This window comes from Nicotiana tabacum, chromosome 24 (assembly GCF_000715075.1).
Source record: "Nicotiana tabacum cultivar K326 chromosome 24, ASM71507v2, whole genome shotgun sequence".
Taxonomy (NCBI): Eukaryota; Viridiplantae; Streptophyta; class Magnoliopsida; order Solanales; family Solanaceae; genus Nicotiana; species Nicotiana tabacum.
In genome coordinates this window covers 18,851,943-18,924,031 of record NC_134103.1, presented here as the reverse complement: position 1 = coordinate 18,924,031, position 72,089 = coordinate 18,851,943, and the positions used below count along the sequence as shown (strand labels likewise).

Sequence of the window (72,089 nt, the reverse complement as noted above, 5' to 3'; positions counted from 1 at the left end):
GTAGATAGGAGAGTTCTGATCTGAGCTTGCATGCCAAGGAATTGAGCATCTCTAAGCCTTTCTCTTTCCTTGGCTGCTTCTAGCTCGGATGTGAGCTTTGTCACTGTCTCCCGCATAGCCGAGAGGCTCTCCCTATTAAGTTCCTCGCCTTGTGAGGAAGTCCTTATTCCTTGCATTCCACACCTATAGCGATGGAATTGTTTAGTAGGAATCCCGTATACCTTCCCCCATTTTGGACCGCCAACAGCCTCCAACCATATTCTTTCAGCATCCTCGTCCGAAGGTTGGGTTGGCTCGCCCGATTCACCAGCTGGCTGACTACGAATGAAGTCCTCCACGTTACTTTGGTAGCAATCTTACATTATTTTAAATTAAATTAGTATTTAAAAATTCTTATAAAAGTAAATTATAACACTTAAAGAAAATTGAAAGCTTACATATGCAGTCGAGGCCCGGTCCTCGACCCACCTATCTCCATCCCCATTTTTCTTCTTTTTTACAATATGCGTCTCCTTGAATAGCTCATCATGGCTCATTGGATGCCCATACTTCTTTTCTTGAAAATAAATTAATTTAGTTAATAAATAGAATTGATATACTTAGAAAAGTAAAATAATTTAATTAAGCAATTACCAATCTTCTTTTTATTGTCCCCGGGCTGATAGCAATCCCAGTGTGCAAGGAGCCTCCCTTCTCGGATGAGCGAGCTTTCTTTCCTTTTTCTCTCCTCTCTAAGAAATCCGCGGTAAGCCATTGCCTTAACAAATCTTTCCATAAATTCTCAAGACACTAGTTAGGCCTCTTGTTCTTCTTTCTAGCATCCGAGAAATCATTCGTCAATCTCTTGCGAGCTTTATGATAAAAATTTGCAGCCACTTCCGCGCTATAGCAGTCTTCCCATATACACTTGCTCTGCATTTCAGAAGTTAAATATTAGATGGAAACATCATAAATATAAATTATTAAACTGCTTAAAAGAACATTTATACCTTAAACTGATTGAAAATTTTCTCCTTCAGCGAGAATGGAAAATCAGTCCAAGTCGCATAAGGGTCATCATAAAGCTTTTTGATGGTATTGGTGATTATCTTCGTAGTCTGCTTACCCGGCCTGAACCTGCAATTTAATAATAAAAACACATGAATATATTAGTAAATATATTACAAAACAATAGACGCAAAAATAACAAATAACTTTTACCTGTCATCCTCAGGGACTATGATGATGCACTACCTCTGGATCATCATCCTCAGCATGTGTATCAGAGTCATGTGTAGACGGTGTAGGGGGATCAGAGCTACTGTATCGCAGGCGAAGGCCTGAAATAGATGGAGTCGATGATGAAGATGGTTGCGATCCCTGTGACTGCGACCCATGTGGTTGTGATACTGATGGTTGTGATCCGGGTGGCTGTGATATGAATGGATGTGATCCATGTGGCTGTGATATTGATGGCTGTGACCCAAATGGTTGTGACATGGATGGATGCGATCCATGTGGCTGTGATATATAGGGATGCGATCCATGTGGATATGATGCAGACGGCTGCGATCTACGTGGCTGTGATGCAGATGGCTGCGATCCACGTGGCTGTGAGGTAGCTGAACTGTATGTCGGACGTATAGTCCTATGGCCCTGTGATGGAAGACCTGGTGTCTGGATGAAGGTGTAGGCCTCGTGATGCTGTGGCAACTCAGTATAGTCGTGCGGTGGAGGATAAGACATAGGCATCTCTGAAGAAGGTGGAAAAGAGGGAGTATTATTATCTACCCTCCTCCTTCCCTTCCTAGCCTTTTCTCGACCCCGAGTACTATTAGGGTCATTGTTACCTTGACCCTTGCCTGCCATCTGCATAATATAATACATATTTAGATTGAAACATAGAAGAAACTAGTTATAAAATGAGAGTGCTTTAAAAAACCAACTTTTTAATCCTCGTCGACGTATTGTTCCTCGTCCGAGAATTCCTCGTCCTCACTTGTTTGAATTTCATCAGTTGATTCTTCGTCCTCATTTTCTATAATTGTTACTTCATTTATATAAACTTCTTCCAATATGCGTTCAGGATATTCCAAATCATTTTCTAACTGATCGTCCACTATTTGGTAAAAACTGGAGATATCGTTTTGATATGCAACATCTAACACATTCTCGACTTCCACCCTACCTACATGCTTAGTTTTTATAACAACCCACCAATCGGACTTATTCCGCCGCAATGGATAAGGAGCATAATACACTTGCCTAACGTCATGTGCAATAATGAAAGGATCATAGCGATCATACTTCCTCGTATGATTAACCTCAATTATGTTGTATTAGTGGTGTACTCTTGTACCTCTTGTTGGATTTGGGTCAAACCACTTGCATCTAAAGAGTATCAATTTTAAATATGGCCAACCTGTATATTCTAGTTGTAATATTTCTTTGACCACACCATAATAATCTATATCTCCAACTTGGTTGTCATAACCACCTTGAACCCACACCCCGTTGTTGTTGCTATTTTTATTTTTAGAGCAATCGTCTGTATGAAACTTATAACCATTCACTACGTACTTAGACATTGTTGTGACCTGAAGCCCAGGCCCCCAAGATATATCTTTCAAAAATTGATTTACACCATTATTTGGATTATTTACATACATAGTGTTAAAAAACTTCATAAGGATAAACTTACAAACTGTTTGAACCACGTATTAAATCTCGTATATACAGCATCATTGACAAATTGACCCACAAAGTGACTGTGACACATCAAATATTTTTAGTAGTTGCATCAAGATGTAATCACTGTAAATTTATATTTTGATAACTAATAAATCAATACTTACTTGAGAAATGGTACAACTTCGGGACAATTTAGCAACACATGAAGTGTAGCTGACTTGTACTCCATATCACTCAAACTTCTCTTTCTAACATCCTTAGAACATCGGCCTGGTTGATTGAATATGGACATTGGTGGATATAATGGATCATTCACACATTCGACCGTGTGCCTATTGGGCCTATTCCTAGAACATGGCACGTTACTCTCAAAATAATAAGAACAAAAATGTGCAGTTTCCTTTGCAAGATAGGCTTCGCATATAGATCCTTCAATCTTATTCCTCTGCTTAACAAATTGTTTGCATTTGCCAATTGTCCTACATAATGTCATGTTAGCCAAGAACATTCAAATAAAATAGAATATTACATCAAACTTATAATATTACCTCTCAAAGGGATACATCCATCTGCATTGAACATGCCCTCCAACTCGTGCCTCGTGTACAAGGTAGGTTGAAAGGTGTTCCATCACATCAAAGAAACTACATGGAAATAATTTTTCCATCTTACTAGAAGTTACACGAATGTTCTGATCCATCCAAAGTAGGTTTTCTTCCTTTAATGTGGTAGAACACAAGTCTTTGAAAAATAAACTAATCTCTGTGATGGGTTTCCAGATTCATTTAGGCAAACCACAAAAGCAATAGGCACTAAGGTCTCCATGAAAACATGACAGTCATGACTTTTCAAATGGCTCAACTTCCTTACCTCCATATCTACTTTTTTTCATAGATTCGATGCATAACCCTCAGGCATCTTCAATTTCGTAACCCAATCACAGATTTATCGTCTTTCCTCCAAAGTGAATGTGTAACTTGCTTTGGGCTTGAATACCTTACCATTCTTTGCTGTCTGCAAGTATAATTCAGGTCGCCTGCAATATTCTTGTAAGTCCATTCTAGCCTTCGGATTATATTTTGTCTTACCTTTAACATCCATCACTGTGTTGAACAAATTATCAAAATAATTCTTCTCAATATACATGACATCAAGGTTGTGTCGGAGAATATTATCCTTCCAATAAGGCAACTCCCAAAATATACTTTGTTTCATCCAATTATGAGTAACACCATATCCGGGGAATCTATAAAGTGGAGCCTCAATAACTTTACTGAAGTTCTAGACCCTCTCCCAAATTTCTTCACCTGAACGTATTGGAGGTGGAGAATTATATTCCACTTTATTCTTTTTGAATATATTTTTCATCCTTCTAAACTCATGATCAGCAGGCAAGAATTGACGGTGACAATCAAACCATGATTGCTTTCGGCCATGTTTTAAAATGAACGCTTTATCATTTTCCATGCAGTAAGGACAAGATAGCTTCCTAGCAGTCATCCACCCAGACAACATTCCATACGCAGGAAAATCATGAATAGTCCACATTAAATTAGCATGCAAATTGAAATTCTGCTTGGTTGATATGTCATATGTTTCAACACCATCATACCACAACTGTTTTAGCTCATTAATCAAACTTTTCGGATTATGTGGACCGGGGATAATACAATTTAAAAATATATATGGACTAGTCATACACAACTCATGTGGTAGATTATAAGGTGTAAGAAAGACAGACCAGCATGAATATGGTGTCGCAGATATAGAAAAAGGCGTGAATCCCTCCGCACACAAACCTAACCGAATGTTCCTTGGTTCACTAGAAAAATCTAGATATGTCCTATCAAAGTGCTTCCAAGCTTCTCCATCTGAAGGATGACACATAATACCAGGTGGTCTTCTATTTTCAAAGTGCCATCTCATATAAGGAGCAGAACGCATCGACGCATATAACCTCTTTAACCTAGGTATAAGAGGTAAATAATGCATCGCCTTTACAACGACCATATTCCCGCTAGAAAGCCTCTTGAAACGAGGCTTTTCGCAAAATTTACAACTTTCTAAATTTGCATCATCTTTATAATATAACATGTAACCATCTTCACAACAATCAATTCTCATTGACGAAAGTCCTAACTTAGAAACTAATTTCTTTGCCTTATAGAAATCACCAGGTAAGCTGATATTTGGGTCAACTAGTTCACTCATTAGGTCAATGAAAGAGTCCATGGCTGCTTGAAAAATATTCCAATCAGATTTGATACTTAGTAATCTAACTGCAACAGACAGCTCAGAGTGCGGACTTCCTTCATGTAGTGGACGACTAGCTTCCTCTAACTTTTCATAAAAATGTTTTGCATCATCATTAGGAGTTTGTTCAACATTTTCATTGGGCTCACCCCCGAAGTGCATCCCAAAAGCATCCGCAACCATATCCTGAATTCTAGAATCATGATTTGTATTCTCTACCGACCTACTACTTTCACCAACAACCATGTTATGAAATATTCCACGGTTACCATCGATCTCTCCATGATTAGTCCACACAAAGTAATTCTCTATAAACCCCTTCCTATAAAGATGAAGCTTAACTTCCTCCGGTTTTTTAAACTTCACACAATCACACGTAACACAAGGGCACCTAATTACTCTTTCAATTTGGTATGGTAAAAGTTACATTGTATGTCTAATAAAGTCATCAACCTCATCTACAAAATCCTCCCGCAATCCCCGCCGATTAGGATAATTCCTATTGTACATCCAAGTACGATGTTCCATCTATACAAATAAAACAAGAATAATTTAATTTATTCTACAATTATAAGTTAATTAAATCTTTTTTAGTTAATTAAGATAATTAATTTTTCCTAATTACACCAAAATTAAATTATAGTAAATATAATTAATTATAAACTATAAGTTTAATTCATATCCTAAGAGTTAAAACACAAACTAAAAGTTCAATTTATATCCTAAAAGTTCAATTCATATCTAAAAAGTTCAATTTATATCCTAAAAGTTCAATTCATATCCAAAAAGTTCAATTCATATCCTAAAAGTTCAACCCATACCCTAAAAGTTCAATTCACAAGAACAAATCCTAAAAACTCAATTCAATTCATATCCTAAGAGTTTAAACATAAATTAAAAGTTCAATGTATATCCTAAAAGTTTAATTCATATCCAAAAAGTTCAATTCATATCCTAAAAGTTCAACCCATGCACTAAAAATTCAATTCACAAGAACAAATCCTAAAATTTAAATTCAATTCAAAGTTAATAATTTAATTCTAACTAAACTATTCAAAACATTACAAACTTAAACATTCAATTTACACCATATGTAATTAATTCAATTAAAACAAGACCTAAACCCTAGATTTCAATAAAATGCAAAGTTAAACAATTAATTGAAACACTAATTAACTAATTCATAACTGATTAACAAAACATTAAATTTATACACAAAAGAAATAAGTTGTAATTCAAACCTAGAATTTTTAGGAGGTGGAGAAGGAGGGGTGGCAGCTGGGCAGTGGCTAGCAGCGGCAACAGCGACGACAGGGGAGTGGCGACGCGGGGCAATGGCTACGTGGGGTGGGGAATGGGATTTGTGTGAGGGAAATAGAGAAGGAGAGGGGAAGGGTATTGAGTGAGGAATATGAAAATTTGGAGAAGAGAGGTAAAAACTAAATTATTTTTTTTGTGTGTGTTTTTATTTCTTAAAATATTATAAACTATAAAAAAATTATTATAAACTATAAGCATTTATTTTATTCACATATACAATTATTATAAATAATTATAAATTATAAGCATAATCTTTATAAATAATTATATTAACTAATTACTTTTAATAAATTATAATAGCATCTATCTAAGAAAAATTTTTAAGTTATAATTAAGTATATGAGTAATAAATTATAAATTTTAATAGCATCGATGACCTATTAACTCGTTTACTTAATGCTAATAACTTCTTTCGTTTACTTAATGCTAAGTTATAAATTTCTCTCTCTCTCTCTCTCTCTCTCTCTCTCTCTCTCTCTCTCTCTCTCTCTCTCTCTCTCTCTCTCTCTCTCTCTATATATATATATATATATATATATATATATATATATATATATATATATATATATATATATATATATATATATATACATGTCAAAGATGTTTAGTATTAATTCTTCTATATTTTATTAATTCATCACTAATAATGCATGACATAGATTAATCGATATAGATCGAGATGGTTTGTTTTTAATATTCATCGATATAGGTGAAAACGTTTTGTTTTTAATATTCATCGATGCATCTAAGTAAGTTATAAGTCGATGAATCAATTTACAAATAGATATATTTGATGATGATCAATTATATATACTAATTAGACTATTGCTTCTTCACAAGTCTATCCCAAAAAGAACCCGACCCTGTGGTCCTAGCAGCATAATCTTTATAAATAATTATATTAACTAATTACTTTTAATATATATACACACACACACACACACTTTGTTGTACTACTTTAACTATATATATATAGCATGTTATAGTATATGTTAGTGTATTCATTATTTGTATTACAAAATAAAGTGTTAACGGATTACATTTATATTATTTAGATAGTAAATATTAATGTGATTCAAATTAAAAGTTTGACCATGTTTGACCTATTAACTCGTTTACTTAATGCTAATAACTTCTTTCATTTCTTTAATTTGTGATCCATATATATATACATGTCAAAGATGTTAAAGATATTTAATATTAATTCTTCTATATTTTATTAATTCATCACTAATAATGCATGACATAGATTAATCGATATAGGTCGAGACGGTTTGTTTTTAATATTCATCGATATAGGTGGAAACGTTTTATTTTTAATATTCATCGATGCATCTAAGTAAGTTATAAGTCGATGAATCAATTTACAAATAGATATATTTAATGATGATCAATTATATATACTAATTAGATTATTGCTTCTTCACAAGTCTATCCCCAAAAGAACCTGACCCTGTGGTCCTAGCGCTTCGTGTTCTTATATATATATATATATATATATATATATATATATATATATACACACACACACACACACACACACTTCGTTGTACTACTTTAACTATATATAGCTTGTTATAGTATATGTTAGTGTATTCATTATTTGTATTACAAAATAAAGTGTTAACGAATTACATTTATATTATTTAGATAGTAAATATTAACATGATTCAAAAAGTTTGGCCATGTTTGACCTAATAACCGACCAACTTTGGTCGGTTATTTTCCAGAAAATAAAATATACCGACCAAAGTTGGTCGGTAAATGCTTCCCCTGCAATAACCGACCAACTTTGGTCGGTAATCTTAAATATAAATTCTTTAAATTTTATAAAATATTTTAAATAATAATATAATTATTAAAATTTAAAAAATTGGGTCCACATTACCGACCAAAGTTGGTCGGTAATCAAAAAGTTGCTTTGACTAAGCAAGTCTGACCACTTCGGTCAATTTTTTGACCATTATACTGACCAACTTTGGTCGGTATTTAATTTTAAAAAAATGTAAAATATTTTTTTTTGTTTCCGTCCGTGTTGGACGGTTTTTGGTTGCTTTTTTTGACCGACCAACGTTGGTCGGTATGGCTTGGTCGATTTTTTTCTGATTTCTAGTAGTAATAGTCGGTCAAATTCATTGCTAATTTATTCTTCCTAGCCGGTTTAATAGATTATACACTAACACATATTATACATAAATCTGCATTCTCCACTATTTTTTTGTTTAAGTGGTTGGGTAAGTAGTTATTTAGGTTATTCTTAGGGGTGAAAAGGTAGAAACTTGAGAATCAAAGCCTCGTATTTTGCTCTTTTCTTATTGGTTCTAATGTATAATTGCAATGAGTTGAGCTAACTTTTGGTGTTTATATGTTTAAAAATCAATTGGGAGTGAAATGCATTGAATGCGCATGAGTTAAAGCTAAAAAAAGAAGAAAATGGACAAGCATCGAATTCTAGCGTCCAGGGCAGCAAGACGCGCTACTGTGGCGCTAGAAACAGAAGACCAAAATTTTCAACGCCCAGGCTAGCGCGACGCGCTGCCCAGGGCGCCCAATCTATGGAATTATCCTATTTCGACTTAAAAAGGATATTTTTGGGTCCTAGACTCTCCTAACTCGGGAGTTGTCTATAATAGTCATCTTCTATGGCAACATTTCAGTAAGTGTTTTTTGGAACTGATCTTTAATGTCATGTTATATTATATGTTCACTATGACAACATTCCATTATAATATCCAAAAAAAGTCTGCACAAACGATACTATTATATAAAGGTTTGACTGTACTAACAATTGATATCGCATGACGATAGATGAAGATATTGCATAAGGTTGATAAATAAGGACCTTCATATAAAATTATGAAAAACAATGAACATATCATCAGGTAACATAGGAGATTAGCAATGGTGCGTAGAATTAGTAAGTAATAAGAAGCTTTTTGTCACGACCCAAAATCTAACCATGGTCGTGATGGCGCCTATCGTGTTACAAGGCAAGCCTATTTCCCAAAATATTACTACTAAATCGATTATAAGAATTTAATAAAATAATACCAACATTTGAATTTCTCATAAACTAAATCAACTCTAAATATAATATAGAAAATACGGAAACGAGCCCCAAACATCGGGGTGTCACTAAGTCATGAGCATCTAAAACTATGAACCAAGATATATAAGCGGTCTAACTGTCCAAAAGAAGAAATGACAAGAGGAGTAACAAGGTCATGCAGACGCTAACAGCTACCTTGCATTCGATAGTCGGCCTGAACTCAACGATCGCCGCCTTCTAACTCACCTGGATCTGCACATAAAGTGCAGAGTATAGTATGAGTACAACCGACTCAATAGTAACAGAAATAATTAAAGAACTGAGCAGTAGTGACGAGCTAAGCAGAATAATCCAATTATTATTTTCACAATTAAGTACAAACAGGAATAGACAGGTAATTTCATAAATCAGTAAGACTATAAGGAAAATTAATAGGTAAATGCAGCAACAACAAAAGTAAATGCAACCTCACAGCAATGTCACTCCATCACTCAACACTCGCACTCAGCACTCAACGCTTAACACTCTGCACTCACAAGGGGTATGTACAGACTCCGGAGGGGCTCCCAAAGCCCAAGCTCTAAGCACAGACAACTCATGTGCCATCATATCAATACCTGGATCTGCACGGTCAACTCATGTGCTACGCGGACAACTCACGCGCTATGATATCAATACCTGAACCCGCAGGGTCAACTCACGTGCTATGCGGACAACTCACGCGCTATGGTATTAATATCCTCACAACCAGGCCCTCGACCTCACTCAATCATGTACCTCACTAGCCTCACCATCATCAACAAATAAGGGAACACATCCTACATCAAGTATCACAACATATTAGCAAATAATAGAGACTGAGGTAAATATGTACAATAATTTCTATGACTGAGTACAAATAATGTGAGCATGAATAAAGCCTAAGCATGATCTCTAACATAAAGGCAAACAAGTTCAACAACAAGTAACTACGTAAACACAGATGATGGCCATGAGGCCTCACGGGACGGACCAAGTCTCAATCCCTCGAGGTATACACCCACACGCCCATCACCTAGCGTGGGTATCACCTCCAAACAGTCACACGATATCAAATTCTCCGGGTTTATACCCTCAAAGCCAGAGTTAAAACTGTTACTTACCTTAACAGCGTAAAATCCTACTCCGTGATACCCTCGTCTCTGGAATCGGTCTCCAAAAGCTCCGAATCTAACCAAAAATCAGAATACTACTATCAACATAGTCTAAAAAATTGAATTCCACAATAAAAACTACATAATATGCCAAAAATCCGAAATCGGCCAAAACCCAGCCCCCAGGCCCACATCTCGAAATCAGTCAAAAATGAAAGAATAATAAACCTCGTGCTCTCCCGATTCTAACCATATAAAATTCATCAAAACCGGACTCCGTTTGGTCGCTCAAATCCTCACCTAAACTCTCCAAAACTCAAACCCTAACTCCCTCAATTTCACTTTGAAATCATCAATCAAATCCCAAAAACGAAGATGGATTCATGAAATATAATCAAAATTGAGTAGAGAACACTTAACCCTATCCTTATGGTGAAAATCAACCCCACAATCGCCCAAATCCGAGCTCTCCAACTCAAAATATGACCGAATGAACAAACCCTCATTTTATATATTTTTCTGGCAGTTATTCTGCCTCGTTTCTCATGCCAAACGATCTCGAAACTCACTTTTTCTACCTCCAATGAATTCTTTGTGAAATTTTAGTCAAGTTAGGATTTTGAATCACTCAATTTGACCTTATAATGAAGGAGATATGTAGGTTTTAATATTTGCAAATAGTGCAGATTTTTAAATACGAATTCAGAGGTAATTTTGTAATTAATCTAAAAAATCTGGCAATTCAATTATTTTTTAAAATGACTATAAATTCCTCATACGATGCCTAAATTCGACGATTCTTTTTGCTATGGCTCCGTGATTACGATACGGATCTAATATTTCAATCAAAACAGAAATCGGAGCTCATTTGCTTAATGTGGTACTATTTATGCTGGAAGAAACGACGTCGAAACATAAGAAAAACGAGCACAACGCAGCCCAAACCTATCCGAAACTCACCCGAGCTCCTCAAGACCCCGGGCGAACATACTAACAAGTCCCATAACATAACACAGACCAACTCAAGGCCTCAAATCATGCATAACAACATTTAAACGACGAAACACGCCTCAAATCAAACTAAATGAACTTTCGACTTCCAAAAACTCGCGCCGAAACATATCAAATCAACTCGGAATTAACTCAAATTTTGCACACACATCACAAATGACACTACGAACCTACTCCAACTTCTAGAATTCCTTTCCGACCCCGATACCTAATTTTTCACTGCCGACCAAAATTGCCAAATTTCTAACTTTCGCCAATTCAAGCCTAATTATACCACGGACCTCCAAATTATATTACGGACACACTCTTAAGTCTAAAATAACTCAACGAAGCTAACCGAATCATAAAAATCCAAATCCGAATTCGTTTACTCATAAGTCAATTTTCGGTTGACTTTTCTAACTTAGCTTTCTAACTAAGAGACTAAGTGTTCATTTCATTCTAAAACTACTCTGAACCCAAACCTACCAACTCGATACACCTCAACACAACTGAACAACACATAAATAAATAAAAATGGGAAAAACGAGACTACAACTCTCGGAACGACAGGCCGGGTCATTACACGTTTGGAATTTACCTTCTTTTTCAATTGGCTTCCCGAAGTAAAAGTAAAAACGGCAAGGAACTTTTGGAAAAATGATTGGAAGATGTAAAGGTTGGTTTACAACCTCTTCTTCAATGTCATTCCTGTATTCACACAACAAAGAATCCCATAATAATGAAATTAACCTCATTCATTCAAGCTAAATATGATTATTTGTTTTAATAAAAAACAAGGCAAGTAGGTGAATATCTATTAATTATAATTAAGCTCAATTTTCATGCATATTCGAAGCAGAAGAAGTTGTCGCGTGGCCCGAGCCCTCTGAGTAATATAACATAGGAAGTATGAGAGTTCTCGAACATTTGAAAGGTATATATATGATATATCAAAGATAATGTATATGGTGAAATATGATATGACACGTGATCGTCTAAAGGGAGGATACGTGGAACCCAAGACAAGGATGGCCAAAGACCGAACGCAGCCATTCTGCATGTCACCGGAAAGGATAGCGTTCATAAAGGCGTATTATATGCTCTGCGCCCGATGACATTTAATAGGGAATATTCTGTAGAATTAAAAGCAACGGTCGTTATAGAGAATTTGGCATTTATGTTCACCGTTACGCATTCATCAATGACCCTCATAATTAAAATTTAAGGAGAACATGATCCTAGGACCTCCTTCTTTAGAGATAGCTATAAATAGTGAACTCAGTTATCATTGTAAGGGACACGAATTTTCTAGCAAAACTTATACTATATTCTATACGAAATTTAATACAATCTTATTTTCTTGCTTTTTGATCTCATCATTGCTGTGCCCGAAAACCTTATTCCCGGAACCGTCATCTCTGTTGTTTTGTCTATATTTCAAGGCTAAGTATTGTACATTTCTTCAATTATATCATTGTTGTGTCCGAAAACTTTGTTCCCGGAACCGTCATCTCTGTTGTTTCGTCTATATCTCAACGTTAAGTATTGTATATTTTTTCAATTATTGTATTATTTCTGGATCAAATTAATTCACTTGTCTAGAAACCACGTATAAATTTAGCTGTACTATTTTACGGACAAACAGTTTGGCGCCCACTGTGGTGCCTAGACACCCGTGCAATTAAATTGATCCTTGCCTTTTTTACTAACGTGTTTTGATTACTTTGTCTTAGAAAAACAAATCACGAAAAATGGCAGATAACACTGTTAACGACACACGCAACCCTGAAATTTGAGGGTTATCAGCCTCATTTGGAGGATTCAATCAGTGACACCCGTAGTGAGGTGAATGACGCCACGCCGATACATGACAGACGGTACCCTCAACAGGTTTGGGAGACAACTCCCAATGATGCTGATGGGGAGCATGTAGCGGATGCGGTGAGGGTCCTGCAAGAGAAACATGCAATTATTCTAGGCTATCTCACGCGGCAGGATCAGGTTATGACGGAACTGAAGCAGGCGCTATAAGGTACTTTGAATAATGAAAACATATGAAATCTAATTCCTCCCGTTGTTCCCGTAGACAAACAACGCAGAGAGTTGACAACAACACTCCCAGGGGTTAAGTTGGCTCCGACGCGGCTGGGGGGAGCAGACCCGGTCTCAATAACGATAACGATCCGTTCAAGGATGAACTTTTGCGGTTCATGAAGGAAGTAAATGCCCGCATGGATCAAATCCCAGGCGCGCCACCGGTATTGAAAGGCTTGAACTCGAAGAAGTATATTCAATTACCGTATAAGCCTAATGCTGCACCGGAACTAATCCGAAGCAGTTCAAAATGCCTGAAATTCCAAAGTATGATGGAACTTCAGACCCACATGAGCATATTACTACATATACGACGGCGGTGAAAGGAAATGATTTAGCCCCTCACGAAATTGAATCTGTATTGCTAAAGAAATTCGGAGAAACTCGCTGTCACGACCCAAAATCCTAACCTGTCGTGATGGCGCCTATCTCAATACTAGGCAAGCCGACAACACCAATAACCCACAATTTATTTTAAATACTGAAAACATAATAATTAAGTTTAAGAGTAAATCCCACAAACATTGAAAATAAACACACTCCCAAAACCCGGTGTCACTGAGTACATGAGCATCTATACATTACAAGTCTGGAAAACATGGTCTATAATAATCTGAGACCAAATACAATAAATAAAAGGATAGGGAAGGAGAGACAAGGTCTGCGAAATATGGCAGCTACCTCTGAATCTCCGAAAAATCGACTGTGTGAAAGAATCAACATCCACTGTATCCGGGATCACCTGGATCTGCACACGAAGTGCAGGGTATAGTATGAGTACAACCAACTCAGTAAGTAAGAATAATAAAAAAAGAACTGAAAGTAGTGACGAGCTTCTCAGCTAAGTCCAAATACAGTACTTTCCAATATAAAAGGGTAGGCAAGCTCTCAAGTTCAACATTTAAGATTTCACTGAAATTTCATATCAAGTTTGATCGAAACAGAAAATAATATTTTTCCGACATTTCCAAAATAGTGATATATGACAGCTGAAATGCAGCAAATAATAAAATCAATGCATCCTCTCAGAGTAACAGTCACTCAGTCCTCCCATTCACTCCAACCTCACAGTCACTCTTTCCTCACAATCACTCTTTTCTCACAGTCACTCATCACTCGGCACTCGGCACTCGCACTCGGCATTCAGTAGGTACCTGCGCTCACTGGGGGTGTGTACAGACTTCGGAGGGTCTCCTTCAGCCCAAGTTCTATATCAAGCCAATCATAGCATGAATCAATTGAAATATGCTACGACGTGCAGCCCGATCCATAAATATCCTCATAATCAGGTCCTCGGCTTCACTCAGTCATCAACCTCTCCAGTCTCTCGGGCTCTCAGAAATCATGATAAGCATCCTAACAACAATGATATGATGCATCAATATTGAATAAGAAAGACTGAGGTAAAAATGTGCCAATATAACTGTGACTGAGTGCAAAACAGTAATTTAGTAAATAATTTCACAAGTACAGGACCTCTATGGGTCCCAACAGTGTAAACATATGATTTAAACATGATTCATAGATCAATTTGTCTAATACGGGGAAAAATGTACGAATATTAATAGATTTTTCAACTACACAGTTTCATGGAATTGACCAAGTCATAATTCCTACGGTGCACGCCCACACGCCCATCACCTAGCATGTGTGTCACCTCAAAACCAATCACATAATACATATTCCGGGGTTTCATACCCTCAGGACCAAATTTAGAGCTGTTACTTACCTCAAGCCATGTAATTCTTTATTCTTCAATGTCTTTTCCTCGTGAATTAACCTCCAAATGCCTCGAATCTAGCCACAAATAATTCGATTCAGTCAATAAAATTTATTGAAATTAATTCCATAAGAAAATACTAATTTTCCAACAAAATCCAAAATTTAGCTCAAACATCGCCTGTGGGGACCACGTCTCGGAACCTGACAAAAATTATAAAATCCGAAAGCACATTCAACCACGAGTCTAACCATATCAATTTTACCAAAATCCGACCTCAACTCGACCCTCAAATCTTCAATTTAAACCAAGAGGGTTTTCTAAATCATCCAACTTAATTCACTAATTAAATGTCAAAAATAATCATGGATTCGGGTAATTTGACCAATATTAAGTTTGAAATACTTACCCCGTTATTTTTATTGAAAATCTCCCGAATATTCTCTCTCCGAGCTCCAAATCGGTAAAAATGGAAAATGGGACGAAGTCCCATTTTCAGAAATTAAACTCTCAGCCCAGTCATTTGCTCTACGCGATCGCGGACAACCACACGCGATCGCGAAGCACAAATTTCCACTACCCAGATTTAACCCTACACGATCACGGACTTTTTCACGCGATCGCGAAGCTCACCCTCACAGGCCTACGCGATCGCAGACTCGTCCACGCGATCGCGAAGCACAAAACGCATGACCTCTACTTCTGCTCCACTTACACTACGTGAACGCGACCTTCTTCATGCATTCGCGAATAACAAACTCGCATAGCTACGCGATCATGGCCCTCTTCACGCGATTGCGAAGAACAAAATCATCACTACCTCAAACAAGCCTACACGATCGCAGACATTCTCATGTGATTGCATAGAAGGAAACCAATGACAGAAAACCAACATTCTTCAGCTGGAATGCCAAGTCCAAAATTGATCCGTTAACCATCCGAAACTCATCCGAGACCCCTCGGACCTCAACCAAATACACCAACAAGTCCTAAAATATCTTATAAACCTAGTCAAAGCCTCAAATCACATCAAATAACATCAAAAACATAAATCATACCCCAATTCAAGCCTAATGAACTTTGAAATTTTAAATTTCTACAAACAACGCCGAAACCTATCAAATCACGTCCAATTGACCTCAAATTTTGCACATAAGTCATAAATGACATAACAAAGGTATTGTAATTTTCAGAATTGGATTCCGACCCCGATATCAGAAAGTCAACCCCCCGGTCAAACTCCCCAAAAATTTGACTTTCGTCATTTCAAGCCTAATTCCACTACGGACCTCCAAATAATTTTCCGGACACTCTCCTAAGTCCAAAATTACTATACGGAACTATTGAAATCATCAGAATTAAATTCCGAGGTTGTTTACACATAAGTCAATATTCGATCAACTTTTCCAACTTAAGTTTTCAATTAAGAGACTAAGTATCTCATTTCACTCCGAAATCCTTCCGGACCCAAACCAACTAACTCGGTAAGTCATAAAACAACTATAAAGTATAAATTGAGCAATAAATGGGGGAACGGAGTTATAATACTCAAAACGATCGGTCGGGTCGTTACATTCTCCCCCTCTTAAACAAACGTTCGTCCTCGAACGGGTTTAAAATCATACGTGGAGTCTCAAATAGGTATGGATATTTGCTCTGGATCTCCTGCTCAATCTCCCAAGTAGCTTCTCCGACTGGCTGGCCTCTCCACTATACCTTCATTGATGTTATGTTCTTTGACATTAGCTTTCGAACCTTCCGGTCTAAAATAGCCACCGGCTCTATATCATAAGTCAAATTACTATCCAACTGCACTGTACTGAAATTCAGAATATGATACGGATCCCCGACATACTTTCGGAGCATGGATACATGCAATACTGGATGAACACCTGATAGACTAGGTGGCAAGGCAAGTTCATAAGCCACCTCTCCAATTTTCTTAAGTATCTCAAAAGGCCCAATATACCAAGGGCTCAACTTGCCCTTCTTCCTGAACCTCAACACACCCTTCATGGGTGAAATCTTGAGCAGAACCTTTTACCCAACCATGTAAGCAACATCACGGACCTTCCGGTCGGCATAACTCTTATGTCTAGATTGTGCCGTGTGAAGCCGCTCCTGAATCGATTTAACCTTCTCCAAAGTATCCTGAACCAAATCAATACTCAATAGCCTAGGCTCACCCGGCTCAAACCAACCCACCGGAAACCGACACCGTCTCCCATATAAAGCCTCATACGGAGCCATCTGAATGCTCTATTGGTAGTTGTTATTGTAAGAAAACTCTGCCAGTGGCAGAAATTTATACCAAGAACCTCAAAAATCAATGACACAAGCGTGTAGTATATTCTCTAATATCCGAATAGTGCGCTCGGACTGTCCGTCCGTCTGAGGGTGAAATGTTGTACTTAGCTGAACCTTTATACCTAATTCGCGCTGCACTACTCTCCAAAACTGTGATGTAAACTGCGTGCCCCGATCTGAAATGATTGACACTAGCACACCGTGTATGCGAACAATCTCGCGGATATAAATTTCAGCCAACCGTTCTATAGAATAAGTAGTACCAACTGGAATAAAATGCGCGGACTTAGTCAATCGATCCATAATCACCCAAATAACATTAAACTTCCTCAAAGTCCGTGGAAGTCCAACTACGAAATCCATGGTAATACTGTCCCATTTCCACTCCAGAATTTCAAGTCTCTGAAGCAATCCTCCCGGTCTCTGATGCTCGTATTTCACCTATTGACAATTTAAACACCGAGCTACAAACCCAACTATATCTTTCTTCATTCGCCTCCACCAATAATGCTGCCTGAAATCCTGATACATCTTCGCGGCACCTGGATGAATGGAGTACCGCGAACTGTGAGCTTCCTGGAGAATCAACTCACGCAAACAATCTACATTAGGCACACATAGCCTGCCCTGCATCCGTAATACATTGTCATCCCCAATAGTGACTTCCTTGGCATCACCGTGCTAACCGTGTTTTTAAGGACAAACAGATGGGGATCATCATATTGGCTCTCTCTGATGCAATCATATAAAGAAGATCGAGAAACCACACAAGCCAGAACTTGATTTGGCTTGGAAACATCCAATCTAACAAACTAGTTGGCCAAGGCCTGAACATCCAAGGCTAAAGGCCTCTCTACTACCGGTAAGTATGCTAAGCTTCCCAAACTCTCTGCCTTACGACACAAGGCATCGCCCACCATATTGGCCTTTCCGGGATGATAGAGAATGGTGATGTCATAATCCTTAAGCAACTCTAACCACCTTCGCTGCCGCAAATTAAGATCCTTCTGTTTAAACAGATATTGTAGACTCTGGTGATCAGTATAAACCTCACAATGGACACCGTACAAGTAATGCCGCCAAAGTTTCAAGGCGTGAACAATAACTGCTAACTCAAGGTCGTGGACCGGATAATTCTTATCATGTACCTTTAACTGTCTGGACGCATAGGCAATCACCCTACCATCTTGCATAAGCACTGCGCCGAGACCAATACGTGACGCGCCACAATACATAATATAAGACCCTGAACCTGTAGGCAACACCAATATTGGAGCTGTAGTCAAAGCTATCTTGAGCTTCTGAAAGATCTCTTCAGATTTATCCAACCACCTGAACGGAGCACCTTTCTGGGTCAATTTAGTCATAGGTGATGCAATAGATGAGAAACCCTCCATGAAGCGACGATAATAACCAGCCAAGCCGAGAAAACTCCGAATCTCAGTAACTGAAGATGGTCTGTGCCAACTCTAAACTGCCTCTATTTTCTTCGGATCCACCTTAATCCCTTCACTGGACACTATGTGTCCCAAGAATGCCACCGAACTAAGCCATAACTCACACTTAGAGAATTTGGCATAAAGTTTCTCTTCCCTCGGCCTCTGTAGTACAATACTCAAATGTTGTGCATGTTCCTCCTGGCTACATGAGTACACCAGGATATCATCAATAAATACCACGACAAATGAGTCAAGATATGGTTGGAATACGCTATTCATCAAGTGCATAAATATTGTTGGGGCATTGGTTAGCCCAAATGACATCACAAGAAATTTATAGTGACCATAACGAGTCCTGAATGGCATTTTTAGAATATCCAAATCTCAAATTTTCAACTGGTGATACCCCGATCTCAAATCAATTTTGGAGAATACCCTTGCTCCCTAAAGTTAGTCAAATAAATCATCAATTCGCGGCAAAGGATACTTATTCTTGATTGTAACTTTGTTCAACTGCCTGTAATTGATACACATTCGCATAGTACCATCATTCTTTTTCACAAACAGAACTGGCACACCCCAAGGCGACACACTAGGCCTAATAAACCCATTATCAAGAAGCTATTGAAGTTGCTCTTTCAATTCTTTTAACTCAGTTGGTGCCATACGATACAGAGGAATAGAAATGGGCTGAGTGCCCGACACCAAGTCAATAACGAAATCAATATCCATGTCGGGCGGCATACCCAGCAGGTCTGCAGGAAATACATCCATAAAATCTCTCACTACCGGTACTGAATCAATAGTAGGAGTATCTACATCAAATTCTCTCACAAAAGCCAAATATGACAAACACCCCTTCCCAACCATACGTTGGGCTTTCAAATAAGAAATTACCCTGCTAGGAACATAATCTAGAGAACCTTTCCATTCGACCCTCGACAACCATGGCATTGCCAACGTCACAGTTTTTGCATGATAGTACAGAATAGCATGACATAGAGACAACTAATCCATGCCCAAAATTACATCGAAATCAACCATACTAAGCAATAAAAGATCAACTTTAGTCTCCAGTCCCTCAATAGTTACCACACATGACCGATGTACACGGTCCACAATAATAGTATCGCCCACCGGTGTAGATACACGAACAGGTGAAACTAAGGACTCACGGGGCATATCCAGATAATGAGTAAAGTACGATGATATATACGAATAAGTAGAACCAGGGTTAAATAATATAGAAGCTTCCCTGTGGCACACTGAGACAATACATGTGATCACTTCATCTGAAGCAACGACATCTGGCCTGGCAGGAAAAGCATAGAATCGGGCCTGACTGCCACCTGATCGACCTCCCCCTCTTGGGCGACCCCTAGCTGATTAACCCCCACCCCGAGCTAGCTGGGCGAGTGGAGAAGTAACTGGTGCTGAAGTTGTAGCCTGACTTCTCTGCTGCACTGGACCTCCCAAGCGACGAGAACATTGTCTCCATATATGCCCAAATTCCCTGCACTCAAAGCAACTCCCCGGTACTGGTGGTGGTGCTGACTGAATCGGGCCCCGAGAACCAGAATAACTGCTAAAAGCACCCGGTGCAAATGAACCCTGAACTAAAGGAGCACGGGATGAACTTTGGTCTGGCAGGGCACTAAGAGATGACTGACCCTGATGAGAACTATATGAACCCTGGCTGGATGATGCACCACGGTGAACTGGACGACCCGCCTGAGCGTGTCTGTAAGGACTACCCCTACCGCGGTAAAACTAACCCCCTGAAGGAACATCGCTAAAATCACCTGGACCACGAGGCCTCTTGGCCTCCCTCTCCCCATGCTCCTAGCTACGAACCATCTCTATCTGCCGAGCAATGTCAACTACCTCTTCAAAAGTAGCACCAGATACTCTCTCCCGAGTGATAAGTAATTGTAGCTGATATGTGAGGCCATCAATGAACCTCTTAATCCTCTCCCTATCAGTGGGAACCAACCAAACTGTGTGATGAGTCAACTCAGAAAATCTCATCTCGTACTGCATCACAAACATACCATCCTAACGTAACTGCTTAGACTGTCTGCACAGCTCCTCTCTGCGAGACTGTGGCACAAACTTGTCCAAAAAGAGACCGGAGAATTCCTGCCATGTAAGTGGTACAGCATTGACTGGTCTGCGCCTCTCATAAGTCTCCCACCACCTGAAGGCAGCTCCAGAAAACTGAAAAGTAGTGAACGAGACCCCACTGGTCTCTAAAATACCCGCTGTCCAAATCATCCGGTGGCACTTATCCAGAAAACCCTAAGCATCCTTTGACTCAGCACCGCTAAATGATGGAGGTCGAAGCCTCCCAAATCTCTCAAGTCTCCTCTGCTCATCATCTGCCATAACGGGGACTATTGGGGCCTAAACAGCTGCAGCCAGCTGGGTTGGTAGTGCCTCCGGTATCTGAAGTCCATGTACCACCTGATCTGGAGTACGGGCAACAGGGGTATGAGTGCCTCCCCCGGCCTGAGAAGTGGCAGGTGTGCCTTAGCCGAAACCACCTGAGCAAGGCCAGTGCAAACTCTCAATATTTGGGCCAAAGTCTCCTGAAGGCCTGGAATCTCAATGGGCACAACTGGTGCCTGAGCTGGTCCTGTCGGCTCAACTATATCTGGAATCTTCTTCTGAGCTGGAGCAACTGGTGGTCATACAGGTGCTGCTCCAACTGTTGTACGAGCTACACCTCGACCTCTACCTCGGCCCCGACCTCTCGCGTCCCTAGCTGGTGGCACTGGTGGCTGACCGTCCGATTCGGTAGTACGTGTCCTCACCATTTCTAAGAGTATAGAATAACAGAAATTTAGTTTCCGGAATCAACAATTAGCACAAAAGAATATAAGAAAGTGAAATTTTCCTAAGGGTTAGGCAGCCTCTCAAAGATAAGTACAGACATCTTCGTACCGATCCGCAAGACTCTACTAAACCTGCTCATGACTCGTAAGACCTATGTAACCTAGGATCTGATACCAACTTGTCACGACCCAAAATCCTAACATGTCGTGATGGCGCCTATATCAATACTAGGCAAGCCGACAACACCAATAACCCACAATTTCTTTTAAATACTGAAAACATAATAATTATATTTAAGAGTAAATCCTACATACATTGGAAATAAACACACTCCCAAAACCCGGTGTCACTGAGTACATGAGCATGTATACATTACAAGTCTAAAAAATGTGGTCTATAATAATCTGAGACCAAATACAATAAACAAAAGGATAGGGAAGGAGAGACAATGTCTGCGAAACATGGAAACTACCTCTAAATCTCCGAAAAATTGACTGTGTAAAAGAATCAACACCCACTGTATCCGGGATCACCTGGATCTGCACACGAAGTGCAGGGTGTAGTATGAGTACAATCAAATCAGTAAGCAACAATAATAAATAAAGAACTAAAAGTAGTGACGCGCTTCTCAGCTAAGTCCAAATACAGTACTTTCCAATATAAAAGGGTAGGCATGCTCTCAAGTTCAACATTTAAGATTTCACTGAAATTTCATATCAAATTTGACCGAAACAGAAAATAATATTTTTCCGAAATTTCCAAAATAGTGATAAATGACAGCTGAAATGCAGCAAATAATAAAATCAATGCATCCTCTCAGAGTAACAGTCACTTAGTCCTCCAATTCACTCCAACCTCATAGTCACTCTTTCCTCACAGTCACTCTTTCCTCACAGTCACTCTTTCCTCACAGTTGCTCATTCCTCACAGTCACTCAGCACTCGCACTCGAAACTCGCACTCAGTAGGTAACTGCGCTCACTGGGGATGTGTACAGATTCCGGAGGGGCTCCTTCAACCCAAGCGCTATATCAAGCCAATCATGGCGTAAATCAATTGAAACATGCTGCGGCGTGCAGCCCGATCCATAAATATCCTCACAATCAGGCCCTCTGCCTCACTCAGTCATCAACCTCTCCAGTCTCTCAGGCTCTCAGAAATCATGATAAGCAGCCAAACAACAATGATATGATGCATCAATAAAGAATAAGAGAGACTGAGGTAAAAATGTGCAAATAGAACTGTGACTGAGTGCAAAACAGCAATTTAGCAAATAATTTCACAAGTACACGACCTCTATGGGTCCAAAAAGTGTAAACATATAATTTAAACATGATTCATAGATCAATTTTTCTAATACGGGGAAAAATGTATGAATATTAATAGATTTTTCAACTACACAGTTCCATGGAATTGTCTAAGTCATAATTCCTACGGTGCACGCCCACACGCCCGTCACCTAGCATGTGTGTCACCTCAAAACCAATCACATTATACATATTCCGGGATTTCATACCCTCAGGACCAAATTTAGAACAGTTACTTACCTCAAGATGTGTAATTCTTTATTCTGTAATGTCTTTTCCTCGTGAATTGGCCTTTAAACGCCTCGAATCTAGCTACAAATAATTCGATTCAGTCAATAAAATTTATTGGAATTAATTCCATAAGCAAATACTAGATTTCCAACAAAATCCGAAATTTAGCTCAAAGATCGCATTTCTCGGAACCCGACAAAAGTTGCAAAATCCGAAAGCTCATTCAACCACGAGTCTAACCATACCAATTTTACCAAAATCCAACCTCAACTCGACCCTCAAATCTTCAATTTAAACCAAGAGGGTTTTCTAAATCTTCCAACTTAATTCGCTAATTAAATGTCAAATACAACCATGGATTCGGGTAATTTAACCAATATTGAGTTAGGAACACTTACCCCCTTGTTTTTCTTGAAAATCTCCTAAAAATTCTCTCTCTCCAAGCTCTAAATCGGTAAAAATGAAATCTCATTTTCAGAAATTAAACTCTCTGTCCAGTTATTTGCTCTACACGATCACGGACAACAAACACACGATTGCGAAGCACAAATTTCCGTTGCCCAGATTTAACCTTATGCGATTGCGGACTTTTCCACGTGATCGCGAAGCTCACTCTTATAGGCCTACGTGATCGTGAAGTACAAAACGTGTGACCTCTACTTCTGCTCCACTTACTCTACGCGAATGCGACCTTCTTCACGCTTTCGCGAATAACAAACTCGCACATCTACGCGATCGTGGCCCTCTTCACGCAATCGCAAAGAATAAAATCATCACTGCCTCAAACAAGCCTACGCGATCACGGACATTCTCATGCGATCGCGTAGAAGGAAACCAGTGACAGAAAACCAGCATTCTTTAGCTGGAATGCCAAGTCCAAAATTGATCCGTTAACCATCTGAAACTCACCCGAGGCCCCCGGGACCTCAACCAAATATACCAACAAGTCCTAAAATATCATACAAACTTAGTCGAAGCCTCAAATCACATCAAATAATATCAAAAATACAAATCATACCCCAATTCAAGGCTAATGAACTTTGAAATTTCAAATTTCTACAAACAACGCCGAAACCTATTAGATCACGTCCGATTGACCTCATGTTTTGCACACAAGTCATAAATAAAATAATGGAGGTATTCCAATTTTCAAAATCGGATTTCGACCCCGATATCAAAAAGTCAACCCCCTAGTCAAACTTCTCAAAAATTTGACTTTCGCCATTTCAAGCCTAATTCCACTACGGACCTCCAAATAATTTTTCGGACACGCTCCTAAGTCCAAAATCACCATACGGAACTATTAGAATCATCAGATTTAAATTCCGAAGTCGTTTACATATAAGTCAATATCCTATCAACTTTTCCAACTTAAGTTTTCAATTAAGAGACTAAGTGTCTCATTTCACTCTGAAATCCTTCCGGACCCGAACCAACGAACTCGGTAAATCATAAAACAACTGTAAAGTATAAATTGAGCAGTAAATAGAGAAACGGGGTTATAATACTCAAAATGACCGGCCGAGTCGTTACACTCTCACGATGGAAGCTCTAATGTGGTATTTATTATTACCCGAGCATTCTCCATATATTCCTTCGAAATGCTCATGAATTATTTAATTAAGGCTCATGTCGGGCTAGAAAAGTGCAAGCCCTGAAGGCCGACATATTCAGGATCACACAGGGTGAATCTGAATTATTACGAGAGTTTGTTACTCGATTTCAGAAAGAACAAATGTTGCTCCCGGCCGTCCCGGATGAATGGGCAGCTGAAGCATTCACCAAAGGATTGAATCCAAGAAGTTCAGATGCTTTTCGGAAGCTAAAAGAGAGCCTGCTTGAATTTCAAGCAACAACTTGGGAAGATGTACACAACCGGTACGAGTAAAAGATAAGGATCAAAGATGACCGGTCGGTTCTTCATCATCGGCCAGAGAACGGGAGAAAAGTGGATAAAAATCAAAGGATGACTACGATGCAGATAGACGGACTTTGAGGGGCCGGTTTTTGCCCTACGAGCGCACCGAAGACCGTGGCGGAAACTTTCGGGCAGCAAACAAGTTCATTGCTAACAGAGGGACCGATCATAGTTGAAACAATAGATCACTCCAGGATAAGGAGACGTCGGGGTATCGGGATCCTTCTTACCCCAAGTTATAGGAATATAACTTCAATGTCAGTATATTGGAGTTGGTCCATGAGAAACATTAAAGATGTATGATTCCCGAGACCTATGAGATCTGATTCCAGCCAGAGAGATCCCAACTTATGGTGCGAGTACCATGGGACGAACTGTCACCGGACATGGGACTGCCGACACCTCCGAGAGGAGGTGGCAACATTATTGAAGAATGGCCACCTTAGAGAATTCTTGAGTGACCTAGCTAAGAAAAATTATGGTCGTAACAGAGACAACGTGAAACTTCCGAAAGTAGGAGAAGAACCCCCACGCCAAACGATCAATATGATCTTCGGGGGGGATGAGATTAACGGGGTCACCTTTTCGGCAGCAAAGAAAACGAAAGTATTGATAACTCATATTAAAAGACTCCGGGTAGACGATATCACTTTCACGGAGGAAGACGCATACGGATTGTTATTACCACACAACGACGCACTGATAATCTCTTTAAATGTGTAAGATTTCAAGATTAAACGTGTTCTAGTGGATCCAGGAAGTTTGGCTAATATCATACAATGGAAAGTATTGGAATAAGCTAAACTCACAGGAAGCATTATTCCGGCAACAAAGCTCCTCGCTGGATTCAAACTTGCGAGCGTGACGACCCTGGGAGAGATCTTGCTGCTCACGAATTGCTGCTCTCGAATTGGATTCAACCTGTAGATGGTGATATGGGATACAACAACATCCCGGGGAGGCCATGGTTACACGAGATAAAAGTTGTACCTTCAACATATCACTAATTGTTGAAGTTTCCAACGCCCGAAGGAATCAAGAAGATAAGAGGTGATCAACCGGTAGCAAGGGAGATGAATGCAATCTCAGTTTCTAGTAGCAAAGGGGAGGAATGCACGTCATAGCAATTATAGGAACCGATGCCTTTTCCCGAGTTAGAAGGAGTTAGCCCAGGAGTAGAGTTGTTAGAACAATATCAGGTGCCGAGATATTTCCAAGTTTCGGAAGAGACGGACTCAACGAAGTCTATGGCGGAGGAACTGGAGCAAGTGGCATTGTTTAAAGAATTCCTAGAAAGAAATTTTCATTTGGGGACAAGACTGCACTCCGAGCTCAGGTCTGGTTTTATTGAATTCCTTAAACTTAACGCTTATTGTTTTACATGGTCGCACGAGGATATGACATGTATCCTTACTAAAATAGCCATACACAAGCTGAGTTTGGATCCCAACGTACCACCGGTACGACAGAAGAAATGCCTATTGCTGAGGCCAGGAATAAATTCGCCAAAGAAGAGGTAACCCGCTTGCTAAAAATCGATTCGGTCAGGGAGGTAAGATATCCAGACTAGCTAGCCAATGTAGTAGTAGTTCCTAAGAAGAACAATAAATTTTGCATGTGCGTAGACTATAAAGATCTTAACAAGGCGTGCCTGAAAGACTTGTTCCCACTGCCAAATATAGATCAAATGATTGATGCCTCGGCTAGGCACGAGTTGATGAGTTTCCTTGATGCTTATTCCGTATACAACCAAATTAAGATGAACCCGAAAGATCAGGAAAAAACATCGTTTATAACGAATTTCGGTACATATTGTTACAATGTAATGCCCTTCGGGGTTAAAAAATGCCAGATCCACTTATCAACGGCATGTAAATAAGATGTTTGAAAAGCAAATAGGAAAGACCATGGAAGTTTATATAGACGATACGCTCGTTAAGTCTTTGAATGCAGATGACCACCTTAAGCATTTATAAGAAACATTCGACATCCTGAGGAAGCGTAACATGAAACTCAACCCCGAGAAGTGCGCTTTCGGGGTCAGTTCTGGTAAGTTCTTAGGGTTTCTAATCTCACAAAGGAGATTGAGGTAAAACCCGACAAAATAAATGCCATAGAAGATATCCTAGATCAATTGTCAAACGTAAAGGAAGTCCAAAGGCTCACTGGAAGGTTAGAAGCTTTGAGCAAGTTCATTTCCCGGTCGTCGAAAAAATGTCATCGCTTCTTCACATTGCTCAAAAAGAAGAATAATTTCGAATGGACACCGGAGTGCCAGGAGGCTTTGAGGGACCTGAAGAAATACTTATCATGTCCTCCATTGCTCTCAAAACCAAAAGAAGGTGAAACATTGCTAGTCTACCTCGCAGTTTCAGAAATTGCGCTAAGTGCGATTTTAGTCCGGGAGGACGAAGGTATGAAATTTCCCATTTATTACGTTATGAAAATTTTAACGGGAGCAGAAACTCGCTACCCATATTTGGAAAAACTCGCCTTAGCTCTCGTAGTCGCCGCTCGAAAGCTGAGGCCCTACTTCCAATACCACCTGATAGCTGTGGTGACTACTTTCCCTTTGCAGAATATCCTCCACAAACCCGAGCTCTCGGGTAGATTGGTCAAATAGGTCATCGAAATGAGCGAATTTGACAAAGAATATAAACCAAGGACTGCAATTAAGTCACAAGTCTTGGCTGACTTCGTGGCCGATTTTAGTTCGGGATTACTACCTCTGGCAACCAAGGAGGCAGTAATGGTGGTGGAATCGACATCGGGGATTTGTACCTTATTTATGGACAGAGCTTCGAACGTAAAAGGTTCCGGACTCAGAATAGTCTTAATTACGCCTTCGGGGGAAACCTTAAGGAAGGCCATCAGAATAATACCTTTAACTAACAATGAAGTAGAGTATGAAGCTTTAATTGCAGGGCTCAAATTGGTCCGGGGACTTGATTCCAAGGTTATCAAAATCAAATGTGAATCACAGCTGGTGGTAAATCAAGTCTACGGGATCTTTGATACTAAAGAAAAATGTATGCAACAATACGTGGTAAATGTCCAGGCTCTTTTGGTACGATTCTGGGAATGGTCAATTACTCATATCCCGAGAGAGGATAACGCAGAAGCGGATGCATTAGCAAACTTAGGATCATTGACAGAAATAAAGGGATCGGAGTTCGGAACGGTGGTGTAACTGATGAGCTCAATCCTAGATACAAATGGTTACGATGAGGTGAATTTGGCTAGTCTGGTCTGGGACTAGAGAAATGAAATAATCAACTACCTCGAGCACGGAAAGTTGCCCGACGACCCCAAGGCATCACGGGCGTTACGTGACAAAGCTTCACGTTATAGCTTCAGGAAAGGCCAGTTGTATAGAAAATATTTCTAAGGCCCGTTGGCCCAGTGTTTAGGAGAGTCAGAAGCTGACTATATCATGAGAGAAATCCACAAAGGGATATGCGGAAATCACTCAAGCGCAGGGTCTCTGGTGCTGAAATTGGTACGGGCAGGATATTATTAGCTTAGCATGGAACAAGACGCCAAATATTTCCTACGAAAATGTGATAAGTGCCAATACTACGCATCACTAATACATCAACCATCAAAACCCTTACATTCAGTTATATCCTCATGGTCGTTCATGAAATGGGGGATGGACATCGTCGGACCACTGCCACCGGCTCCCAGAAAGGTATGGTTTCTTTTAATTTTGACTAATTATTTTTCTAAATGGGTGGAAGCAGGTTCTTATTAGAAGATGCGAAGTGGTCGATTTCCTGTGGGAAATATAATTTGCAGGTTCGGGATACTAAAAGAGATAACATACAACAATGGGCCATAGTTTATCGGTGCAAAAGTTACAAAATTCCTCGAAGACTTGAAAATAAAGAGGATCGCATCTTCTCCTTATTATCCAAGCTCAAATGGTCAAGCGGAGTCAACGAACAAAGTGATTATTCAAAACCTCAAGAAAAAGTTGGAAGCAGCAAAAGGCAAATGGCCTGAAGAATTGTTCAGAGTTCTATGGGCCTACCGAACTACGGCAAAATCGAGCACAGGAGAAACTTCATTTTCTCTTGTTTACGGTGCTGAAGCCCTAATCCCGGTAGTAGTGGGCGAACCCACTTTGAGATATTCTCAGACAAATAGAGAATCGAACGACGAAGCAATGCTAATCAACTTGGAACTGCTCGAGGAACGTAGGGACTTAGCGCATGTGTCACACCTCTTTTTTCCCGAGGGGGTAAGAGAGTTTTTCCAATTAAAGTGACATTATTCGAAATGAGATTATTTATTTAATCAGAGTCGCCACTTGGGATAATTATTATGGTGTCCCAAGTCACCGGTTTATTTTAAATCCCAAATCGAGGAAGTTTTGACTCTGTTTAAGTCTGCGAAACACAGAAGACCGAGTAAGGAATTCTGTTAATCTGGGAGAAGGCGTTAGGCACTTCGGAATTCCGTGGTTCTAGCACGGTCATTTTAATTATTATACCTGGCTTAACCAATTCTGGATATTTTAGGTTCTAGGGAACTTTGTGCACTTTTGTCTTAAACCGCTTTTAATTGCTTGATTATTTATAATTATGAAATTATCTTGAAACGAATCATGCGTACGTGTATTCGTTTTGTTTAGTGTGTCATGAATCATGTCACGCGGACGTGTACATAATTAATAACATTTTATTATTTTTAAGATTGTTTTGTCAAAGTTGCGCGAATGCATTCTTTGCCTTTAATTTGGGAAATCGTAAATATGTCACGTGAACGTGTACATAATCACAATAACTGATTGGTTAACACACACCTAAAGCATACTAGCATATTCAGAGTATTCCATTTATCTTTTCTGATCCAAGACATTTATTTATATGCATTTTTCCTTTTACTTATTGCTACGAGCCTTGAGTTAATTCGTAATTCATCTCGCTTTCTCATAACCTTTTAGCACTTGAATTATAGGATATTAAAAGAGTTTGAGTTAGTTAACTAATTAATTGCTTTGGAATGCAAGACTTGATTATTAATCCTAAGTTATTTTATAAGACCAATCCTTGCCATACTTAATTTCTCATCGATTTAAGCTCAGCCTTTCATTCTTTATTAATTCAAACCTAAACTTGCTAAAAATATTTAAGAGCAACTAAAGTTTAATCATCTTTTGCAATTTTTAAAATTATCACTACGATTAAACTATTTAATATGTTACTGTTACTATTACTTTCTAAAGATTTAAAAGTGAAAATTAAGCAAAGAAGTAAAATTAACTAGCTAAATCATCTTAAAACTAAATCACATACAGAATATTTAATATGTTATACTAGAAGGACATTCACGTCACATATATACTAATTAGAGTACTTCAACCTATACTAAAGTCTGCAATTTGCAAAAAAGAAAGTCCTTATTCGAAATTTTATATGGATTTCTACATTGAAGGTAAATCAGTTTTATTATCATTATTTTTTACGATGCAAAATTGAAAACTTTTTAAGGACTAATGGAGACCTCTGAATTAATATATATATTTTTCTTACCCATGATAAGAAAATATAAAGAAACGGGCAAACTGTGAATCTTCTTCTTCAAAAATACGTTATCCATTTAGCTAAAGGACCATCTCAACTTCTGAACAAAAATTAAATCAAACAGTAGGTATAAGATACCTTAGCAATACTTTAACCAAACTTTAAGAATGATATTCTCATTTTTTATTTAACAATCTTTACGAAAACTGGTAAAAATTATTATATACTAGAATATAAAATAATAAATACTTAGTGTTGTATAATAAAATACTTCCGACAATTAATTTTTAACTTTAGCAGCAAATGAGTATTCAACTAACTATAAGTTATTTAGCACTATCTAGGGTATCAGAATCACGTTAAAAAGAAACTAAGGAGATAACTAAATAATAAAAATAATATTAAATAAGATAAACATCACATTAAACATTAAAAGCACACAAAATACATACAAATTAAAAGGCTGAAGAAACAAAGATAGAGGATATGAACCTTTGCAGAAGCTTTCAAGAATATAAAAGAACACCCAGCAATAACAAGAAAACGGTTGAAGACAGCAAACGTAACTCGGATCCGAAACTCGAAATCCAAACTCCGTCTCTTTCAAAGAAAAACGTTTTTCTCTTGATCCTTCTCACTTAGTTCTCTGTGGAATATAATCAATGGCTTCTTCTCCGTATATGTGAAAAATTCCTCTTTAATATAAAGTGTATGCCAACTATATATAGAATGTGTGTGCTTAAAAAGTGATGAGTGGAGGAGCAGGCAATAAGATGTGAGGGAGAGGGGGCTGATGGTGTGTGTGTGAAGAAAAATGGGGATATGGCGTTGGGACATGAGGAGTGCTGTGTGTAGGTAGTGATTAGTTAGATTGAAAATTTGCTAATCTTTTGGTTTCATTTTCGTTTTTTTTCCTTTTTTTTGTTTTTTTCTTTAAAAGATAAAATATAAAGATAAGATAATTAACTAACTAATTTTTAGACTAAAGTAATATAGGCAAACTAAATTATTACACTATAATTTAAATAACACCCAAAATATACTAAAGCTAAGCTAACTTATTTACTATAATTCTAATTAAAAGAAACCATATATTTTTGTAAATTTTCTTTTTCTCTTTATAAATAGAAATAAAATTTATACTATAAGCATGTGAATATTTTTTTGTAATTTTAACTTTTCTCAAATAAAATTTAAAAAATAATATAAAAGTTTAAAATATCAAGATTAGACCTAGAAAAACTATTTACACTAAAATAGTATAGAATTCGGGTGTGGTCAAAACTTAGTTGTTCACCGCATGCCCCTCTTTGCTTGGAAACATGAAGAGTTTTCAGGCAAATAAAATGAAGAAGGTGACTGATTTTTAACCTCACTATTATTTAAAAAGGAAAATAAGATAAAAGAAACAAATGTGACCGAGCATTGGTTTTAGGCAGCCTAATATCCCGAGTTATAAGAAAATTAGGTCACGTATAGTTCAAGTGGAAGAAGAGTGATGGAGTATGCTTAGATGCAGAATCGAGCGAAGTTCCGCCGAGGTTCCGGTCAGCGGTTCCTACTATTACAGCAAAATGAATAGAAAATTACATACTCTTGAAATCTAAGAGTTACAAAATTCCAATCTAAAAGTCATCTGGCGTCTAGTCTTGATTCTTGAGTTACTTCTCCCATTGACTTTAGACTGAAAGTTGATGCTCTCGATGCAACAGACTATGAAATATTCTCACAAGCTTATTTCTTGATCAGATGATGAGAAAATGGATCTTGAGACCCTATGTCTTTGCATGCATTATGTCGAAGTTGGTTGCGGCTGATGTTGAGATCAAAGGTTCCATTTTCTTTTGGCAAGAGCTGGAATCTTATTTTTGCACATCCAATCCGCGCTTTGCAGAAAAACCTACAAGCCATCACAAACAGACAAAACGAACAAAAGTTTTTTGCCCCAGTTTGCACTAGGAAATTTTTGTGAGTTATGGAAAATACATTAAACTATCTTTGCTATTGCAGAATAAAGAATTGAAAAAGACACGGGTTTCTTCTTCTTATTTTTTTTGAATAATAGGGGATGTCGTACCCTATGTTAACAAAGGAAGGCAACCAAGGGATGTAATACCTTGTGTTGAAGATAGGGTGAGGCTCGTGGCACTCTGAGATGCAACTAGGGAATATCGTGCCCTGTGTTAGCAATGAGAAATGTAACCAGGGGATGTAGTACCCTGTGTTGGGAATAAGATGAGGGTCGTGGCACTCTAAGATGCTACTAATGTAGTACTATGTGTTTGGAAGTATGATGAGGCTCGTGGATCTCTGAGATACTACTAGGAAATGTTGTACCCTATGTTGGCACTAAAATGCAACCAGGGGATGTAGTACCTTGTGTTTGGCAGTAAGATGAGGCTCGTGGCTCTCTGAGATGCTACTAGGGAATGTCATACCCTATGTTGGCAAAAAGTAATACAACCAGAGGATGTAGTACCCTGTGTTGGAAATAAGGTGAGGCTCTTGGCTCTCTAAGATTCTACTAGAGAATGTTGTACCCTATGTTGGCAATAAAGTAATACAGCCAGGGGGTGTAGTACCCTGTGTTGGCAATAAGATGAGGCTCATGGCACTCTAAGATGCTACTAGGGAATGCCGTACCCTATGTGAAGATAGTGTATTGAGTCCCTATAATTAAACTAAAAATAATATGATTACATGTATATTGGAAGAAAATCAAGGATTTGAGAACTTCACTTAGTGATGTTCGTCTTTTCACGAACTATTTCCTAAAATTGTTAAGTTCCTGTTCTGAACAAAGAAAGATTCATTAGTTTTAAAATGGTGGTCAGTTTGTAGCTTTGATTTCTTGGGCGACTTGACTTTGCGTCCATTACACTTGTTAGAAAAACTGACTCCGTCAATGACTGTACAAATTGCCGGGATCTTTCTGGAGATCTTCTTTCTCAACATCAAAACCTAACCATTTTGCGCCTATCACCATTTGTGTTCATGGTGCAAACAAACTTGCTCCCAAAATAACTTTTAACTGAGTAACTTTTGTTGACCCTTGAACATTGTTCAGTCCTTCAAGCCTTTTGTTCGTCAGGAAAACAATCACAAATGGCTTTATGCCTTTGCCCATACTGTTTATGCCCAGCAATCTTTGCTTTATATAACGGGAAAACTGTAACTAATTTTGTGGCCTTTTCTTTGCTTTGCTTTGACAAAATTAGACTGAAAGGGACTCAAGAAAGTAATGCGAATGAAAACAAGAAAGTGAACTAACAGGTATTACAACTTAATCAAGAAGTGTCCCTTTCAGGGGAAAATAAATAAGAAAGGACTTATCTGGAGGAATATGCTCACTTCAATGAACATGACATGCACTTTGGACTGGATGCCCCATCCGTTTGAACTGTCTAATTCTCGAAATTTGTTGTAAACTTCACTTTGAAACTGGGTTCTTTGTCTTAACCATGCTTGTGCCAAGATATATGAAGACCTAAATCGATCAATGATGCCCTTTGTGGGTTTTCACTAATTGACCTCTCTCATTTGTCTTTCTCTCAACTCATTATTGCCTTATAGTGCCCGTGAGGGTTTTCACCAATAAGACTCTCTCATTTATTTTTTTCTCTTTAAAATGACTGAGGATTCACCCGTAGTATACTGACTTAGCATTCTCGAAAGTTGATCAGAAGGTCTTAGCAGGGAAAGGTAAAAAGAACTATTCAACTGAATTACAACTTTTGGAACCATTTTGATGGAACAACCATCGAAAATAAAATAAAATCATGCCCTAGTTTATTTGAATACTGGGGAAATGTGAATTTTTTTTTTTGTGTGACCAAACCCGAGAGTGAGGCTGCCTACGTATCCTTTCAAAATCAAGTCGAACGTAGTTCAATTAACATGAACTTGTTTTGATGATTTTTTTTAAGTACATTAGTTCCAAAAGAGGGGAAAACAAAGAAATATAAACAAGGCTTCAAAGGGCTAACAAGGGTTGACCAGTGTTTGGGTAGCGAGAATGATAGCCTTTCATCATCCCAACCTGAGAATGCTAAATATAAAAATGGCCCAACAGAGCCATGTCATACATAGTATCTCTTGACCGCATCTGCATTGACGGATATATCAACCACCTTTCCTTCTATATCTGCCAAGTGTAGAGCTCCTTTTGACAATACTTTCTTGACGAGTTAAGGACCTTGCTAATTCGGGGCGAACTTTCCTTTTGCTTCTTCCTGGTGCGGAAAGATATGTTTCAAAATAAGTTCTCGTACCTCGAATTGTCTTGGGTGCACTTTCTTATTGTAAGCGCGTGCCATTCTTTGTTGGTATAACTGACCAAAACAAACTGCCGACAAACGTTTTTCATCAATCAAACTCAAATGTTCCAATCGGGACTTCACCCATTCAGTGTCCTCAATCCCTGCTTCAACAATGATTCGGAGAGAGGGAATCTCAATTTCAGCAAGTATGACCGCTTCAGTTCCATAAACCAATAAGTAGGGCGTTGCGCCAACTGATGTACAGACCGTTGTCTGATATCCCAAAAGAGCAAAAGGCAGTTTCTCGTGCCATTGTCTAGACCCTTGGATCATCTTCCTAAGAATCTTCTTGATGATCTTATTCGCAGTTTCAATAGATCCATTAGCCTTGGGACGGTAAGGAGTAGAATTACGATACTCAATTTTAAATTGTTCACATACCTCTTTCATCAGGTGACTATTCAAATTAGCAGTATTATCCGTGATAATGATTTTTGGAATACCGAAATGACAGATGATGTTGGAGTGAACAAAGTCTACTACTGCTTTCTTGGTAACTGCTTTCAATGTAATATCTTCCACCTATTTGGTGAAGTAATCAATTGCAACCAAGATGAATCTGTGCCCATTTGAAGCTTTTGGCTCGATTGGGCCAATGACGTCCATTCCCCAAGAAACAAAAGGCCAAAGAGCCGACATAGGATACAAATCTGAAGGAGGCGAGTGAATCAAATCATTGTGAATCTGACACTAGTGGCACTTGCGAATAAAACGAAAGCAATCTCGTTCCATAGTAAGCCAATAATATCCTGCCCAAAGGATTTTCTTTGCTAGAACATATCCATTCATGTGCGGACCACAAACTCCCAATGCACCTCATTCATAATCATTTCAGCTTCTTTGGCATCCACACATCTCAACAAATTCAAATCTGGAGTTCTTTTGTATAGGATTTCCCCACTCAAAAAGAAACCATTAGAGAGTCGCCTAATAGTTCTCTTTTGATCCCTATTAGCATGTTCTGGATATTCTCTTGTTTTCAGAAACTGTTTAGTATCACGATACCATGGTTCACCATATGGTTCTGCTTCAATTGTATTACAATAACCATGTTGATACCGAATTTTAATTTCTAATGGGTCAATGTGAGTATTACCCGGATATGGAAGCATTGAGGCCAGGGTGGCCAAGGCATCAGCTAATTCATTGTGAAACCTGGGAATGTACCTGAATTCGATGGACTTGAACCTTTTGCTAAGATCCTCCACATATTGTCTATATGGAATGAGCTTGATGTCTCGAGTCTCCCAATCACCTTGAACCTGCCGAATAAGCAAATCTGAATCTCCTATCACCAACAGTTCATGCACATTTAGATTTATTGCCATGTTCAGACCCATGATGCAAGCTTCATATTCTGCTGTGTTGTTTGTACAGAAAAAACGAAGTCACGCCGTGGCAGGGTAATGCTGCCCAGTAGGTGATACCAGAATTTTCCCAATCCCTATGCCTTTGATGTTGACAGCCTCATCAAAGTATAGTTTCCAAATTTGACTATCATCTTGGACTACTTCTTCAACTAAATTAACCTCTCCATCTGGGAAATATGTGTTCAAAGATTCATACTCATCATCAACCGGGTTTTCTGCCAGATGATCAGCCAAAGCTTGTGCCTTCATGGCAGTGCAAGTGACATAAACAATATCAAACTCTGTGAGCAAGATTTGCCATTTTGCCAATTTGCCAGTTGGCATCGGCTTCTGAAAGATATACTTCAGGGGATCCATTCGGGATATGAGGTAAGTTGTATAGGCCAAAAGATAATGCCTAAGCTTCTGGGCGACCCAGGTTAAGGCGCAACATGTCCTTTCCAAAAGAGTGTATTTAGCCTCATAAGTGGTGAACTTTTTGCTCAAATAATATATTGCTTGTTCCCTTTTGCTTGTGGCATTATGTTGACCCAGAACACAACCAAGGAACTATCCATTACTGACAGATATAAAAACAGAGGCCTACCAGATTCCGGCGGGACCAAAACAAGGAGATTTGACAAATATTCCTTGATCTTATCAAAAGCTTCTTGGCACTCATCTGTCCACTTGATAGCGGCGTTCTTTTTCAACAACTTAAAAATAGGCTCACATGTGGTTGTAAGTTGCGCGATGAACCTGCTGATGTAATTCAACCTCCCGAGTAAACTCATGACTTCTGTTTTGTTCTTCGGGGGAGGCAGCCCTCGAATGGTCTTTATCTTGGAGGGATCTAACTCAATGCCTCTTCGACTAACTATAAAACAACAAAGCTTCCCAGAAGGAACTCCAAATGCACATTTGGCTGGATTGAGTTTGATATTGTACCTTCGTAGCCTTTCAAAGAACTTTTTCAAGTCTTGCACATGGTCAGCTTGTGTTCTCGACTTAATGATCACATCATCAACGTACACTTCAATCTCTTTGTGCATCATGTCATGGAATATGGTAGTAATGGCTCTCATGTAAGTTGCCCCTGCATTCTTCAACCCGAATGGCATGACCCTATAACAATAAGTTCCCCATAGAGTTATGAAGGCGGTCTTTTCTACATCTTCTTTATCCATCAGAATTTGGTGATATCCGGCATAACAATCCACAAAAGATTGGATTTCATGTTTAGCACAATTATCAACAAGGATATGAAGGTTGGGTAAGGGAAAGTTGTCCTTTGGACTTGCTTTGTTTAAATCCCTATAGTCAACACAAACTCTGATTTTCCCATCCTTCTTTGGCACTGGCACAACATTTGTTAACCATGTAGTGTATCGGACGACCCTGATCACATTTGTCTTAGTTGCTTCGTGATTTCTTCTTTAATCTTATCACTCATGTCTGTCTTAAACTTCCTTTGTTTTTGCTGGATTGGTGGAAGATTAGGATGTGTGGGAAGCTTATGGACCACTAAATCGTCACTTAAACCCGGCATGTCATCATACGACCAAGAAAATACATCTTTGTACTCGAACAAAACTTGAATTATGGCATCTCTCGTCTTTTGTTCAGTATGAATGCTTATTTTTGTTTCTATGGTTTCTTCAGGACTTCCCAAGTTAATTGCCTTAGTTTCATTTAAGTTAGGCCTAGGCTTATTCTCAAATTGATCCAATTCCCTTTTTATTTTCCTAAAAGACTCATCTCCGTCATACTCAACTTCTTGATTCATTATTTCGATATTAGACAATGATCTGGGCATGAATTCCACGTGCATGTCATGTTTTTAAAGCCAGCATTATTGAAACTGAAAATGATAAGAAATTAACAAAAATTAGGGAAATAAAAATATAGAATTTTACTACGAAAATGGAACTTCATTTCATTGAATTTGAAAGGATAGAAAGGTTAACATCACAACAAAGCAATTAAACTAAAATATCTGGATTATAACCCTTAAAATAATCCAAATACAGAAAAAACAATAAAACAGGCTACCAAGACTCCTTCCTGATGGGAAGAGGAGTTGCTTCCCAGTTGCTGAGCGAGGTATCTGGACCAATCAGCTGAACACTTGCACGGCTAGGGCCCTCCCCAACTTGAACCATATTAATTTCATAGAACATCTCCTTGACACCCTGGCAAACTCCATCAATGTCATCCTGAGTAGAAGGATTTTGGATTTCTTGAAATTGTGGCTTGACAAAAGAGTAGGCAATGTGAAGGATTGGTTTGGACAGATTCCAACCATTCTTTTTGCGGACCTTGGCTCTATCTATGTCAGCTGATGTTGGTTTAAAACCCAATTCAAGGGAACTTTCTTCGAAAAGGGAGCAATGGGGTTCACAATTCCTTGCAGAGAGGATCTTAATCCTTTTCCTGGTTCATAGCCGTTCCTCAACATCAGCGAAGCTACCATCATAGATGTGGCTGAAAGACAGGGATGCATAATTGGTTTTCCTTCTTCCACTTAGTCCACCTCAATCACCTCAAATGCTTGATATATGATGGATTCACATCCTTCCTTGGCCTCGATACATGGAATGGATGGGTCTTTATAGACGGATGAGTCGTCCTCCCCATGAACAACAATTTCTTGCCCGTCATACTCAAATTTGACCATTTGATGTAGGGTGGATGGTACAACTCTGGCCATATAGATCCACGGCCTTCCCAAAAGAAAATTATAGGAAGTTTTCATATCCAACACTTGAAAGACAATGTTAAAATCAACCGGGCCGATTGTCATGGTGAGTTCGGTTTCCCCAATAGTGTCTCTTCTTGAACCATCAAAAGCTCTAATGCTGACATTACTAGTTCGAATTCTGTTAGTGTCAATGTTCAGCTGTTGTAGAGTAGAAAGAGGACATACATCTACACTTGAGCCTCCGTCAATAATGACTCCTTTTATGTAGTGCCCTTCACATTTGACCATAAGATGCAAAGCTCTATTGTGGCCAGCCCCTTCCTTAGGAAAATCATCATCGTTGAAAGTAATTCTATTTATTTCAAAGAATCTTTCAACCATTTTTTCTAGCTGATTCACCGTTGTTTTTCTGAGACATATGCCTCGTTCAGAGTTTTGATCAACACACGGCGATGCTCTTCTGAATGCAAAAGCAGAGATAACAAAGATATCTGAGAAGGAGTTTTCCTTAGTTGGTCAATGATTGAGTAGTCTTGCATTTTCATCTTCTTAAGGAATTCCTCCGCTTCTTTTTCTGCAATGGGTTCTTTCACTGGCAAGTGACTTTCCCTGGCTTGCTTAGCTTTTCTCAATTCCTCTGGTGAATAACACCTTCCAGAGCAGGTCAAGCCCCCTATTTCACCTGTTTCTTCAACTATCTATTTTCCTTTGTATCTCATGACAGTCTTGTTATAATTCTAGGGAATAGCTTTCGTGTTTGTCACTGGGAGTTGGGCAACAGGTTGGATCACGACTGGCTCTGTAACATTTCTCAAACCATTATTCGGAATGATCTTTTGAACGCCCCCGGGGATGTAAAGTTTTGGCCCACCCAATTGAACCTCAACCTTTTTTGTGCTTCCAGGAACATAGAGAATCATTTTTTCAGAACCTGCCAAATTCAAACTAGAACTCGCACCTTTCATAATCAACGGTGCCAATTGCAGCTGGCTCACTATCACTTTTGGTTCTGGCCCTATGGTTCTAACAACCATCTTTGTCTTGCCAGACTGCTTATAATCCCGATCATCATAAATCATCCCAATAAAATGTGTATTATCATGAGTTGGGAGCGGATTGTTTGTGATATTAGGAGTATCCTCATTGTTTGTTACCACAATTACCTTTGCTTCAATCAAATTTCTAGTGGCTTTCTTTAATGTCCAAAAATTTTCGGTACTATGACCTTGGGTGTTAGAGTGATACTCACATCTTGTATTTGAGTCAAAACCTTTTGAATTTGGATTCACATAACGCGGCATAATAGGTTCAATCAACTTCAACTGCATCAACTTTCGAAATAGGCTTGTATACGATTCTTCAATTAGGGTGAACTCTTTCTTTGGCTCTTGTTCTCTCACATATTCTTGTCAGGGACGAGGATTATATGGTGCCTGAAAATTCGGTCGGAGTTGACGGGAGCCTTGTGGAATCGGTGCCCGCCATTGTTGGTGATTGGGAGGCCTAGCATAAGCCTGAGCATTAAACACTGTGTATTGTTGCAGGGGAACTGAGTATCGGGGACCTTGAGGTGGATAATAATGTTGAGGAGAATTGGATTGTCCTTGTTGGAATTGCACGTAAGAACCCCCAAACCCAGATGCCATCATGGATCCTTCCTCCTTCTTTTTCTGATTTCCGAAACTGCCTGACCCGCTTTGAATTGCCTGTGTGGTCGCCTTAAGGGCTGCCTGACTCATAATTTTGCCTAACTTCATGCCATTCTCAACTATTTCACCAATCTTAATCGCCTTAGCGAAAGGTTTACCAATGGCGGCCAACATGTAATGGAGGTAATCAGGATCCTGAGCTTGGAGAAAATAGTCAATTATTTCTGCCTCTTTCATTGGTGGTTTGACCCTAGCAGCCTACTCTCTCCACTTGATTGCATATTCTCTGAAGCTTTCTATTGGTTTCTTCTTTATGTTGACGAGAGAGGAGAGGTCTGGAACTATATCAATATTGTACTGAAATTGTTGAATCTTGAGCCATGTCATTCCAAACGTGCCAGTGAGAGATGTCTTGATCTATGAACCACTCTGAAGCAATTCCTTTCAAACTTTCCCCAAAATAAGCCATGAGCAATTCTTCTTTGTCTCCCGCTCCCCTTAATTGGTTACAATACCTCTTCAAATGGGCAACGGGATCATCATGCCCATCATACTTGTCAAACTTGTGGGGTCTTGAAGCCGGGTGGCAAATGAACATGGGAAAACATGCATAGATCGTTAAACGAAACACTCTTGTGGCCTCCCAAAACCTGTATGTTTCTCATGGTTTATTCCAAGCTCTTCATTTTTCTAGTCATTTCCTCTTGTTCCATATTCTTTTCGGGCTTTTCGATCTCAATTGGGAACACGTTATGAGGAGTATGCTTGTATGAATCTGGAACCTTGAAAGTCAGTTTTGGAGAGTAATGTTGGGCATCATGAGCATCCAGTTGTGGATCATTATTGGACTTTTGAGCAAGAGCCGGTTGAGGGACAGTGAAAGTATGGACAATGGGTATAATAGGTGGGTCATTTCTGAGAGGTGCGATTGTAGGACGTGGAATGGAGGTACTGGGGATAGTGGAAAGGTTAATGCTCGGAGTGAATCCAGGTTGGTACAATGGGTTACTTGTTATGGAGATGGGCGGTGAAAACTGACACATTATGAAGATTATCCGAAGGCCCTATGGGTAGTGAGGGCAGTGTTTGTCCATTCACCCAGGCTTAGTACATCTCTGCCAATTGTTGCTTCAACACTCTTACTTCTTCAACCAGTCCTAAACCTTGTTCAACCAATTGTCCATGGACATCATCATTATCTGACTCATTCTCACTGTTGTTTGCCATTCTACTTTTTCCTTTTGATCTCGTGTTGTAAGGGTGAGTCGCCAGTTTAAACCACAAACCAACCACCTATGTTTTACTTTATCTTTTAAAATGACAAACAACAAATGTGTTAGAGTTAGGCATTTTGCAGATATTAATCACATTATATGTCATGCACCTAAAGCCATTTTCATTTCTAAAATGATCTTGGAAGGCTTCATGCTTCATCCCGGCTTATTGATTTATTAGTTTATTTTCATCTTGAATTTAACGCTCTTTTGTTTTCATTTTTTTTCATTTTTTTCCCCAGATTAATTATGGTTATGATCGCATCCAATGAGGATTGCCTACGTATCATATTGAACATGAATCAGATCATTACGTAATTCAGGAAGATTAGGAATAAAGTAAATAAACTAACTCTTTTTTTTAACTCTTTTAAAAAAAATCTAATCATAAAAGCTCCTAACAAGAAAAATATTTTTGGATTTTAAATTATTTTTTATTGAAAATATTTGAATGAAAGGCTTCTAAACAAGAAAGAAAATATTTTTGGATTTCGATTTGTTTTAAAACTTCTAAAGAAGAAAGAAAATACTTTTGGATTTTTAAATTAAATGTCTCCAAGAAAAAATTCTAAAGAAGGAATTAAAGGAAAATATATTTGGATTTTTAAAAATTAAGGGCCGGAACCGATGAGGTTTGCCTACGTATCTCACATCCGGTGAGAATCAGACCGGGAACAAAGTACATAAGCTAGCTCTTCTTTTTCTTTGGAAATTTTTGAAAAAAAGACTTCTTAAAGGAGAAACAAAATATTTCTTTTGGATTTTGATTGATTTTTCTTTGAATTTTTGGAAGAAAGACTTCTAAAGAAGGAAAAAAATATATTTTTGGATTATGATTTGCAAAATTATTTTTTTTTCGAATGAAAGACTTTGGAAAAAAAAGGAAAATATATTTGGATTTAATGATTTTTGTTTTGAATTTTCTAAGGAAAGAATTCTATGAAGGAATTAAGGAAAGGGAAATTTTTTTTGAATTTATTTTTTGAAAATTGGGGGTCGGAACCGATGAGGTTTGCCTACGTATCTCACATTCGCTGAGAATCAGACACGCGTAGTTTGGTAAGAAGCGGAGAATATTTCAAAATCTCAGTCTATGTTTTAACATCCTTTGAGTAAAATTTTGACACGACTTGATTTTTAAATAGAGGGATTTTATGAGAACCGGTTAAATTTCACTCTTTTATTTTATTCCTCCTAGTTTTTCTTAATTTTCTTTCCCTATTTTAGTAGCCAGTCAACATGCAAACCAGATCAAACATATGCACAAGTAGCACCGTAAGATGCATCAGGATGGTCTTGTAATTTCGAGTACACCTGTCCTAGACGGACCCAACCCCTGTGTTGAGTCCCCAAAGTCAAATGCACGTGATGCAAAAAACTGTACCTACTAGGGATCCGGCATGAGGCTATGTTATTCTAGGTTTAAATCCTGGAGAGTGTTTTAGACCTGGCTTACCCAAGTGGACAGCTCGAGCCGAGGTGGGAGCAACGTACCAGGAGCACGAAAGTCTACCCGGCCTGGTTACTGATCTAGCCTCGTTCTAATTGGTATGACCTCTAACAGAAAAGTGGGCCACGAACACGTGTGCACCATAAATTTAGAAGACTTAGAAGGGAGGCGTAAGAAGACAGTTTAATACAATTCAAATAGTATCAAAGCGGTAAATAAGCAGCAATTAGTACATTTGTCCCACAAACACAATAATATCATACAATCAATAAAGCCAAGTATAAATCACATTACAAGCTCGAATTCTGAACCCTGAACCAAAAGTTCTAGGTTCTTGTCCCCAGCAGAGTCGCCAGAGCTGTCACACCTCCATTTCCCCGAGGGGATAAGGGAATTTTTCCAATTAAAATAATATTTTTCGAAATGAGATTATTTATTTAATCAAAGTCGCCACTTGGGATAATTATTATGGTGTCCCAAGTCACCGGTTTATTTTAAATCCCAAATCGAGAAAGTTTTGACTCTGTTTAAGTCTGCGAAACACAGAAGACGGAGTAAGAAATTTTGTTAACCTAGGAGAAGGTGTTAGGCACTCCGGAGTTCCGTAGTTCTAGCACGGTCGCTTTAATAATTATACCTGGCTTAACCAATTCTGAATATTTTGGGTTCTAGGGAACTTTGTGCACTTTTGTCTTAAATCGCTTTTAATTGCTTGATTATTTATAATTATGAAATTATCTTGAAACGAATCACGCGTACGTGTATTCGTTTTGTTTAGTATGTCATGAATCATGTCACGCGGGCGTGTACACAATTAATAACATTTTATTATTTTTAAGATTGTTTTATCAAAGTTGCGCGAACGCATTCTTTGCCTTTAATTTGGGAAATCGTAACTATGTCATGCGAACGTGTACATAATCATAACAATCGATTGGTTAACACACGCCTAAAGCATACTAGCATATTCAGAGTATTCTATTTATCTTTTCTGATCCAAGACATTTATTTATATGCATTCTTTCTTTTACTTATTGCTACGAGTCTTGAGTTAATTCGTAATTCATCTCGCTTTCTCATAATCTTTTAGCACTTGAATTATAGGATATTAAAATAGTTTGAGTTAGATAACTAATTAATTGCTTTGGAATGCAAGACTTGATTATTAAGCCTAAGTTATTTTATAAGACCAATCCTTGGCATACTTAATTTCTCATCGATTTAAGCTCAGTCTTTCATTCTTTATTAATTCAAACCTAAACTTGCTAAAAATATTTGAGAGCAACTAAAGTTTAATCATCTTTTTTGCAATTTTTAAAATTATCACTACGATTAAACTATTTAATATGTTACTGTTACTATTACTTTCTAAAGAATTAAAAGTAAAAATTAAGCAAAGAAGTAAAATTAACTAGCTAAATCATTTTAAAACTAAATCACATACAGAATATTTAATATGTTATACTAGAAGGACATTCACATCACATATATACTAATTAGAGTACTTCAACCTATACTAAAGTCTGCAATTTGCAAAAAAGAAAGTCCTTATGCGAAATTTTATATAGATTTCTACATTGAAGGTAAATCAGTTTTATTATCATTATTTTTTACGATGCAAAATTGACAACTTTTTAAGGACTAATGGAGACCTCTGAATTTATAAATATATTTTTCTTACCCATATTAAGAAAATATAAAGTAACGGGCAAACTGTGAATCTTCTTCTTCAAAAATACTTTATCCATTTAGCTAAAGGATCATCTCAACTTCTGAACGAAAGTTAAATCAAACAGTAGGTATAAGATACCTTAGCAATACTTTAACCAAACTTTAAGAATGATATTCTCATTTTTTATTTAACAATCTTTACGAAAACTAAGTAAAAATCATTATATACTAGAATATAAAATAATAAATACTTAGTGTTGTATAATAAAATACTTCCTATAATTAATTTTTAACTTTAGCAGCAAATGAGTATTCAACTAACTATAAGTTATTTAGCACTATCTAGGGTATCAGAATCACGTTAAAAAGAAACTAAGGAGATAAATAAACAATAAAAATAATATTAAATAAGATAAACATCACATTAAACATTAAAAACACACAAAATACATACAAAGTAAAAGGCTGAAGAAACAAAGATAGAGGATATGAACCTTTGCAGAAGCTTTCAAGAATATAAAAGAACACCCAGCAATAACAAGAAAACGGATGAAGACAGCAAACATAACCCGGATCCGAAACTCGAAATCAAAACTTCGTCTCTTTCAAAGAAAAATATTTTTCTCTTGATCCTTCTCACTTAGTTCTCTGTGGAATATAATCAATGGCTTCCTCTCCGTATATGTGAAAAATTCCTCTTTAATATAAAGTGTATGCCAACTATATATAGAATGTGTGTGCTTAAAAAGTGATGAGTGGAGGAGCAGGCAATAAGATGTGAGGGAGAGGGGGCTGATGGTGTGTGTATGAAGGAAAATGGGGATATGGCGTTGGGACATGAGGAGTGCTGTGTGTAGGTAGTGATTAGTTAGATTGGAAATTTGCTAATCTTTTGGTTTTATTTTCGTTTTTTTTTTCCTTTTTTGTTTTTTTCTTTAAAAGATAAAATATAAAGATAAGATAATTAACTAACTAATTTTTAGACTAAAGTAATATAGGCAAACTAAATTATTACACTATAATTTAAATGACACCCAAAATATACTAAAGCTAAGCTAACTTATTTACTATAATTCTAATTAAAAGAAACCATATATTTTTGTAAATTTTCTTTTTCTCTTTATAAATAAAAATAAAATTTATACTATAAGCATGTGAATATTTTTTTGTAATTTTAACTTTTCTCAAATAAAATTAAAAAAATAATATAAAAGTTTAAAATATCAAGATTAGACCTAGAAAAACTATTTACACAAAAATAGTATAGAATTCGTGTGTGGTCAAAAATTAGTTATTCGCAGCATGCAAGGATGACAGTTCAAAAGCAGAGAATGAAGCGATATTATAATCGAAGAGCCAACTTCCGTTATTTCAAAGTAGGAGACTTGGTTCTAAGGAAAGTAACCCAAAGTACTCGGGAGCTCAACGCGGGGAAGCTAGGTCCAACGTGGGAAGGTCCCTACTGGATTTCAACTATCGCTGGAAAAGGTTCATACGAGTTGGAGAACTATAATGGAGATAAGTTTCCCAGCAACTGGAATGTGGCACACCTCAAAAGATATTATTGCTGATGAACATTATTCAAGCAGAAAGTATGTGCTGCACTCTTTTCCCTTCGTTCAGTTTTTGTCCCAATTGGATTTTTCTGGATAGGTTTTTAATGAGGCAGCGACAGAAAGCATACTGCGAAGACAACAACAATAAGACCTTTGATAACAAGGCAAACAAACAAGCTTTCACTCGGGGACGATTAGATAATCTTTGGTTCGATAGCAAATTTCCACCGGAAAGTTAAGTTTGCTACCGAATAAAGGTTACCCGACCATTCACGAGCACAAACTACTAGAGGACTGTTAGGTATTCTTTCGCTCGATAGCATGGACTCCTAAGGGGAAGTAAGGCATGTTTCCGAGTGAAGGATTACCTAGCAATTCATTGGTAAAAACTTCAAAGATACAAGACTTCTAGTGTTCCAATTCGTACTCTCCGTATTTGAATACTGGGGGGGAATGATATGAAGATACAACAACAATGACTGCCACGTTAATAGGGAAACAAAAATCCGGAAATAAAATGCATCATCGGGACCGGGGACTACGCAACCAGCCCCGTAGGTAACAAGTTGTACAAGATAGCCACAAGTAATGGCAATTTATTTTCTGCATAACAAGATGCTTATGTATTATTTGAAATAAAAGGAATAAAATGAAATCCTTTTGCTTTTTATATCTTGTTTCTTGTCTGAATGATGAGCTAACTTTGTCATTTGAAAGTTAAACAAGTACTTCGAATGTTAGTGCCGTAATGAACATGAGACGTCCTCTTCAAGAGCCTCGTAAATATAAGAGGGCTCTCTCTTATAAAACCCTCACATTAAAGGGTTGGTTCCGAAAGAATCAATGCCCGAAATCTAAAATGCCATCGGGGAAAAATACACCCGAAGTCGTACATGGAAAGGACGCAAAAATCAAACTCGCGCAAATATTCATAGAAATGCTCATGTTAAAGGGAAACTTGGGCAAATATTCATAGAAACCCTCACGTAAAAGGGATAATACTCGGAACCAAAATGCTTCGAAGAAAAGGCATCCGAGACTACTCATAGTAAAGCGCGAATATAATAACATGCACAGAATGCTTGAGCAACTGCAAAAGTTAAAGACATGCACAGATATTCAAACGAAAGTAAGACTCAAATGATACTTGAGAAAAAATGTCTTTATTTACAAGAACGGGCCAAAACGATAAAAGTACAAAATGGGAAAAGAAAGAAAAAGCTAAACTGCAGCGCCTCCGAAACTAGGAGGAAGAGAAGTATCCGCATCCCCGGAAAAAGTAGGTGTTTCCACCGATGGCTCAACGTTTTCCCCAGTTTGGTCTTTGGCATCATCGCCTTCCGATCTCTCTTCAATTTCCGAAAACTCGGAACCAGAATTAGAAGAACCTGGAGCATCAGACTGCACCGGGAGTCCATTTTTTGCAGCCAATTTAAGCTCTCGGGCCTTAGCAATTTCGACATCAACATCAATGATACCAGCTTTGGCCTCTTCCAAAGTTTTTCTACTCATATTGTACATGGCATAAGTTTTTTCAATAACGAGGGAAGCCATTCGGCGCTTAAGTTCTTCTTTGAGTTGGGAAACCTCGGCAGAAAGGCTTTCCCAGGGAATAAAATGAAATCATTTTGCTTTTATCTTGTTTCTTGTCCGAACGATAAGCTAACTTTGTCATTTGAAAGTTAAACAAGTACTTCAAATGTTAGTGCCGTAATAAATAGGAAACATCCTCTTCAAGAGCACCGTAAACATAAGAGGGCCCTCTCTTATAAAAACTCTCACGTTAAAGGGTTGGTTCCGAAAGAATCAATGCCCGAAATCTAAAATGTCATCGAAGAAAAATACACCCGAAGCCGCCTATGGAAAGGACGCAAAAAGCATACTTGCGCAAATATTCACAGAAACCCTGACGTAAAAGGGAAACTTGCGCAAATATTCATAGAAACCCTTATGTAAAAGAAAAACTTGCGCAAATATTCATAGAAACCATTAGGTAAAAGGGATAATACTCAGAACCAAAATGCTTCGAAGAAAAGGCATCCGAGACTACACATACTAAAGCGCGAATAGAATAACATGCGCAGAATGCTTGAGCAAGTGCAAAAGTTAAAGACTTTCATGGATATTCAAATGAAAGTAAGACTCAAACGATACTTGAGCAAAAATATGTCTTTATTTACAAGAACGGGCCAAAACGATAAAAGTACAAAATAGGAAAAGAAAGAAAAAGCTAAACTGCAGCGCCTCCGGAACCAGGAGGAAGAGAAGTATACGCATCCCCGAGAAAAGTAGGTGTTTCCACCGATGGCTCAACGTTTTCCCCAGTTTGGTCTTCGACATCATCTCCTTCCAATCCCTCTTCAATTTCCAAAAACTCGAAACTGGAATTAGAAGAACCTGGAGCATCAGACTGCACCGGGAGCCCATTGTTTGCAGCCAACTCAAGCTCTCGGGCCTTAGCAATTTCGGCATCAATATCAATGATATCAGTTTTGGCCTCTTCCAAGGTTTTTCTACTCATGATGTACATGACATAAGTTTTTTCAACAACGGGGGAAGCCGCTCGGCACTTAAGTTCTTCTTTGAGTTGGGCAACCTCGGCAAAAAGGCTTTATCGGGGAATAAAATGAAATCCTTTTGCTTTTATCTTGTTTCTTGTCCGAACGATGAGCTAACTTTGTCATTTGAAATTTAAACAAGTACTTCAAATGTTAGTTACGTAATGAACAAGAGAAGTCCTCTTCAACAACACCATAAACATAAGAGGGGCCCTTCTCTTATAAAAACCCTCACGTTAAAGGGTTGGTTCCAGAAGAATCAATGCCCAAAATCTAAAATTCCATCGGGGAAAAATACACCTGAAGCCACATATGGAAGACGCAAAAAGCATACTTGCGTGAATATTCACAGAAACCCTAACGTAAAAGGGAAACATGCGCAAATATTCATAGAAACCCTCACGTAAAAGAAAAACTTGCGCAAATATTCATAGAAACCCTCACGTAATAGGGATTATACTCGGAACCAAAATGCTTCGAAGAAAAGGCATCCGAGACTACACATAGTAAAGTGCGAATAAAACAACATGCACAGAATGCTTGAGCAAGTGTAAAAGTTAAAGACTTACATGGATATTCAAACGAAAGTAAGACTCAAACGATACTTGAGCAGAAATATGTCTTTATTTACAAGAACGGGCCAAAACGATAAAAGTACAAAATAAGGAAAGAAAGAAAAGCTAAACTGCAGCGCCTCCGAAATCTGGAGGAAGAGAAGTATTCGCATCCACGGGAAAAGTAGGTGTTTCCACCGATGGCTCAACATTTTCCCCATTTTAGTCTTCGACATCATCGCCTTCTGATCCCTCTTCAGTTTTTGAAAACTCGGAACCGGAATCAGAAGAACCTAGAGCATCAGACTGTGCCAGGAGTCCATTATTTGCAGCCAACTCAAGCTCTCGGGTCTTAGCAATTTCGGCATCAACATCAATGATACCAGCTTTGGCCTCGTCCAAGGTTTTTCTCCTCATGTTGTACATGGCATAAGTTTTTTCAACAACGAAGGAAGCCGCTCGATGCTTAAGTTCTTCTTTGAGTTGGGAAACCTCGGCAGTAAGGCTTTCCTGGGCAAACATAGCAGACTTGAGGCTGACGTCAAGGTCGCGAACAGTTGAACTAAAGAGCATGTTATGCTCGATAGTTTTCCTATACTTCTTTTCTAGTTGAGCATGTTTCGCCCCCACAGCAGCAAGCTCTTCGATTTTGGAGTTCAAGGCTGCCTCCAAGTTAATCACTCTTTCAGCGGAGGCAGCCTCACGATCGGTTGCAAAAAGAACGGCGTCCTGGACTTCAGCCCATTTGGCCTTCGCTTCATCAAATCTAACCCTCAGCGGGCCAATCTTTGGCTAAGGATTACCACTTCTTGCTCGCTCTGCTGCAAACGAGCCTCCAAAACAGCAGCCTCAGTGGCTTTGGTTTCCAGTTCCGAGAGGCAGAGAGTAGTTTGGTCACGTTCCTCCAAAAGCTGATTCCGTTCAGAAGTAAGTTCTTCCTTTTTGCGAATCAACCTTTGAAGGCCCTCCGAAGCAAGAAAATTGGCCTACAAGATAAGAAGAAGTAAAACTTAGAATACATCCATACAAAAGTAGAAGAAGTAATGAAGGGAGAAAAGAACGCACTGATGCGGCGTTGTACATGGCATTGTTCAACAAGCACTCTCCCGAGAGTGCCTGAATCTTCTCCCAGTCTTTTTCTGAAGCCAAAGGCTTCAGATAGCTAGCAAGCTCCACCGGCCAGGATAGCAAGTTGCATCCAGTAGAGACCGAAAGAGTAACGTTCCTCCTCCTTTGTGGATCTTAGAAGGGGCAACATAATTTGCCCTAAATTCCCATGAACTGGGGACTGTGGAAGAGGAACACCTTCTTTATAATCAGGTGCGGCCGATGGAGGTGATATAGCGACTACTGGTGGAAGAGTGGATGAAGATGGAAGTGATGTAGCAGTTGCTGTTGGCGAAGGTGGAGTTGAAGAATGAGAAGCAGCTACATCAAATGCAGTGCCAGCTGTTTAATGCTCACCAACCAATGACGGAAAGGACCCGGTACTCTGCCCCGCAGCACCGGTTACAGCAATTGGGGCCCAAAAATGGGAGTTGGCATATTCTACCAAATCAGATTCTCCCCAAAGTGCCGAGACATCATCTTCAGTTGGTGTAACTATCTCAACAGGTCGAGCATCCTGTTGAGATGATAAGGATCGTCACCTTCTATGTAAATAAGCTCCCTCATCAACAACTTCTTCATCATCATCAATTATCACAGTGTCTATGACCGGCCCGGAAGGAGGACCAGTCGTCATCGCCATGACTTGGGGGCATCCGTCTTTGCCCTCTTATTCTTTTTCCTAGCCGCGGAGGAACGCCTTCTCTTTGGTTTCTTATCCTCCGACCGGGGACTCTATAAAGAAGAGTTTGCGCCCGAAGCAGGCCTGGAGATACCTGTTCGAGTAAGTGCTTGCTGAAGCAGCCTCACTACATCAACAGGATCAGCTAAAACGTCCTCCTCGGGAACAGCAACAGAACCCGCAGGTAGACCTAATTTCATGAACAAGTCAGAAAGGTTCAACCAAGTTCTTCATAATAAAAGCAAGGTAAATCAAAATTACTATGATTTTTGGTCTTCCACCCGTATTTAAGGGCCAGTTCTTTCCATAAACGAGTTCGGGCATTGTGACATCCAAAATCTTTTGAACCCACTGGTCCAAAACTGCTACCACCGGTGGAATCCATCGAGTTGCTGAAACATGCGAAGAGTAAAGAGATGATAAGGCCATAAAAGAATATCTAGCAAAAAGGAATACTATACGAAGAACTTACGAGTGCGGTTACAAGCGACCGGAAAGGATGAAGCCGTCGTCGGAATGATGTCGTTAGTGGCAACTGCAACGAACCGTTCCATCTACCCACGGTCGTTGTCATCATCCATACTAGACGGCAAAGCATGGTGGCCACGCTTGTAGAGGTTTATCATTCCCCCGCGGAAGATTTTGGGGGAATAGAGATTTATCATATGAGATAAGGTTAGCTCCTCTCCAGTTTCTTGGCATAAACGTCGAAGGCAGGCGACCGTCCTCCACACTGAAGGACTTACCTGTGCCAAACACACCTGGTAACGAAGGCAAAACTCCGCAATCACGGAATCAAGATCTCCGCTCAAAAAAAATGCACCCAAAATAAAGGGATACGTAATAAAGCATGTAAAACCTTCCTTGGGAAGGGTCACTCGCTCCGATAGATCAGGAGCAATAATATCTAACTCATGGCAGCGACAGTCCTCCTTCACAGCAGGAATACTGTAAGGACGAATGGAAGAAGGGTACCGATTAACAGCCCATGTACGAGGGTTACCAGTAAGGAATTTCTCTTCAAAATCCTTTGTAATACTAAGTCTTCTTGGTACGATGGAACCCACCATTGGAGGAACAGAGTCCTCGGTTTTGTTTTTGTTCTTTGTAGAACCAACACACTTAGAGGAAGAAGCTATTGAAAAAGAAGATGAAAAAGGTTTTGTGTTTGAAGAAAACTAGAGGAAGAATAGAAAGCAAAGATGCAAATCAGGAGTTCGAGAAATTATGAAACGAAAAGGAAAAGAAGTGGTGTATAAGCAAAATTTTGGTGGCTAAATTCATGGCCATGATTACCTCGATAATCGGCAAAAGCCGTACTGAATCATGGGATGACGTGTGTTCGAGGAATTAAATGTGGAGAGACGTGCGTCTAATCAACTGTCAGGGACCTTCAGAGGGAGTTATAGTAATTCCCGCCAAAAAGGTATTTCTACCAACTTTTCGGTAACATAAAGTTATGTCACCAAAAAGCAGGGGGACTATCTGTATAGGGTGAAATATGATATGACACGTGGTCACCTAAAGGGAGGACACGTGGAACCAAAGACAAGGATGGCCGAAGACCGAACGCAATCATTCCGCTTGTCACCGAAAAGGATAACGTTCATAAATGTGTATTAAATGCTCTGCGCCCGGTGACCTTTAATAGGGAATATTCTGCAGCATTAAGAGCGACGGTCCATTACAGAGAATTTGACATTTATGTTCACCGTTACACATTCATCAATGACCCTCATAATTGCCATTTAAGGAAAACATGATCCTAGGACCTCCTTCCCTGGAGATAACTATAAATAGTGAGCTCAGTTATCATTGTAAGGGACACGAATTTTCTGGCAAAACTTATACTATATTTTATACGAAGCTTAATACAATCTTATTTTCTTACTTTTTGATCCCATCATTGCTGTGCCCGGAAACCTTATTTCTGGAACTGTCATCTCTGTTGTTTCGTCTATATTTCAAGGCTAAGTATTGTATATTTCTTCAATTATATCATTGCTATACCCGAAAATCTTGTTCCCGGAACCGTCATCTCTGATGTTTCATCTATATTTCAAGGATAAGTATTGTATATTTCTTCAATTATTGTATTATTTCAGGATCAAATTAATTCACTTGTCTAGAAATCACGTATAAATTCAACTGTACCGTTTTACGGACAAATAAATATATTGGGATTTTACTGCATTGTTGTTGTTATACCGTTTGAGTAAGTATTTGCAGAGTCAAATATGTCATTTGGATAAAATAACAAAAGAACTACTAACTCAATACCTTAACTTCACCATATATTGAAGATCCTTCACATTTCGAAAGCACCCAAAAAACAGAAACGACAACGACTTAAGCAGGATATGTTAATCCACTGGAACTGAACAGTGAAAATTAAACATTTATAGCTCCAGAGATGAAAGAAAAATTTAAACTAATAAACTTACCTTCCAAGTCTCTTATAATACATCATAAGACCATGTCCAAGACAATTAATTCCTGCAATATCCGAAGAAAATATAGAACCTTGATAAGTGAATTAAAAACTAAATTTTTCTATGTTAGATCTTGTGTGGGTTGGGTTAAGCCAGCTCAAGAGGTCTCATTGTTATATGTAGCTTCTATTTCTCTTCTACTAAAGACTTTGTTTGCGCACCTAACAGTTTTCTCCTCGACCTAAATACCACTTGTTTATCACCAAGAATCGAGTTTTATCTAGAGATTCACTATATGTCACCTATAATATTTTAAGGCCACCAAAGTATGCATCTCCAAACTACGAACCAAGGGTACCACTTTCACACAATCACTTTGTTGGGCTATAATTCTTTACTCTTTATCGACATCAATATTTGTATCATCTCCATGCTCATTCCGTCAAATTATGAACGCTAATACCGTTCGTTGGGCTAAGCAAGCCCAAAAGTGGCTCTTGATATAATATTATATGTGCTTTGACTAACACTTAAAAAAATACTGATGATGTTTGTAATTTTTATTTTTTATTTTTATAACAAACATTAATAAAGAAAAAAGAAAATATGTGACGGTTTTATAATTCTTCTCAATAACAACAACAACATATCTAATATAATCCCACAAATATAGTTATAAAGGAAAAATAAACAATAAAAAATTACTGAAAAAGTAAACAAATTAGAACCAGAAATAAAATAAACAAAAAGAACAACCTTTTCCAAAATATGGAAAATTCTTTTCATGTGCTTGCATTTGATGAAATTAATCAGTCAAAGTACATAATAATATTAGCAAAGAATCCATTCTTAGCTAGCATTTGGTCATAGATTCCCAAATTTGTTTTGAAAAATCTGATTTGGGTGAAGTTTGGTTTGAAGATGAAAATGTGTTTGGACATGATTTTTCAAAACATATTTCATTTTTTATTTGAAAAAACATGAAACATGACTTATACCCACAAGTTTTAAAAACTATCATAAATATCCAATAGTACCAAACATTCTTTTACTTTTCTACAATACAACAATAATAGGACAACATATCACATGCCTAACTTCATTTTCTTAGAGTGCATAAAATCCAAAAGCATGCCTTAAACTATATGGAAGGCATACTAGCACAAGCAGAAGTATTAAAATTTAAAGTATGTTACCCTATTAACCGGTAGAGGCAGAGCCACAGAATTCTCGTCGGAAATCTCAAAACCAGCTTCAGGTATTATGGGCATTACAAAACTTTAAAAGAAATGCCAAAACATTAGCTACATCAGCCGAATGATACGAAAAAAATAAAGCATAAAGATGCTATATAAAAGGGAAAGAAATTATTTTTTTTGAGTTACGTCTGCTTCCCAATATCCAAATTGCATAACGGCATAAGCACTTTTCCAGCCAACACAAGACCACAGTTTCAACCAAACATAACCGGAAAAAAAAAAAAAAAAAAAAAGAGATAGCCATTTATCGTCATCACAAGCAAAGATTAGTCAATGTAGGAGATGAGAAACCTCATATACATGGGAGGGTTTACAAATCTGAAGAAAAACTCATACAAATTAAGCAAAATAAATCTGAAGAAAATTCATACAGAACTAGCGAAACAAATCCGAAGAAAATTCATACAAATATGCAGAAAATTTAAACAAGTATTAACAGATTTTACCAAATTACCTTCAAATTTCGTCTTTGCTGTGGATTGCAATCGATTGGCACGGAGAATTTGCGGTGGAGTTCTCTTCTGTTTATAGAGGGCAAAGCAAACGTGTGAGTTTAACGAGAGGCAAGTGAGCAGACATGGTTTAGTTGGTAGTAATAAATGTGGGCTCTTTTACAAACTATAAAAGTTTGGGGTGATATTTAAAAATTTTAAAAAAATATAATGGTCATGTTTTGGCCCAAAATCAGCAATTGGGGTGATTTTGGGATTTGGGATTTTGTCAAAAAATGGACAAAATTTATGGCCAAATATATGTTTGCCAAATAAATCCTAAATTTATTTTGGCAAAACTCATGGCCAAACGGGTCTTTAACAAATTTCCAAAATTCGTAAGACGAGAAAAAATAGTATACCTAATTCCCCACCTAAAAAAAGGTTTAAATTAAAATATATGAAAAGAAAACAGAAAATCAAATATTTCCACTTGGCTGCCTCGTATCTACAGTATAGTCCCACGTAAAATCTCCTCACACAGATTCCTCAGAAAACGTACAGAGAGAAAAAAGAAGAGAGAGACCTTACACATAAATTTCCCATTTTCTCTCTTTTGGTCTCTCTCCCTCTTTTCTCTTTCTGTTTAATTCTTTGGCAATTTTATAATCACCCATTTATTCAAGTAAGTTCATTTCCCTATCTCATGAATCACATCACCGTTTCTTGAATCTTTGATTCTCATTCTGATTCTGCTTCTGATTCTGCAAATTTTTAATTCTTTTTTATCTTGTTTTGATGGTAACTAAATTTCAAGATTGGATTTTTATGAGATTTGTGGGTTTATTATGCCTTGAAATTATTGTTACATGTGAGATAAATCCATTTCTTGGTTTGAATTATTGTGGGTATTTTGTGATTGGTTCAATGCTATTGATCTGCCAAATATTGTGGAATTCAAATTCTAGCTCTAACCCTTTTTTGGGTTTTTAGCTTCTTGTTCTTTTTTCATCTTGTTTGTGTATGTAATTTTAGTTTGAAAAGAAAGAGTTGAAAGAAAGTTTGGATTTTGAAACTTTTCTGATTGGTATGCATTTGTTAATGAATGTTTGACTCAGTTCTTGTCATTGGATTAGTAAACTTTTAAAACTGTAAAATGAAGTAGAGTGGTCTAAGGTGTGAAACAATGGTGATGGATCTGTTAAAGGGGATGAGGTATTAGGAAGTTATCTAGAAAGACCAACAATCTCTTGAAATACATGCAGATAGCACAAAAGGTGTGCGGTGGAAGAAAAGATAGATGTAGGCTATAGTCTTGTTAGAGATTTGTATGCCCGTAGAAAATATAGAGAACCTCTAGTGCTAGAGAATCTACCCTTTTACATATTGCACTGATACGGGTCTGTATGGAGTTTACATAGTTGTGAGGGTTCATATAGTCGACTCGACCCCAACTAACTTGGGATTAATGCATTGTCGTTGTTGGAATAAAATGAGCTATAGCAATTAAGGTCATCTTTTCGCCTTTAAGAGTGTTTATTTCGAGACTGGAATGGTTGAAGGAGTAACCAAGGGTTGAGTCTTGTACTTGTTAAGAATCTTAAGATATCTCCTTTTGAGCATTATCTGTTCTCAGAGCATAATTTTGTAATGAAGGAGTTAGTCTAACTACCATCAGAGGGGTAGATTGATGTATGCATATATGATAGATTTCCATAATATATTGCAACAATTGTGAAACTAGAATGTGAGCTATGATTACAAATTATAAGGTAAAAACTTTAAAGGATGATGACACTCATTTCTTAGATGAAGACAGGAATTAAAATAGGGTGACTGAATGCAGGCTTGCTATAGGAGTGTTATGCAATAAGAAGATACCTACCAAAATGAAAGGCAAGTTCTATAAAAACGTTGTGAGACAATGATGTTTTATAGGAGTGAAGCACTAAAATATCCACAGGATGATTGATGTAAAGATTTGAATGTTAAGATGGATGTGTAGTCATTTTTAATTAAACAAGATTTGAAATATCGCAACCTAGTGTGTGAGTAGAGATGATAACATAAAAACGATTGCCTAAAATGACTTGTTCCTATTTTGGCCTTCAAATGCTCTGGCGGATATGTTTGATATGACGCATGAAGCTATTACAAGAAGACAAGATAGACTTACAAAAACTTGGTATATAAGCAGAAAGGTAGAAGGGTGGGCCCATCATCTACCGATTTTCAAACCATGCGCCAATTGACCCTTAGAGATTTCTCTGTGATAAGAAAAGAGGACCTTATCTTATCCACACCCAAAAAAAAGAGGACAAGATAGACTTAAAATCTTATGGAAGAGAGTTGTTTCAAAGACTTAGAATCTCTCGGAATTCACGTAGATTTAGCTAAAAGGAGAACACACTGGAAGCAAAGGATCCATATAGGCGATACCAAGTAGTTGAGACTAAGGACCCGTTTGGCCATAGATTTTGCCAAAATAAACTTGGGTTTTATTTGGCAAACACATGTTTGGCCATAGATTTTGCCTATATTTTGGCAAAATCCCAAATCCCAAAACCAGCTCAATAGCTGGTTTGGGGCCAAATCCCTAATAAGTTTTAGTTGTTCTTGTAAAACTTATATTCGAGTGTTGGTGTTTCCGAAGAGCTTTTTCAGTTTGGTTAGAGATTTTTTTATTAAGGATAATGGTGAGATTAGACAATAGTTTTAGAGGACCCCTAATTTGTCTTGAAAAACAAATTATTGGGCATTGAAAAGATACGGAAACACGAAAACCAAATAGACGATTCCATAGCCCTCATGGTGTTGTAAGTTGACATAGAGTTAGGTGAGCTCCTTTGCTGCACGGGCATGAGCTATGCCTAGAAGCAGTCATGATAATTTTGTTATTTAGTACATGGACTTCTATTTGCATACCTCAATATTTGGTGGTATGTCTGGAAACTCTCATGCAACTCTCTCATATCAGTGTCGTTCTTCAAGCAATTGGTAGAGACCACAAACAAGAGATCTTTCTCTCAAGGTTTCTCTTCTGTCTTGTAATTGCATTCTTTTTATCAGCATATAGAATATATGATTTACAACTAGCATCAAAGGTGCGGCTGCCATGTAAAAGTCCCTTTTTCTGTTCGATATAGCAGTCAATAGCCCATCTGCTCATACCAATGAAAGGGTTCATTTGGAGGAATTAATTTGGCCTTGGTTACAATTTTCACCACTTAGAGGGGAAACAAGGTCCAATTCAGGATTTCTTTATGGATAGGGAGCTGATTTTTTTAATAGGGATTTAGGGAATATGTACTTTTTTTCTTTTTGCTGATACGTAATGATTGTCAGCAGGAACAATAAAGTGGATATATTCGTTTTTGCCTTTGAAAGATATTTGAGAGGGTTGTGATTGCAGTTTTATGAGGCGTGTAAACATCATCGCTTCTCTCTCTCCATAATTGTTTGCTTAGAGATGGCTGATAAATGCCGCAGTTCTTTTTGCTCTATATTTCAGGTTCAAAAGAGCTCCAAAAGAGGTGTTTTACATTGAACAAGTTCTTCCTACCAGATCCTTATAGCACTTGTTTCATTGTGCTATGTGGAAATCCATTTCAAATGCCATCACAAGCTTCGGTCAGAAGAAGGATTCTGCTGCGCCCAGTCAAACTTGTCATGAATATTCAGATGATGATGATGTCTGTTCTAATGACAGCTCCGAGGAAGGACTAGAATGCCCAATATGTTGGGAGTCATTTAACATTGTCGAGAATGTTCCCTATGTATTATGGTGTGGCCACTCTCTTTGTAAGAATTGTCTGTTGGGACTTAAACCGGCTTCTGTGAAGATTTCCACTCAACAAGTCCAGATTCCATTATTCATTTCCTGCCCATGGTGCAATTTGCTGACACTTCGGTTGTTTTACCAGGGAAATCTCAAGTTTCCTAGCAAGAACTTCTTCCTCCTCTGGATGGTGGAAAGCAGAAATGGCGACAGGGTGACGTCTCCATCTGCCATTTACAGGGATCAAACTTCAGTTACCGGGAACCAGACTTCTGTCACGAACTGTAGGCGGACTCATCGTCTAGGCTCTTCAGTGTCTAGCGCTACTGGTCCTAGAACTAGCAATACAAGTGGTATCACTACAATGCAAAGGTCCCAGTTTTCTCTTCAGAAGTCCCTTGATTTCTTTTTCCGACTGACATCCAAGTTTCCGTTGGTTATTGTACTTCTTCTGGTTGTTATATTCGTGATACCTTCCAGTGTGGGCATCCTACTTCTATACCTGCTGATCACAATTCTCTTTGGACTTCCATCTTTGCTAGTATTATACTTCGCTTATCCTGCTCTGGATTGGTTGGTGAGAGAGATTACTGCTTGAAATGTAGCCGGTTCAATTTGTTTGAGAATTATTTCTTAGAGTTTCGAGTCTGTAATACAAATTACTGCTTGCACTAGTAAACAATGTCTCATCAGTTTGATCTTAGTCTTTATATCAAGAGATGTTGTAAATATTTGTTGGTTTTTCGTGGAAGTTAATGTTAATTTTCCTTGAAAATTTGAATCTGCTGTTGTTATTGGACTTATGATACCGCGGTTCACAGCCTGATCCTTTCACATTCAATTTTTTCGACTATAACAGTATTGACTTGTGATGATCTTATGAAAGCTTATATACGGCTGAGTGTTGTGCCTCAGTATATATATACATGTTTTTCCCTGTAGAAAAGCTATCTCTAAAATTTTTACAGCTTTATTATGAAGGGTAGTATTTAAAAGCATAAACATGTTGCTGGCATTTTCCCAGTTGATCTGATCTTATTTGCCTTCTCTTTAACCTTAAGCTCTTCGTTTTCGCGATTTTGATCTGCTTGTTCTTTGGCTCCTCCTGCAATGCTTTCAATCCTTCCAACTTCATTGTTGAAATGTCGCATGGCTTTCGCCCTACGCCTGTTTAATTCGGCCTGTAATTTCATATTGTTTTTATTTGACAATATTTCAGCCTGTAATTCCATTCAGTGTGTTGGTAAATAAATGAATTCCAGCAGATTAACTATAACAAAAAATTTAAGATGGGAGTCTACCTCAATTCTCTCCAAATCTCTCTTTGCCTTTTTCTTCTTCTTAGTTTCCCATTCCACAATTTCTGCTATGAGCTTCTTGTACCTGAAATTTTAGTAAAAGGGTAAAGAAGTAGGTCATATATAATAGAGCAACCAAAATCAGCCCATTTCCTGTTTTGAGGTTAGAGAATAGTATTATTGTTAACTCCTTGACTATGTTTATGTTGCAGCTAGAGGTGGCAAAATCAACCCATTTTCTAATAACCTGGCCAACTCGTCCAGGTTTTGATGGATTGGGCTATGACCCGCTTGTTGACTTGACTCAACAGGTTGAACCCGAGAACAAACCATCAAATTATTGGGTAAATATTGGTCAAATATTTGTGTAAATCGACGGGTCAAAATGCAATGTAAACCAAAATATACAAAATCAAATTTGGGGATTGAGAATTATGTAAATTTTGTGGTCCGACTCTTCTCCGTACCCCGCGCATAGTGGTAGCTTAATGCACCGGGTTGCCTTTGAGAATTATGTAAATTTGGAAGAACTAAAGCTAATAAGTTACGAAAAATACATTAGCTTGCACCAAATCTTTTTCTTTCTAAAAGGCAAAATAAGAAAGGAGGGAAAGTTAATGAAAAGGGTATGAATGAAAGTTTGGGGACAACACCAAGATGTACACAGCCTTACCCTTACCATGGAAGGGCAAAGAGGTTGTTTACTATTGACCCTCGGCTAAAATGAAAGTTTTTAGTGTGATGTCAATTATAAGGCATCAGTTTAACAAAATACCTTTCTGTGATCTTCTCCATCTCTTCTTTCTCCCAAATATCTGCCTTAGAATTTCCACTTCCAAGCTTCATTGTATTTTGCCCTTTAGCCATGCCTGTTTGAGATGAAGATTGTCTAGTTGGCCGAACAGGAACCTCAGGAGCTTTGGGAGCTTTGCTTTGGTCTGGAAATGTTGAAGTTTTCTTCATTAATGGAACTCTTTTGGCCTTTTCAGATACTTCACTTTCATGTTTGGTATCTCCAAAAGTGGGTGTCTTTTTAATAGATGGAACTCTTTTGGCCTTTTCAGCAACTTCACTTTCAGGTTTGGTATCTCCAAAAGTTGGTTTCTTCTTAATAGATGGAACAGTGTTAAGTGGCTCTGGATTGATTGTTGCTGTCCTTATTGGCACACTTTTATCTGGAAGTTTTGGTCTTGGTTTTGAAACTTCATCTGATAAGATTCAATGTTAAGAAGAAAGTTATGTTACAAAGTAGTAATAAAGACCTATAAATTTAACTGTGTGAGACGGGGGATCAAATTCAACGTTAGGTTGTTACTTCACATCTGCTTTATTCTTGGTGGACAAAATTACCTAATACCTGTGTTGGTGGGAGGTAACGGGCTTACGATGAAGTATTAGAGGTTCGTACAAGTAGGCCCGCACACCACCATTATACCCCCAAAAAAACAAAAAAAATGGAAATTTTGCAAGATTTCTTCCTACCTGAGAACTTTTCGGGCTTCTTAGGGATAATATCATCTGCTTTAGTCTTGGTAAAAGGTTTATCAGCTCCTCCACTATTTGTCCTTCTGTGGTCTTTTTCACTCTTGTCTTCGATTGATTTTACAGCAAATGCAGCTGCTGCCACTGCAGCTGGATAGTCAACACTATCGCTAGAATCATAATCGCGACTCATTGTTCTTATAAACTGTCTGTACAACCAGCTAGGTGCTCTTTTTGTCTCTGCCAAAAACAAAAACCAAACTTTTAGTATATTATTCAGAAGTTTTACTATTACAATGTTCTTGTTTTCCTAAGATTGAGATTTTGAGTCTAGGTTACTACCTTTAAAAGGTTGAGTTTTCTGTGGCGGTATTGTTCTATCTCTTGTGCTGCTGCTTCCTCCTTTCTCTTCTTCTCCTACACCGGAGAATCTCACCCTAGAACAGTATATTAATTGTAACGCGAAAAAGCTATATCTCTATGCTAGAATTTGAAGTTGACGTGTTACGTTACCTCATTTGCTTAAGCATATCCATTCTTTCTTTGTAATGAGGACCTTATTTTGATATCTCAAAGATTTGATAATAGTGAAATTTGAAGGAGAAGCACAGGAGAAAAAAGGAAGCTTTCTTTTTCAGTTTGATAAAAGCTGTGTTCTGCTTTTTGATATCTTTGAATGTACTTATTAAAGAAGATATCTTTGCATGCAAGGGTTGGTTTTGGATCTTGAAAACAAAGATATCAAGCATTCTTTTCTTCTGTTAAATGGTTTGCTTTTTCTTGAAGTGATTCAGATTCCTTTTATATAGATGCAATTTCCTTTATCAGAATCCCATAGAAGAAAGAAAGAAAACAAAACTGAGAATGTAATATAAAGCAACTTACTAGAAAAATAAAACAAAGTATTAAGTTTGATCTGAAACTTCTCTAAACATGTTGATGAAAGGAATCTAACGTCTTTATCCTAATCTAAAACTAAATGAAATTTATAATTTATCTATGCACAAGCAGGAGCTTGGAACCCTCTCAAGGTGGCAAAGACGATAGAACGAGGAGCAACGGAGATAGGCAACGTTGGATCAACGAGCTGAGGATTCATTTCTGGGATGTCGAATGAGGCAGTGAGCTTCAATGGAGTGCCATTTAGCAACAAAACATCACTTTGAATGTTGCCATCTTTTGGTGTCAAATGGTACTCTTCCCTTTGATGTATAGGCTCAATCCTACTAGGATACATGTTCAAGTCATCTACCACAGATACTTCAAATGTTGTCGACTTGTCCATGTTAATTAATAGAACTGTAACACCCTGAAAACACAAATAATACAGATGTTTTCTCCAACTGTTAAAATCTTGTTATACTTAATAAGATCATAGTAAAGTTGAAATTCTTGATAATGTTGTATCTTACACTTGTCTTTGAGCAATGAGCATAAGTGCGCAAGTAAGGTGAGCCCTCATGAGTAGTAGAAAGCACATTCTTTCCCATGAGCTTATGCCACAAAAGAGCACTGCAAAAGTTATCAGGAAAAAACATTGTAAAACAGCTAGACTTAAAATATGAGAAAAAGGCGATTTGAGATGATGAGAATCGCGTTAAATACCCATAGTAATCTGGATTTGGGATGAAACTTGTAGTGTTGAGAAGACCATAGTTTCCACCAATTAAGGATTGTCTGCAGTATACCTTATGGTTGAAAGTTGATGTCATTCCGAGTTGATCCAAATACCTGCAACAAAAAGATTACTACATTAGACATTCTAGCCAACGGAGAGGAAGAGTTATTTACTATATCAGACTTGCTATGAAGAGTTACCAGAAGCCGTTGACAAAGGTATGTGAAGTGGTTTTGCCACCACTATTATAAGCTCCACCAGATTCACCAACCCAAGGTCCAGAAGATGGTGAAAACAATTTAGCAGTATTTGAAACATCATTAAAAGTTTGAGCTATTTGACTAAGGTAAAATGGATCCTGAAGTTTGTTAATCAAAGTTGGATCAACACCTGCAATTTACCAAGATTCTTAGTCCAAAAACAAGTCAAACTCAAACCAGAGGGGGAAATCAAGGAGACAATACAACATTTTTTATGCGGAACATAGATTTATATATGTGAGATAATTGTGACAAGTTCAGTAGTAGGAAATTAAAAGGCTGAAAAACTTTGAAGTTTAAATCCTGGATCGGCCTCGATGTAAGAACATTGTTATGTACCTGCTCCAAAGTTGTAAATATGATGTGTTAATCCATCGACGACGTCCGGACCGGTAGTTTGAAGGAAGATTTTGAACCATTCTTCATCATAAAATCCACCAGGGGCCAAGATTTTTGGTCTAGAAGCAGGGTCAGGGTACATATGTGTTACAAGTTTCTTCAATTTCTTGACATCTTTGCCATATTGCTGAGCTTTTATTTTTGCAGCAACCCCTCCTGCACAAAGCTCATTACCTACCAAAAGAAATATGTTAAGTACTTTTATAAACAAGAAACATAATTCATTGGCTTAGGATTATAGTTTGTATTTTTACCTAATTCATATGAGTCAATCTTGTATCCTTTTTTAACAGTGTATTTCATCAATGATTTTGCATTATACTGATTCCAATCTCCTTCCCAAAGAGTATCATCTTCATCTGATTGTATCCTTCCAAGTAAGGCATTCAATGAAAATGTTAATGCAGCCCTGCATAAATTCACAAAGATAAAAATGTTAACATAGAGAAATGGCGGACCCAGAAGTTTTACTAAGGGGATTCAGAATATTAAAAAGTAAATATATGAATATGCTAACAGGATTAAACATTTATATTTATGCATCAAAATAATTTTAATATATACAATGTAGTTTTTCGGCGAAGTCCGTCCCCTAGCTCTACCCCTGCATAGGAGTCATTTGGTTTGACACACTAATAAAAAATAATCTCAGCATAAAATTTTGCAAAAGTAATACTCCCTTTATTCTATTTTATGTGACATTATTTTCTTATTAGTATGTTCTAAAAAATCACACCATTCAATTTTACCAAACAATTTAGCTTTATATTTCTTAATTTACCTTTAATGACATGCTTTTAATGGTTTTTTCAAACCACGGAGTTCCAGTTTTTTTCTTTATAGAAGTAGTAAAGATACATGAATAAGAATTACCAAAGACAAAAAGACTCTTAAAGTATCAATTCGCACATAACAACACCTATTATATTATGCCGCACATAACATTTATGTATTATAATCTCCGTATAACTAGTCCATAAATCGACCCCATATTGTACTACAACTAATTAAGATCCATCTACACTCACTGTCTCACTCGTGACCATGTACATTTATATATAAAAGTAAAAGAATGTAGAATATTACTATATAAAATTTAAGTGGTGCAGTATATTTAAGAGAAAATAAATTAAAGGAGAAGAAAAATGATGAGCTTACCCTGTTTTGTTAAACAAATCATGCAATTCATCCCATCTATTCATGTGGAGACAGCCTTCAGCAAATCCAAAAAGGCCATCTGATTTTTTCTCTAAGTTTGAGCATTGCTTTGGGAATTTTCCAACTTTGTAGTAAACCTGATCTTGTAGTGAACCTCCTATTCTGATTCTTAGTGGATTGAATGCTGCAAAATTTTCAAAAATAATCAAACTAATTTAGAGGAAAAAAAAAAACTGCAAATTTTTAACGTCCTTTTTTTTTTGGGGTTCAAATGTTTTGGAATAAAAACAAGATTGGGTCATGAAAACCATGAGAACATCTAAAGGAAAAGACAAGTTTCCATAATTAAACTCTATTTTCAAGCAAAATGTTCCTTTGTTTGCATTATATTCTCTAGCTGTTTTCCGTTTCTATTATATTCTCTAAACTCTTTTCTATTTCGTTCTTGCATTCTATGAAGCTGCACATTGTTAGTGCAAGCAATGTCAATTTATTGTCACAATTCTACTTGTAAGCAGTGACAGAGTTAGTGTACGGCCAAAATTTCCTTTATTTGTCTTAAAATTTTATTTAATATGTATAAATTATTAACATAAAACCTAGTAACTTAAAAGTGTAGACCTAGTAACGTAAACCAAGAATTCTAAACCTATAAATTTCAAATTATGGCTTCGCCTAAATTTTAAGTGATAGCATGAGACTGTGGGAGTTTTAAGATTGTACTTCTAGTCGCAAGTATATATTTCCTTTGTCTTATTTTCGAGTGTTATCGACCTATGTATACATATATTTTTAGCACAATATTATTTACACACATAAGATATATTAAAAAGCAATGAACTTTAGTACCAACCTTTAACGGCGTTTGTAAGAATCTTGTTCTTCAAATCCTGCATGATTTTTTTCACAATCAATCAATAAAAACTTGATTTAAACTCTCCTAATTTTCCTTCTTATTTTCATGAATATCTTATATATAAAAAAAAGCTAAAAAACTTGGAGAGATCAAAATTTAGAAAAAGAAATTACCAGATTAAGAATACCAGCTTTTCCCCATGGACATTGATTATAATCACACTTGTTTTCTGGCCACCAATCTAAAGTTGCACATATGAAATTATCATCTGTTTTAGCTATAGATGTCACTCCTTTTACCATTACCTTCAATTCATCTGCCTTAGACAAACAAAAACAAGAAAACACTAAAAGAACCAAACAAAACAACCTAGTTCTTGAATCCATTGTTTAACGAACAATTAATGAAATACGTGAAAGAATAAAAAAAGGAGAAAGAAAGAAGAAGGATATATAAAATTATGATAGCTTGGAAAGTTTATATAGAGATATAATAGCTAAGGATTTTAAATCCTCGTTGGCTACTGCTACAAATGAGCGCACTATTTCAACTAGGATTCTATATATTCAAAAAAAAAAAAAAAACATATCCAGTAATTATCCTCTTTTACTTAAAATTCGTTTGCTAAAAATGGGATAATATAGAAGAAGAGTTCAAGATTTGGTAGGATTCAATTGTAGGATTAACTTATATACACACAATTAAATTTTTTTACATTATTAATATACTTTAACTTGTTGTACTAATAATTTATTTTATTTTTTAGGTTACTAATTTAAGCTTTTGTTTTTTATACGAACAGTTACCAATATAGTTAAACTCACCCATTGTTGACTACTAAATTAAGCTGTTTACTTTAACTAGGAAAATTAATTTATAGTTTGTAGTCTGAAATTCCTACTTTATGTTATAAAAATAGGTTATAGAAGACGATTTTAAGATTCAGTAGGATTTAAGACAAACACAACTTATGATATACTATTGAGATACCGAAGTCAACGTAAAGACTTACTCTTATCTGATGTTTAGATCAAACTGATAGATGCATGATACGAATTTACATGTACGTTTTTCCATTTAACAATTGTTAAATATTACATAATTTCATCTTACTAAATCTCTTAGCTCTAGTAAGAAAATCTAATTTGATATAAATATCTGGTACAGATAAATAAATTTATGAAGAATTAACCCATATAGCCGGCCTACCCAACCACTAGAAAGCTTTCCCACTTTAAAGGTTTGATACGATAATTGTCTATCGATGATATATAACAATCAAAAGTAAAAAAATACGACAAAATGTACTAAATCATGATCTAAAGGTAAAAACTTACCCGCATCAGGTATTTACTAAAGATAAAATGTACAAAAAGTACTAACGACGAAACGAGAAGTTTGGCTCCGTAGAAAATACATAGGACAAAAGCGATTAGCTAGTAAGGTAATTACTTGTCATGAAATACTTGCGCACATCATTTACAATCATGTTAGGTTTCGGGAAAAGAGAATATTATCATGTTCGTAATTCATAACGTAATCTAAAGTTATGGTATTTTTGGGTGTTAGTGCTACAATTAAGTAAAATTTTAATTGCGGTATCTAACATGTGAACGGATTTTGGCTTCTGTCCATTTCCTCAAGTACTATTTACATGTTAAGCGTCTAGATAAAAATAATCTAATAAGCATTCTAATCATAATTAAGCGACAAGTTTTAGGAAAGTAGTCGCTAATTAAGATCAGATAAGATTAGAAAATGCCGCATTTGTCAGAAGGTGCAAATATTGCACATGAGCATAAAATGAGAGAAGATCGCTTGAGATGGTTTAGTCATATCCTGCGTCGATATGCAGATGCACCGAACCGTAAGTATAAAACTATCACTTGGTAGACCTAAAACCACATGGAAGAAAGTTATCTTGAAAGACCTACAATTCTTTGGAATCTAAAAATAGGGCACAATGAAATGGAAGAAAAAGTTATAGGTGATAGGTTTTGGACTTAGTAGAGAACTTCTATCATTATTAATTACTATTATTATTTATATTTTTTTACTTGCACTTTAATTTTATTTTGGTAATGAATTGAATTTAAAAGGAATGAGGATTTATATCGCCTACCCCAATTTATTTCGAACAAATGTATTATTGTTGTTGTTGTTGTTTCAAGTAAAAACTTTTGTAGTACTAATTTAAGTATCCAACTAGCTTTGGAAAGAAAACGATTCAAATTTTAATTCTAATTAAATTTCGGTACTAATTTAGGTCATTCCTACAAGATTTTAATTTAGAGCAGCAGTAAAACTGTTGTATCCTATGATGCCACAAGATATCTCATCTGTTATGGATTTGCTATGAATGGGAATGTTGCAAAGGCCCTCTTACATCATTAAGTGAGAAAAATGATACAATTTTGAGAGGTCCCAAGTTGTACAAGGCAGTACCTTAGGCTTATAGAAGAGAACTAAGTTTGTTAGGAATTAGTTATTACGAATAAGAGTGGAACTGCGGTTTAGTCCTTTATCTTTATTAATAGTGTTTCTTATTTGCTCCCTAGTCCCTCTTTTATTTTCCAATATATCAGTTGTACTTGTCATTTGGAAGAATCACGAATGAAGAGTTATTATATTTTCCTCTCAACTTCCCTTTTTCCTTCTTCTTTTATACTTTTCTGCTTCAATTGCTTCAAAGTGCATCAGTGGTATCAGAACTTTGATCCTCGCACTGTGAAAGAGCTCAACTATGGCGACCGATATGGTGGAGGTTCTTAATTGGCTAGATCGAATGGCAATTGATAAAGTCAATTTAGGCATGCGACAGAATCAGCTCAAATCAGTGCATGAGCGTTCCTTCCGTGAGCTTAAGGAGTCCGTCGATGAAGGTCGACAACTGGATAAAGCTAAATCGACAGTGATGATGGGTGATACTGGGCAGAGCTTATATTCTACGACGGCGGGACCTCAACAACTCTCAGGTATTGTGAATTTAAGCTCCAATCCTCAAAATTCCTCTTCTACTACTTCGACACCTAGTCGTTCCTATAGTTCCCAAAATTACGGTAACCTTAAACCTGTGTCTACCCCGATTTTGCGTGCTCTGATTCCCCCCATTTCTATTCCATTTTTTACTAGCCACGTATCATCTATGCCAATCTCTACGAGTCAATTACCAGCTATACCCAACCTCAACCCACTTCACCAGATGCAAATTCCACCCAACTATAACCAGACCTATATTCCTAATTTCCAGATTCCATATTCATCAGTAATTGGCCAGATTCCTTTCCCCTGCAGCTCCTTTGCTCCCTATTCCTTATTTTCAACTAAATATTCTCTTCCTCAGTATCCATTTCAGGACCAGCAATTGCCCACCCTACACGTTCCTCAACCCGTCCACCCACATAATGGTCCTTCTCACTAAGCCTCTCGTTCACTCACTCGTTTATCCAAAATAGAATTTCCGCTCTTTAATGGGAAGAATTTTGTTGATTGGTGGTATAAGGCAGATCAATTTTTTTCACTGGATGAGGTCTTACCAGAAGAAAGGGTCACAGTGGCTGCTTTGCACTTGGATGACATTGCATTGAGTGGCATAAAGCATACATGAGAAGTCGAGCTCATTTATCCATTCCCTTGTGGGATGAGTATTTATTTGTGTTAGCCGACAGATTTGAGGCTGAGTATGACGATCCCATGTGTGAATTGTTTAAAGTAAAACATATTGGGGTGTATTCCTATGGGGACTGAAGCCAGAGATAAGTGATGTTGTGAGGATTCACCGGCCTTATTCTTTACCCAAGCCTATCACCTTGCTAGGCTACAAGCCTACAAGAATCTATTTTTCTTAAACAAGCTAAGGCTATCAAGGGTTACTATCCTGGACCCACTACTCAGAATCCCAGGACTGTGACTACACCTATTAAACATCTTCCAAAGCAGGTTCCGGCTGTATTTGATGGCAATATATAATAGTTAGAACAAGAGGAAGAGACTCACCCATGCTGAGTTGAGTGAAAAAAGGGCTAAGGGGTTATGCTATGTGTGTGATGAAAGGTATTTACCAGGGCATTTTTGTAAACACAAGGCTCGGGTATTTCTGTTGGAACTGGAGAAAAGTGAAGGCTATGAAGAGGAAGATGTGGTGACAAAAGGAGAACCTGGAGTGATTGAGAATTGTTAGAATTCTCTGCAGGCCCTCAATGGTACCAGAGGGTATCATACTTTGAGAGTTCCGAGGTTTTGCCAACATAGGGGGCTTAATATCTTAATCGATAGTGGATCTACACATAATTTTCTTGATGAAGGACTTGCAATTAAGATGGGGTGGAAAATAGAAACCCTAGATCCTCCCCTGAATGTTGGTGTTGCTGATGGAAACTCTATTCAAGTGCACAAGTGCTGTCTAGCATGGGAATGGTTGCTCAGAGGCACTGTCTTTAGAGCTGATTTTCGATTACTTCCTCTGGGAATAGTGATTTGGTATTGGGGTTCAGTGGTTATGCACTTTAGGAGGTCCTTCTGGAGACATACATTTCAATTTCAGAAGGTTAACTATAGAATTTGAGTATGAGGGGAAGTGTCACAAGCTTCAAGGTGTAGAACCCAAGCTTAAGATTGTTGAAGTTGAACCCAATCTTTATGATAAACGTCAGTCCTGTGGTGTCCAGTGTAGAAACATCTGTTGGTGAGACAACAACTGAAAATCCTAGTGCTATACAGGTTGTCCTGGAAGAATTTTAGGAGGTGTTCGGTAAACCAAAGACCATACCACCACCAGAGGACCATTTGATCACCACATACCTTTACAGGAAGGGGCCAAACCAATGAATACCAGACCCTACAGGTATTCCCCCATGCAAAAGGATGTTATAGAGAAAATGGTGCATAAGTTGTTAGCCCAAGGTTTAATTCAACACAGTAGTAATCCATTTGCTTCACCAGTGGTCCTAGTTAGGAAGAAGAATGGAAGTTAGAGAATGTGTATGGATTACAGGGCATTGAACCAGATAACTATTAAAGACAAGTTCCACATTCCAATTATTGAGAAACTGCCGGATGAACCTGGGGTTCTAAGGTATATTCTAAAATTGATCTGAGGTCCGGATACCATCAAATCAGGATGTCCCCTGCAGATGTTTCAAAAACTGCATTCAAGACTTATTCGGGGCACTATGAGTACTTAGTCATGCCTTTTGGTTTAACTAATGCTCCCTCTAGTTTTCAAGGGTTGATGAACCAGTTTTTTCAACAACACCTGAGGAAGTTCATTTTGGTATTCTTTGATGATATTCTGGTGTTCAGCAAGAATATTAAGGAGCATGAGGAACATCTCAGAGTTACTTTTGCTCTGTTAAGACAACATCACATGTATGCTAGGAGATCAAAGTGTGTGTTTGCTGCTACCACGATTGAGTACTTGGGACATTATATCTCTGCCAATGGGGTTGCAACA

At 37.7% G+C, this 72,089-nt stretch overlaps 3 protein-coding genes and 1 long non-coding RNA gene across 7 annotated transcripts; 1 reads left to right on the top strand and 3 right to left on the bottom strand.

Moving 5' to 3' along the window:
* Positions 1-32,272: 32,272 nt before the first annotated feature.
* LOC142178503 (uncharacterized) lies at positions 32,273-55,910 on the bottom strand. The gene is made up of 3 exons (XR_012706668.1): positions 55,812-55,910; positions 54,111-54,162; positions 32,273-32,696 (listed from the first exon to the last, which is right to left on the bottom strand). It is a non-coding gene; the product is annotated as an uncharacterized LOC142178503 (long non-coding RNA).
* Positions 55,911-56,288: 378 nt separating this feature from the next.
* Positions 56,289-60,347, top strand: LOC107799045 (uncharacterized). 2 transcript variants are annotated; one of them, XM_016622112.2, is made up of 2 exons: positions 56,289-56,473; positions 59,278-60,347. In XM_016622112.2, exon 2 carries the CDS (start codon positions 59,382-59,384, stop codon positions 60,162-60,164), a length of 783 nt encoding a protein of 260 aa, XP_016477598.1. In that variant the 5' UTR covers positions 56,289-56,473; positions 59,278-59,381; the 3' UTR covers positions 60,165-60,347. The 2 variants fall into 2 exon arrangements, with proteins under 2 accessions (XP_016477598.1, XP_016477597.1); XM_016622111.2 differs by having other exon boundaries at positions 56,290-56,473; positions 59,300-60,347.
* A 25-nt stretch (positions 60,348-60,372) lies between these two features.
* On the bottom strand, positions 60,373-63,014 carry LOC107799044 (uncharacterized). Of its 3 annotated transcripts, none has more exons than XM_016622108.2 (6): positions 62,860-63,014; positions 62,689-62,783; positions 62,347-62,586; positions 61,640-62,072; positions 60,868-60,949; positions 60,373-60,786 (listed from the first exon to the last, which is right to left on the bottom strand). In XM_016622108.2, the coding sequence occupies exons 1-6, from the start codon at positions 62,880-62,882 to the stop codon at positions 60,556-60,558; spliced, it is 1,104 nt and encodes a 367-aa protein (XP_016477594.2). In that variant the 5' UTR covers positions 62,883-63,014; the 3' UTR covers positions 60,373-60,555. The 3 variants fall into 3 exon arrangements, with proteins under 3 accessions (XP_016477594.2, XP_016477595.2, XP_016477596.2); XM_016622109.2 differs by having other exon boundaries at positions 60,373-60,747; XM_016622110.2 differs by having other exon boundaries at positions 62,689-62,763; positions 62,860-63,007.
* Positions 63,015-63,328: 314 nt separating this feature from the next.
* On the bottom strand, positions 63,329-67,102 carry LOC107799043 (heparanase-like protein 1). The gene is made up of 9 exons (XM_016622107.2): positions 66,811-67,102; positions 66,635-66,671; positions 65,782-65,965; positions 64,878-65,032; positions 64,564-64,797; positions 64,165-64,354; positions 63,952-64,077; positions 63,759-63,858; positions 63,329-63,655 (listed from the first exon to the last, which is right to left on the bottom strand). Exons 1-9 carry the CDS (start codon positions 67,021-67,023, stop codon positions 63,344-63,346), a joined length of 1,551 nt encoding a protein of 516 aa, XP_016477593.1. The 5' UTR covers positions 67,024-67,102; the 3' UTR covers positions 63,329-63,343.
* Between the last annotated feature and the right edge of the window lie 4,987 nt (positions 67,103-72,089).

Bases quoted from the DNA above. Each gene is read 5' to 3' on its own strand.
- LOC107799045 (XM_016622112.2), top strand. From the start codon at position 59,382: ATGTGGAAATCCATTTCAAATGCCATCACAAGCTTCGGTCAGAAGAAG.
- LOC107799044 (XM_016622108.2), bottom strand. From the start codon at position 62,882: ATGGATATGCTTAAGCAAATGAG. The intron at 62,587-62,688 runs GTAGTAACCTAG...TGTTTTTGGCAG, and splicing joins GAAAACTCAACCTTTTAAAG to AGACAAAAAGAGCACCTAGC. The intron at 60,950-61,639 runs GTATTTTGTTAA...CTAAAATTTCAG, and splicing joins ATGGAGAAGATCACAGAAAG to GTACAAGAAGCTCATAGCAG.
- LOC107799043 (XM_016622107.2), bottom strand. From the start codon at position 67,023: ATGGATTCAAGAACTAGGTTGTTTTGTTTGGTTCTTTTAGTGTTTTCT. The intron at 66,672-66,810 runs GTAATTTCTTTT...AAAATCATGCAG, and splicing joins AAGCTGGTATTCTTAATCTG to GATTTGAAGAACAAGATTCT. The intron at 64,798-64,877 runs GTAAAAATACAA...TTCTTTTGGTAG, and splicing joins GATTGACTCATATGAATTAG to GTAATGAGCTTTGTGCAGGA.